This window comes from Accipiter gentilis, chromosome 34 (genome assembly GCF_929443795.1).
Source record: "Accipiter gentilis chromosome 34, bAccGen1.1, whole genome shotgun sequence".
NCBI classification, from domain to species: domain Eukaryota; kingdom Metazoa; phylum Chordata; class Aves; order Accipitriformes; family Accipitridae; genus Astur; species Astur gentilis.
The window spans coordinates 11,847,218-11,909,289 of NC_064913.1; the positions used below are offsets into that span (position 1 = coordinate 11,847,218).

Sequence of the window (62,072 nt, forward strand, 5' to 3'; positions counted from 1 at the left end):
TTTGGGTGCCTGGTTCCAGTTGACAGCAGCCAGCCAGCTCCGACTGGCCCAGCTGAGAGGTACGGGGGGAACCGTGGCACTCGGCAGGAGGGTGGGAGGTGGATGCTGCACTCGGGGAACGCGGGGCAGAAGTGACGGAACTGGTCGCACGGAGCGAGACGGACGGAGCTGGTCTGTGCCATGGCTAACCACAGCCTGACTCCAGGACCTCTGACACTGTAAATAAGAGACACACCACCCTTCAGCCAATATTTCTGTTTATTTGTTTTGAATTTCTGCTTTAAACTGTTTCTTTTGTGAGTAGGCTTAGGAACATGTCCTTTGAGACACTAATGCACAAAGAATGTGAGAATCTAGATTTTTCTCACAGGCTTTAAGGAAAAATACTAATTTTCTTTAGCTGTTAGAATTACGATGTTGTTTTATCTGTTATCTATAAAATAATGTGACTGTCAACAGGAGTGAAATACAATGTTAGCCAGATCTCCATTTCTATCAGTTAAATATTTGGAGACATCTTTAAAAAAATATTAGCTTGGAGAAAATGTCAACCCAGACAGCAGTTCAGCAAAAGTGCAGAATGCTGTTAGCATGACAATAAAGGAAACTATTACTGGTTGAAGAGCAATATGTGAGTTTCTCTACCATTTTACAGGTCAGACATTAGCCATATTTTTAAAGGCAAGTATCCAAGAAAAAATACCTAAATTAATACTTTGTGATTATTTTTGGTTGAACTGAAGTATTAAAATGTTGCTTTTCAGTTTCTATTTAAAATTTATGTGGTGTTTTCCAAATGTATTTTTCTAATTTACGCACATACATACACACACACACACAGACACAGACATATCCTGGTAGCTTTACAGAACTTCAAGGTAGTGTAAGCAAATGGCCTTTAAAACATCTGATTTGCAGGATAGTCTTTTAGGGGGGGTTGGTTTGTTTTGCTTCCTTGCCTGCACAACCTGTCACTCCTGCTGCTTAAAATTAAAGTGCAATCAGCATTTGCTCATGTCATCTCTGTGTTGCCATTAACAGAAATAGGTTCAGAGTTAGCTGATGAAAGACCTTTTATCTAGCACAGCCTATAAAGCAAAAATACAGGTAAAATTCTTTGTTGAGTGAAAATTCACTACTGTATGTCACCTAGAAGAGATAAACTAAAACTTGAGCACCAGATCTAAGCAAGTGTTGGGAAAATACACAAGGACTGCATGAGACATGGAAAGGAAAAGGAAAGTTTTAGGATTCAAAGTAACTGCAGTTGTAATGTGTCTCAGTGCTACTTCAAGTTTGCTAATGTCCCATTTTCGCACAAAGCTGTGCCGGTGAATGTGTGAGGGAATCATTCAAGGGGAAGTTTCAGCTTGTGCAAGTTTCCTGAAGTCAGGAAACCCAAATTAATCCAGATTCATCCAGTTTTATACTGAGGGAATTACTCCAGCTCTGGTGCAGAGGAAAATTCTCCATCCAAGCACAAGAGCAACAGTGTTAAATTTCATTGTATAAATGGTGCTTTTTTCTGGTTCTGTCCTTTGATGAGCAATGTGGTGATTATAGTGCTGTTTGCCCAGATGCCCACAGTTATTTTGCTGATTCCTTTTGGTAGGCAGTTGGTCCACTGTAAGAAACCAGAAAAAAAAAATCTGCTGGCACCACGGCAAAAGGGCCTACATCAGCCACGTATAGATTTGGGTGGGAACTTAAAAGTTTTCTAACTGTAAGAGCAATAGATTCTGGAGCAGTGATGGTGAAAATCCTTTGGTAGTTTTGGTGTGAAATCACAGAAACGTATGAACTGGATTGTGTGATAACAAGTAACTGAGATTTTTGCTCCAAATGAACAAGTCCTACATGAAGATCAGAAGCTTGATTTTCATCAGCTGGGGAAAGGGAGTAAGTGGAAATGTTCAGCTATAGCCTGATGTGGTCAAAATGATAGGCATGGAAGACAATTTGAAACTGTACATTTTTAATGTATGAAGTGTGTCTGAATGTTCACATGTGAGGAGAAAAAAGGAAAAAAATAGGAATTGCTGTACTGGAGACCAGAAGTAAGAGATTCTGATAACTGAGCTTTGTAAAAATACTGACAAAAGCCATGCATAGGAATAATAGTTCAGGCATAGGAAACCATATAGCATGTAGTGACAAAATTCAGACCACAGCAGGAAGAAGGAGGGGTCCAAAAGAAGAGTGGGGGAGAAATTAATAGCAGCAAGGAAGACACATAGATAGAATAGTGGAGAATTACAGAAGAAAAAGATTAAGCTCTGTTTTTTCCCATTCCAAATTCTAGTTTCTATAATACAGCCTGCAGCAGGGGATTGGGGAACCCTCACCACAGATGTTAAAGATCAAGTAGTGTGAATAAATCCACTTGTCTAAGGAAAATGAGCACTGGGAGATCAGCAGGGCATGGAATAGAGTGAGGGAAGGACTAAGACCTACTGATGAATGACCTGAGGTGTAAGAGGGACACCCAGGAATGGATGTTGCTGCTAAACCCATAAATAAGATGCTGAGCCACCAGTTGCTCGCATGATCATTTTTTGGAAGCATAATAGAAATATCAGTGTATCTCTGTTATGCAGACATGTAAGTGTGCATCTCATTTGTAATCTGTAGTATTCACAGATTATGTCTTCTCCTTAATGAGGTCTGAGGGACGCAGGCTCATCTGGTGAAAATCATCAGATTTTCACATCAGAGCGCAGATTAAATGAAAGTTGAGCCCTGACAATTTTATGGTGGTTTAATGATAGCTAATACACAAGCACGATACGCCAAAACTAAATATAAATTAAAGAACAGTGCACTGTGACTTGTAAAACTTCATTACTGAACTAAAGCCATCTCTGAGGTAAATCATTTGGAGCCCGTGGTGAGCTTGGTCTGCTGGAGAAAGTCCTAGCTTTCATTTACACCTCTGAAACACCATTAACAAAGGCAGATTTTGGCCCATATGCTACTTTAAACAGAACTCGAGGGCAGTAAAAAAGCCAGACAGTTCTATCATTAAAAAGAATCCTGCTGAGGGGTCTGGTCTGTTTTGGTTGCTACTGTATAGTGCCAATGACTGTCACTGTATCAGCTGCTAGAAAGAAAAGTTTGTTCCTGTAGGACTTTCTGCGATAGAGTTTGAAATGGTTTCATTTAAATAACTCTGGGTACTGTGTCTGCAACATTAGATCATTGAACAAAGATAATAAAAGGGAGCAGAGGAAAACTCCATAATATATTGTCTAGAAGAAGAATAACCAAAGGCAACAAAAACTTTCCCTTTGGCAGTTATTTTTTTCCTTTTACTCCATGAAACATGAGAACTTTTATTATATAAAACTGTGCTTTCTTGTGAATTTTTCCTTTAGGCTTGCCAATGAGAGATGATGATTTAATTCTTTCCAGATATTCAGTTGATTTAATATAATTTCTTTCATGTGGAACAGAATGGGATAAATGGGCACAGGTCCTAGAATATCTATTCTTTTTCACAAATCCTTAAGGGTACATTTCATGGAATCACAACATATTTTTGGCATTCAATTCTTGCACTAATTACATGGTGTTTGATTATAAGGCTGTTTATTGAAGATCATATGGCGTTTGTCCTGTGTGCTCTGCCCTGGATTTTTTCTTTGTTTTAGTGGACAGAGATGTATGCTTAAATTGAAAATACCTTTTAAAACAGACCTATTTGAATAACAAACCCCCTTGCCCAGGTTCTCTAGACACAGCTGTTACTATTGCAAACCCAGAAGCTTTCATGTACCTCATTCTCATTTCATTTCTCTTGGATTATTTCCGGAATAGCTTGAAGCATTGATTATGGTTAAAAGCTTCATTTTTGTCTAACTAAAACCAGTTTCATGAAAGTCTTCATTTCATAATGTATTTTATTCACTCTTGTGCCTCTTCCTCTACCCTGTGTCTTATGTGTATGCAGTATGTTTCTTTTGTGTGCTACACATATATTTAATTGGAAAACAACATACTGAAACGAGCAGACGTATCACTCAATCATGTGCTATTGACACAATGAACAACCCTACCACTGTGGGATTCTGGCAAGAACATGTGTAGATGTGGAGAGGGAATGCATGATCCAGAACAACATTTTTTTTTCCTTAACTAGATTATGTTTTGAAATAAATATGCCGTTGTGTTAAGGTTGAGCCAAAAAGCAATACTGTGGGTAGAGGGGTTTGATACGAGAGCTACTGAGTCCTTTCTTCTCAGCTTTACACCCTGTTTGTCACTGAAATTCAGCCCTCAAAGTTAGTCTCTTTTAGCAGTGTTCTAGATATTGTTAAAGCAGAAAAGGACTTAGTGGAATTCATGCAATTTTCCTTTCACCCCTTTCTTTTCTCTTCAGTTTTTTAATAGGAGCCCATAAGGTCACCCTCACTGTCTGGGAATGACTCTTGCACTGACTTCATAGTCCAGGGTGAGGGAACAGCTGAATTTTGTTGCTATTGCTGTCATGGCCATTTCAAAACACTGCTGCTGTTTTCACTGTCAATTTGTTGGCCAGAATGCATTTGGGACCAAAGTAACCCAATCTATCCATGTAATAAACAATTTGCTCTTAGATTCCTGGAACCCCAAAGGATGTAAAATCAGATGTTTATTTGCCATTAAAAAAAAAAAGCCTGAAACAAAGGTAACCTGTTCTCCAGTGAAAAAATTCCAGTGAGTTGGATTTTTTGATATTCTGCAATCTGAATTTAAATTTGAATTTGGTCCATATTAATCAAGATTAAGTATCCGGTTGTCTACTTGTCATGAAGAAGATGAATTTACAAAGCCATCCAATTTACAAGAGTTCAGATGTCAAAGATTTTATGATTAACCAGTGTTGGGACTGTACTTAGAACTTCTTTAAACATTCTTTCTATAACCATCCAATGTTGACTCTTACCCTTCAGCGTGGACACTCTTTTTTTCTGGTATTCCTAGAAAAAAATGAGGATTTTTCATTGTGTGGTGTTAAGTGGAAGCTAATAAGAAGCAAAACTTTGCTTTTGAGCTTGTAGTACATCTAAGCCATGATTCAGCACCTGAAAGTATTTAAGGGGCCATAGCAGTTCTGAAAAAAACAACAACTTAGCGTGCCACTGAAAATTAGTAGACCATGGATCTTATATCAGCCAGTGTCTGAAACATTAGCTGATAAAACTAAGCACATGGAGAAGCATATGGTTTACAGGATAAAGGTTAAGCCTGAGAACACTGCAGAGTTGATTTGCCAGCTGACATTGCCTCTTCATGTGGTTTCCAACAAATCTTTAACGAAATTCATGGTTGTGGTGTATTACCATATTCCTTCTGGAATTCATTCTAAAAGGCAACTCCACATCAGCATGAAACAGTGCACAGAATACAGTAACGCATGATCTGAAGAAAGCTCATGGGTGTTATTTTCACATCGGCACAGTTTCTTTGTGTTTGGACAGGGCTCAAATATTGGATTACGTATTAATCACAGCGCTTTAGACAGCATTACAAATATTAAACACTTACTATTAGCTGTTGCTGTCCTGCCAGTTCCCAAAAGAAGTAACGCTAGACTAGGCTGAGACTTTATAAGTCTCGGGTTTTAGGAAAGACCACAGCACTGCTACAAGAGGGCATTGTGGACCAGTAGTTTCCAAGCTTCCAGGCTTTGTGTTTTCCTCCCAAAAAGCATCTGAGCATTTTGTGTCTCCTTTCCCCTCCTTTTACTCTCAAGCTTCCTTCTTCTCTAAATTAGTCTTATTTTCCTTCTTCCTCTTTTATCCCCCCATCTTGAATTCCTTCTCTTCTTTTCCCTCCCTAGTCTTCTTTTTCACACGTCTCATCCTCTCTTCTAGTATTTGACTGCCTTTGTCTCCTTCCTTATCAAGTTGTGCTTATCTTGGTGACGTGACAAATGACAAATACACTTGTTTTGTTACTTGGCCAGATATTGGCCACAACAAAAGCCTTTTCATATATCTGGGAGTACTGCGTAAAATTGATACCAACTACAGCTGAAGCTCCCGCGCAGATTTTTGAGATCTCTCAGGATTCTCCCTAAACAAGCAGGTTTTCCACAATTACAATACTGTAAAAGCGCATTTTTTTTTTCAAGTGAAAAAGACCCTCACTGTGGCAAGAGCTAATATACCTTTCTAAGTAAAGAATACCATCCACGGCCACTTCGGCTGTAATCTGTTAACTGATTTTGTTCATACAACCGGGCTTTATCCCATCCCTTCCCTTTCCACACTGTATCTGCTCACGGTTCAGGAACAACTGACAACATAACTCCATGGGCTTGTGACGCAGAGCGGGAAGCACCACCAAATCCTGGTCAAGGGCTAAATGAGCTAGCTAATTTGCAGTAGCTGAATGAGCTAGCTAATTTGCAGCACTTTCAGGGTTTTTTTAGCTGTAGGAAGCACGCGGCTTCAGCATGTCCCACTCACCTTTAGACAAGCTGGAAGGCTTTGGTCTGAGGCCTTACTCCATTCCCAGCAAGCAAGTAGACTGCAGTCACCAGCTTAGGAGATACCTGGTTCTTCAGGCATTTTGTTGAATTTGAAAATAGTCTTAAAATATGTGTCTCTACACACACAGAGCAGGGACAATTTAGAAATTTTAAGTGTTTTCGCTTCAATGGGATGCAAATATTCAGTACCAAATGTGTCTTCTAGCAGATCAATATGAAAAGATTTATCTAAAACGTTTCAAATTGTCTGCTAATGACAAGATCTGCTTGTTGAAAGTTTATTATCTTTTAAATAAGGCACATGAATTCATCAGAACTGTTATGGAAATGGTTTCTGAAACGATGAAAAAGTTAATGAAAACTGTGGGAGTATTTGACATATTCTCCCTGAAAACAGTATCAGCTTTCAAAAGAGAGATGTGTGGGGGTTTTTAAAAAACAAAAGATATGTTTACATGAGCCTTCAGCAGCACTTATAACTGCTGGGTTGTGCCTGAACTGCTATGTTTAAAGAGTTTCTGGAGACTTGGAAGAGCTGACCAAAGACTACTTAGAAGTGATCACAATGGTCAGTATGGAAAAAAAATAACGTCACAAACCCATCCACGTCACCAAACTACTGTTTACCTCTGAGAAGGTAAACAAGAAGGGACAAATCATTACCCATTCTCTGCAAACGTTAAGTCAGTCAGTGCAATCAAAAAAAGCCAGTTTTGGGGGACAGAAAACTTTCCATATCTGCATTCACAGCTTTCCACTGTTTCTTCTCTCTGAAGTCCCTCTGGTTTTATGCCTGAACAGCAAACTGCCCAAGCCTCGTGCATAGGTTTCCAAAAACGTCTCTCCCACCTGCACTGATGAAACGAGCTGGCATGACTCAAGAGGCAGGTGCAGCAGATCATAACATGGACTCAGTGACAAATGGCACTGAGCCAGGTGAGGCTGAGGTAGTGATGATGTTAAAATCCTGTTCCTGAAGTCACTGATTATAGAGAATTTCAGCTTTGGTTAAAAAACAGTGACATTTTTAGTCCGGTTGCACATGGACAAAGTACAATTTTATAAACCCTATGAGTGCTTAAAATCCAGAAGTTCATTAAGAAGAATCCCCTATTTTTAGGTTGCCTTTTTTTTCCCCACTTTTTGTTTAGACATCCCAATCTAGGAGGCCTGGCTCATGTCTCTAGTCACCAGGGGCTGCCGTGAAAATTTCCCCAGCCAAGCCAGGATCCTTCCTTCCCTTGGCCCTCATTCAGCCTCCAGCCTCCCTTGTGGGAAAGGAAGTGCAAGAACTGGGCTGTCTTTTCTCCAGGTAGTTTATGGACATTAAGATACTTCAATCTATGTGGATGGCTGCTTGAAGGAAACATGACAAGGAGTAAGGCAATTACTTTAGAAGTATATTTGTCCTCCAGAGGGGACTGTTTGCTGACATTTATATAGACGAGGCTGTGGACTTGTCTGCTGGTTTCTTCTTGACACATTTGAGGTTAAGGTCTGCTGTAAAATAAAGTTTATTTCAGGGAACAGTCCTGTATAACTGCTGACAGAAAGCATGGCTGATATACCAAGGATTTAGGGTTTTTTTTTCTAAATTTGATAGAATTTTTATAGGAGTCTAATGTGCCAAGCAGAATGCATCAGGTGGGCTTTTGGACTTCAGTCAGTATTAGGATCCTCCAAGCCTGAAACAAATTTTTCATCATTGTTGATCCTTGGCCAAACAGAGCTAATTGTTACTTCTCTCTCTGTTTCTCACCTATACAAGTATTAGCACGTACTTGTAAGTCTGACAGTTTGCCCCAATTACATCTTCATCTCTGTCTGTCTTGTGCTGATTTTCCGTTCTGCATGTTTGTGATAAAACAGACTTCACTGAGTTGTTGAAACCCTTTCTTGCCTCGATTCCTACCGCTCACTTCAACCTCTTCATAAGCCTGAGCTGCTGGGCTCCTACTTCAGCTCCTCAGACACCAGGCCCGCAGTTTGCCATTCCTCCATCAGCCCAGCAGCAACGGGACTTACCCTGCTCCATCCTTCACAGTACCAACATTGGGAAGAATCCCAGTATCGCGGTAGTATTAAACCACCAGGAATAAGCCCCATGAGAACTTCAGGAGGTAGGCAGTGGATGTCTATGTATGAGGAAAGCAGGCACCACAGAAAGCCTTGAATCCCTGGGAGTGCTGTGTTTCCCGCACAGGCACAAACTCTGACGACAATTGCGGTTGAAACAGCAGGAAAAAGGGGACCTGTACACGGAGCTCGCAAAAGGAAGAAAATACAGGCACAAGTTTTCTTAATGCTTTGAGGAGAATAAGAAGCATGCATAATATTGCAGCTGAAATAATTCTCGATGTTCTTCCATACCTGATAAGTCTGTTACACAATACCAGATATAATGCAAATGTAAAAACAAGAACAACGGAGGAAAAAAAGGAAAGCATGGAAATCTTGGCTCAAAACCATAAAATTGGCTTTTCTGTTTGTTTGTTTGATGGTCAGATGAATATAAAAATATTTATGTTTATTTGACTAAGAATTAAATATTTTCATCTTCTTATTGAAATGGAAAATAAACTTCACACCATGTTTATATGTTGTATTTTAAATTGAATGTTAAAGAACTTACGTCAAACCAAAGCAAACACATAAATGACTAGCTTTTTAAAAGATCCAAACCACAATGACCTTCAGAGAAAATCTTCACCAGCAGCTTTAACTTCCCCATTTGGCCAGTAATTAAGAGGCAGGGAATCTGGGGGGCCTGTGCCTGGCACCTTTCTCAGAGAAGATATTTTAGGTGTAACTCCTGCCTATTCTGCTGCTAAGAAGTGTTGAGAAGGTTTTCTATCAGTCTTTTTTGTTTGAAACAGCTCCAGTTATTAAAAGAAACAAATCTTAGGATTCACAGAACAGTGAACCTCTAGTCTGGTGCTCAAAACAGGCTCTTCAGAGGAAAAAAAATCTATACTCCAATTCCCTCTGCTTCTGATTCAGACAAGGATTTGAGCCTAGATCCTATAATACCATGAAGCCTATCCTCCCTGCCTCGATACAGAATCGGTGATAATTTCAAGTCCTGAAACAAAGCAGAGCATCACAAGGCGATTACCCTCCTTGAAATAGGCTTCCTAGTAGGAGGAGTATGATGTCAGACAAATTCCAGTGTTTCATTACCTGGAGCAGAGCGTATCATGCTACATGGATGTCTTAGCAACAGGGTTATTAAATAAGAAGCACGAGTACTGTTTTAATTTTTATTTTTTCTTTCCCATGGCTGAAACTATTTGCATGTTTTTACTGAATTCACTGATAATTGATAAAAACTGGTACGGAGCATTTTAATGAATAAATGATTTACTGAAAAAGCCTAGCTTCACTGAGCGCTGCTGATTCCACACGTAACTTTTATTGCCCCAGCCCGTAATTAGGAACAGCTTTTGTTTGTGGAAGATGTGATTCCAGCTTCTTCACTAATTTTCCTACAAAAAAGACTGGGGGCGGGGAGGGGAAGCCTTGGAAAAGAGATTTCCAGCTATACCCTATCTACATGACAGCATCAGCCTGGGTCCCTGCACGTGCGGAGGCGGAGGTGTGACTGCTGTGGGAGCAGGGCAGGCTGCTCTGCTGCGGGACGTGTGCGGCAGGCAGGACCGGGCTTCCCCTGGAGAAACCCAGATGTGGCTGAACCGCCAGGAGACAGATGAAATCAGAACGGCAACGTGCAGAAACGTGCGTCAGCTAGAAGACGCTGAAGAAACAAAAGGAAATCAAGCTGATAGGCAGAGGGGTTGGTCAAATGCATATGCTACAGAAACCAAGACAAAAGCAGTACGAAGAGTACCCAGGCTGTTGGCAACAGCGCAAGGGGTGTGAGAAATAACTGTATTGGGAAAGGTTTCAAATTCATTATGGTATAGATTTGTTGGAACTCGCACTGAGAGAGCAAGCGCAGGACTCAGAAGCAATATTACCTCTACTAATGGAGAAGCAGGTAAATTAGCTAAGGCAGAACACGATGCAAACGATGCATATTACTTCCTACACTTGACCTGAAGGGGTTAGTACTACTCCTAAGTATCGTTACACAGACAGCGTGGTGCCTTGTAGAGCTACCCTTTATGTTTAAATGGGTAAGCAGTTTTGGGGGGGATGAAAAAATGCAATTATGGAGGAGACTTTCAGTCAAGAGGAGGAAGTCTACTTGCTGGCTTCCGTGTTGTCAAAGATTCTCTGCCACACATGGCAGAAGTGGGATATTAGCTGTTTAACAACCAACACAGCAGTTTAGGTGTTACAGTAATCTGATTCCAGGTAGATGACAAAACTAGCTGCAATACAATATCAGCAAATAGTTTTTCTAGGCCGGAAAAATGACAGCAAGTATTTGTGGCAAACATTGGAAACCGTTTGGGTGCAGCAAGGGTGGATGAAAATCCCTTCAGTGACACAGGATATGTGTTGGAGTTAGTAATTACAAACATGCAAATTGGCTTTCTAGTGGTCTTCCAGATTTTTACCTCTTAGTCTTTGTGTTTCTTCCTTCAAGTGTCATACAAGCTGCTGTGGTCACAGGCATCTCTGCAGGTGATTGTTGTGGTGGTGTTTTTCATTAAAAAATTTGAAGAAGAAAGTGGTAGCAAACTGTTTGGAATATTGAGAAAGAAACAGAAAATTCCAGGGAAGAGTATGGAGCAGGGAGATTCATGCATATGGCTGAATTTTCAACTATGCTGGCAGCATCTATAAAGGACTTTTCTTCCTACAGAGCCAGCTGCGTTATAAAACCACACAGTCTTTTGATAGATCCAGCATCCAGCCTCCAATCAAGCTGGCAGACGTGTCAGAAATGTCTGGCTATTCCTCAGTTCCTGAGCCTCTCTCTTTGTTTTAATGGTTTTCTTTCCAGAGCAACTGTCTGTACCCTGGACTGAGGTGATAGCACATCTGTGTTAACAGCCATAATTTCAAAATTAACTCATACATAATAAGCATTTCTGGCAAAGCACTTGGTGTTTGTGGTTTGGTTAGTGATTGACCACAACTGCAGTGTGCTTAAGGTGACCTGCTTTGTTCTCAACTTCTCATACTTGTCAATGTCTTTGTTTCTGTACGTGATATTCTATTCAAAACTGTTTGTGATGTGCTCTGACAATTAAGTGAAACAAACGTCAGCTTTATGAAGGCAGCTGTGGGTTCAGACAGGACAGCTGAGCTGTCTGTTCCTCCCTCCTTGCAGTGGAAAAGACTGCAATTTTTTCTGAACCAGGAAATATCAGTGGGGAGTTTTAGATCAGTCTTGGAGTAGGAAGAATTAATATCAGACTTTCAAGCACAGTGATGCTTTTTACATTGTTTTAGGGACTCTCTTCATAGGCAAAAGGACATTGTGGTTTACATTTTCCTTTATAGTCTTCTGGCATAAGGAATGGATTGAATGAGGTGTGGCTGAAAGCCTACATTGTTTAGTTCCACATAATAATGTAACTTAGGCCTGCTATTGTCATCTAAGGGGAAATTTCACCAACTTCCCAGAATGTTTAAGCACATTAAGACCGTTGCAAATAGAGACATGCATGCAGTAAAGCAGCTCAAAACCCAACCAGAGTTGACTGCTCTTGTGAAGGTCACTGCAGTAACAGAACTTTTTTCAATCTACTTCATACTGCTGGTTCTAGGAGAGGGAATCGAGATGGGACAAATTAGCCTGAATGAGGATACTTAGGATTTTCCTTTTATTAAACAATTCCCAGATGTGGAGTCAGCGGGTGGCATCAAAGGTGTGGAACACAGAGCACTTGGTGGCAGCAGCCAATAAAAGTTTGCCCAAGGATGTATCATGAATTTTTATCTTCACTCAGATTAACTGGGATTTGACAGGCACAAGTCTTGAGGATCAATCTGCATGTGTCCAAAAATAGTTCCGTAAGATAGTACTGGCTTTTGAAGAACTAATTTATAAGGCTTTCCACCCTCCAGTGGATTGGAAAAATCAATTAATATCAGGCCAGCTGGTGGAAAATAACTGCTAAAAGTGTTTTCATCAGATTACGTGCCCCTGATTTCATCACATAATGCCTCTATCAAGAAAACTGGGTACACTGATGCTCCAGTGTCCCTATGTGATTTTATATATCATCCCTTCTCATATATAAGCTTGACATCTCATTGGGCAAGGGTTAGTCTTTTCTGTTTTAATATGTATATAATGCCTGAAAGGCTCATAACTTTTGGCTGGAACTTCGAGATGCTTTGCTGTATGATCAGTTAGGACTGTAAATAATGTTGATAATATACATATATTCCTGTGAATATTCACTTTGGAGTATGTATATTTGTTCTTTGTTTAAAATAGAAATTAATTTCCCAGTACAAGCACATAATTATTGTTATAATTTAATTAGTAGTATTGTCACATAATTTTTTTTTTTCAAAAAAATAAATTATTATGCTATTATTGAGTAAAGAACATAGGTAAACATGCATACATATTGTAAAGACTTTTAAAATCTGTATTTTTTCATATAGGCTGAACACAGAGGTACAGAAAATATTTTGCTAGAAGGGCAGGAGTTTCTCAGCAATCACATAAAAAGAACTGCAAAAATAAATGTTTTTGTGATAGGATTTTGAATGGGTTATTTCTATGCTGGGTTTCTATACTGAGTTATTTCCACAAGTGCACTGGAGCAGAATAAGGCCTGATTTTCAGATAAAAAGAGATTGAATGTTAGAAATTGCAGTTCTCAACCCTTTTTAAAATCTACTTTTAAGAAAATGCTTCATCTTCAAAGAAAAAAAATTATTCCGCATGCATAGTCTTTAAATGCTTGTTACTGAGACCAGTCTTAAAATGTTAGAAATAGATGCAAGCTATCAAAGAGCAACTAATTGCTTCTATCTACAAATACAAGAAGACTAAAATAATATGACTGATGGATAGTCTGTTGTGCTGGCTATCAGAAATAAAAATGTCATCCTCTCCCAGTGAATAGTTGAGTCTAATATTCAAGTTGTGTATTGAAATCCCAATACTATCTTATAAAAATAGAAAAAAAAGCAACCAGATTTCATAAAAGATGCCCGCTGATATCTCCCTTGTTAGTGAATTGTGAATGTGCTGTATTCTAAATACCTGGACTTCTCTAAAATCCAGTGTTACTATGTGTGTGTATATGAGTCAGCAGATAGCTAAATACTGCTCTAGTTGATTGTATTTGCTTAAACTGATAAAATTCCAATGCAAATATTTGGCTAGTTCAGGAAATAATTGGGAAGGGATGTATCTCTTAATTTCTTAATTTTCTCTTTATCACTATTATATTAACTAGCCATTCCAATTTTTGTGAAGTACCTAGTGTGTGAAATACTGTTCCATTACTGTTCTTGGTTTTCTCTGTATAGAAACTAAAATAAACCAAATATTCAATGACTCTCCCAAAGCTACAGAAAGAAATGGTGTCAAAACTAGAAATGGAGTACTGAAGAATGAAACAGCAGAAAAATGGCACTTTGGTAGACCAAGATTTCATCTCATGTTCCCTTGTCCCTGGAGTTGAGTTGGGTCAGTGTATTCCAATGCTGAAATCATACACTGAATGAATCCATACAACAGTATATATTCAGTATATTGCTTTGGTTTCTAAGCCTTGTATACACCATGCCTTAAAAGTATCAGTCTTCAAAGGATGACAGCAATTTATGAGTTATTTGCATGTTAAGTGGTTGTTCACAATTAGTCACGATCCTAAAAAAGATAGTGGCAGTACTGATGTTTAAGCAAGTCCACCCAAATTCATTGTGTTAGTTACTATGTAACAAAATAAGGAAATACAATTTGTCTGTAGCAATGATGTTAACAGGATAGACATTGTAGCATTTGACAAGAGAGACAGTAGCCAAAAATTTGCTTTGGAGTATTTGGAACCTTACACAGCTGATTTTCAATATATTCGCATTAGGAATTCTTAGGTAAAGTGTTAAGCACGTGTTTCATGTCCATCCAAAATCTCTTCTGAAAGAAGAACAATCTTTTCAGACATAAAAAAAGATGCAAGAAAAGAAAAAAATTAAAGTAAAAATAAAGCTGTTACTTCTTGATTTATGAGTTAGAACAAGTTTCATTCCAGCAAAACTTGTGTCTTAGCACTCTCACAGTACAAGAGTGACACTGCAATATCTTTATATGACAACAGCTTGAAGTAATCGGAAACAGATCATGATGTCCAATGGGATTGGAGGTTGAATTTCATTTCCATCCAGGCGAAGGTATCGGAGGCGAGGGGTGTTGCCATAAAGACCATAGTCTTCTGCTATGGCAATCGAGACTGGGCATATTTGAGTACCATTGACACCTGAAAATGTAGATCAACATGTTAGGTAATTTCCATGGGAAAGGTTCATGACGATAAAATTCATTTAGAAAACAAATAAAACAGGCTTCCACTGATCCTTGCGTGAGAGACACTTGCTCCTATGAGAGTTGGAAAATGCTGATTTAACAATTAACTGCTTTTTTGATCAAGCAAAAAAGCATCTTAACATAATGTAATCTAAATCAGTGAATCATGTATTTAATGTGCTGCAGTTATGAATAAAGGCCATGAGATGCATAGTTTTACCTTGGACAGAGAGGAAACCAATTTAGACAGCTCCTGGGTAACTATTCATTGAGAAATAGCACCCTGCCCTCAGAGAGAGAAGAACAAAGTTAATGCTGAGGGGTTTTGAACATCTTACTTCAATGACAGTACATTAATTTTAGCTGATAATATTCCCCAATGAAGATCTTACATTCAGAATGATAACAGTATTGAATCAGAGGAGCTTTTCGTATAGTGCCTGTAACTTTTAACAGCTGTACTTTCCTGTTCTCTCAAATTCTTCAGTACAGTTGGTTTTAATTGCAAGAATACAACTTGTGAAATGGAATATTTTTCTTCCTAATCTGAAAGCCGACGAGTCCTTAAAATTCTTTATAAATCACGTGTAGCTTGTTTCAGTTCAGCTAAAATTTAAAATTATGGCTTAAATCATTACTCATTTTCATAAGAGTTGAATAGATTGGGTTCTTTACAATGTGTCCCCTAAGTTACCTCTGCACTGTCACTGGGCTAAAATGCTTTTCATATTTTGTCTTCAGTTGTTGAATACTGTGGCTGCCACTGCCCTATTTCAGCCTCAAAATGGCCTTATTATAGAAAACACTGAAGTGGTGTTTGTTTATCAAAGATGTTGAATTCCTTTGATGAAATTATGGTATTTAGTGATTGGTCTGACTGCTTGAGGATCTTGTTGGCCCCGGACCACCTGCAAAAAGTGATTGAATGGAGAATGTGTGTGTAACAGATTTTTTTTAGTGTAGTTTTTTCAGCAGCCCAGAAATAGGAAAAGAAAAGCTTTCTACCAAAATTTTTCTCCCTTATATTTAGCACATATCTTTTGAATACAATCTCCTAAACTGGTTAAATGCTATGATGAAAAAAAAAAAAAAACCACATTATTTTTTTCCCCAAGAGAAAAAAACCCACCCTATTTTGAAGAACTGCCCAGATGTTTGCAACATCTTGGAAATGGACTTCATGTTTGTCATGGAAACTAGATAAATACATCCAATTGGCCAAGGCCTAAAACTTTTACCGTATCCATTATATCAAAATGTCTTTGCTTATATTGTGAAACTTGATTAATGTTTGTAAAGCATTTGATATTCTTGGAAGAAACAAGCTACAACTTATTTTTATGTGTGAAGCTACAAAGCAGGAAGCTTGAGAGTGAGTTTTCATTATGAAAGCAGTTATTAAAAGTTTTACAAGTGAATCAACACTATGTAGAAGAAAATATCTGCCTTTTCAGGTCAACACTATTGTCCTTAGGAGACAGGATGGCTTCAAGTGTGTTCTAAATCTCTGTGTTCTCTGACCTAGAAACTATCCCACTGCACTAGTTTTCACTGGGTTAATTACTCCAGCCTTAAAGTGAGGCAGCAGTTATCTAATCATAGGCCACCTAGGAAGAAGTTATTTCCTGCTGATGTGTAGTATGAAGTGGTTTGGGTTTTTATTGTTCTCTTCCCATAAGCAGTAAATCCTACCCACATTATCAGAGGATAAAAAGCGTCTCTCTCTCCTCTTCTTTTGCAATCCTGTTCATGGGTATTTTGCTTAAGCAGGAGGGGCAGGGCAGTCCATCTACATGGGTACAATTCACCCTACCTAAACTGATCCTTGTAGAGGGTAAGTGTCAGTCAAAGTAAACCATTTAGACTCTGTTTATAAACTCTGGAGAGAGATTAATACTTCCAAAAAGTGATTCACAGCTCCTTAAGACGGGGTGATTTTCCCTCTGCAATTCTGTATCTCTCTCCATTAACTGAGTAGGTGGTCGGTGTGACTAACCCAAACTAGATACAAAAATCTAGGATGGTTAATTCAAATAAGATGAATTCCACCTGTTGTAAACAGTATTGTTAAGTGGTGTAATATTTTAAAATGAGATTCTGGAGCTGCTGTAGGAGAAAACTGCAGAAGAGCTTCTCATTAACGGCTAATACCGTATGTCTGCGGAAGAACCACAGAAGATCCTGTTTCTTGTCCAGTAAAACTCATAATTTAGAAACATTCAAAAAGTAAGTTGATCTAGAAGATAGATGTGTTCTGACATACATGATTGTGAGGGTATTTCTGCTCTGTTCTTGTAATCTCTAGCTGCACTCACGGTAGTCCAACTTGAATGGTTGCACTCCCTTTCTGCTTTTCACATAATATTTAACAGCAGCAGCCATGGATCACCCTGCAAATCTGTACCTTTCTGGGCTCTTCCAGCAAAGAAGCCAGTACCAGCTATAGCACAGGGGTCTGACAATAAGTCAGGATCTGTAACTTCAACCATTTCTTTCCAAATATCCTATAATGGATACTGATAGACTGGCATTGCTACTTAGCCCGAGGACTTCTCCCTTTCTTTACACATGGAGTAATTTTAGCTCAGAGGAGCTATCCCAATCTCCTGGTGTTCCTCTAGGGGAACTTACTGTTCCCTTTTATCGCTCCTTTGATAGCACTGTAATACCACCTGCTTACCCTTGCTCCCTCGCAACATCATCCTTTCATGCCTTGTCCTCTTTTTGCTTCCTCTAACACTCCCTTTTCCATCATTTGACATCTCGCCAGAGCCTCGCATGTGTATCTCATAAATGAATATGTAACCGTGTGTTTTCAAATGCCATGGAACAAGTGTGGTGTGTATCTGTTGTAGCCATAATTAGTTTTGGGTTTATGTTGACTTTGCTTCCACCTTTCAAGTATGTTTTTTCCTCTGCACATTGAGATCCTTGGGGAGGGGACTACAGGTGAAATCCTGGTTCCACAGAGACCAGTGATGAGGCCATCATCGATTTCACTGGGCTTCAGGATATTGCCTTATTTCTTCATAAATGGTCTCCGGAGAAATAAGGCCTTGGACCATTTTGATGTCTGAGCTCTTGCAATGCCAACAGTGTAACTATGAACCACCAAGAGAAAATAAAGCAGCAATTGGCAGGTGTGCAGGGGTATCTGAGAATTAATATTATAAAAAGAGCTTGTACTGCACACATGAAAGTTAACTATCAGGAGGACTCTTTTGTGGAGAAACCTGATCCAGTTTTTTACAGTTATTTTTCTTTCAAATTTTTTACATTTTTTATCTTAAAGTAATGACTGATCATCAACTTTCTGGGTTTAAGAAGACAAAAGCAATCTGCAGAATTAATGCCATATCTTATTACTCCCGCCTGATGGAATTACATTCCTTGTTTACAATCCTAAAGGCCCTTTGAGATATCATCTATGAGAGCAGTGTCTCATAAAGACTATGTTATTAACCCTTACCTCTTGAACAACTATGCTATGTGGTAGAATGTGCCTTACGTAATACCTGCATTCCATTTAAGATGTCTTTGACTACTTCATATGTACTTACTAAAAAGAAAAAAAAAATTATTTTTTTTCTTTTTTTAATTAAAAGCAGTGTTGTGCTTAAGTTAGTAATGAATTTTGAAAAGTGGTAAAGGTAGCAAGGAATAAAGGCTTGTAGAAAACTATTGTGATTTAGGATCACGGGTACCCATGTGTCATTGGAAAATGTGACTTGAGTTTGCATATACTAGACAGGTTGATTTTCATGCTTTTAACCTTTTTTAAACTTATTTAGGAAAGGAAGATAGTTTGGCAGCTCTTTAAATACTACCTAGACAAAAAACACTTCTTAAACTGGACAGGTTACGTTCCATTGATTTCAATTTAGTGTCCACTTAAAGTGACAGGATTCTGTTCCTGAGGCCCTGCAGTGAAGCAATTAAAATAAATCCCTTTGTAACCAGGGGGCAATGCAATATGTTCCGTAACAACATATGTCATAAGCCCTAACTCTAATTAACTGTTAGACTTCTCACAAGCCACTTAAATATGTGCTAGTTATACAAAATTGATTCCTTTTTACAAGGTTTCATACATTTGTTTTGTAAAATGCAGTGAATTAACCTGAAATATTGATAGGTATCTTCCTTTGATATGTCCTTGTTTCATCCAGAAGCCAAACCATTATTTTTAGTGTATTTGTGAACTACAGTGACACAAAACAGGAGTATAGAAGCATTTATTCAATGAAATCACCATGACAGGAAGACAAATGTAGAGACTCGGTTACCTTCTGTGCACTGATAAATAGAAAGTCATCACTTTGATTTTGGCTTTTGGCATGAAACAAAGGATTTAAGGTCTGTAGGACGTACTGAGCAGATACTTTACCCAGTGTCCCTAAACACCACCTCCCCGTTGTACCTGGATGAATCTGGAAGCAGTGCTAGAAGCAGAACTATGACATGACAACAGGCTTCTTTTGCCTTGGGTACAAAACCTTGTCTCATTCATACAAAGTGGAAAATGTTAGAAGACATTTGAGGAGAAAAACCTTAATAGGACAAAGCTTCGTAAAGTCAGTGAGAAGATTTTTCTTGAAGACTAAACCCAACTGTCAGCACTTTGTTCACAGTAAACAAAAGATGGGAAGGATATTCAAGACTGAAATATTCAAAATCCACATTCTCATTAGTCATATTTGAATTAGATTGTGTTGACTACAGCCAACATTTTATTCTGCTTTAAGGGCGCCTCGCCTTAAGCTCCTACTACGTAATTTGGGTGGGCACAGAGATACTCAGAAGAAGTGAGCATACCGAAATTCTGTTAGTTTAGGGAAGTCCCTAAGGTGCTCAGGCACTTTGAAAATCTAACAGTCATACAGATGTGGTTTGAATATCCTAACTAGGTACACCCACTTTTTTATTATTGTTTCTTGGTTATTTACTCCTAGCCTTTCTGTGGGAAGCTTAATTTGTTCCTACAAAATGGTTACTGGCATAGATATAGTGAAATATGAATGGACAAATTCTGCTTAATCCACTCATACTTCTGATCTGCTTGCAAAGTGTTTTTTTCTGTATGCATATGAACATTTTTCACATGTGGTATTACTTCCATGCACATATTTGGTTGTCATATTTTAGACGTGACTTGAAAACTGGCCTGTGGGAGGTCCTTTTGCTCATCTCCCTATAATCTACAGCACATTTTTAATCTCTTTATTTCAGAGAGCATTTTTTGTAGTTAAGTAGACATTTTAAAATAGTTATGTCTTGGTAGGATCCCACACTGACAATACAGACTTACTTTTGATTCTGTTGTGATCAAGGTGAAGGTGCTCAAGGTGAGCATTGAACGGTGGAATTTTAGTGAGCTGGTTGTGAGACAGCTGTAGATCTAGAATGGAGGAAACATTAAACCCATTTGGGGGAATACCGTCGTCAGATAATTTATTGTAGTTCAGCCTGAGGAAAGTCACTTTGGGTATTGCACTGAAGTAGTTTTCTGGTATCACTTCAATGGAGTTGTTGTCCAAAAATAGCTGCAAGGTGTTAGCTGGAATGCTTGAAGGCATTTTCTTGAGTGAATTTTTTGCTATGTTGAGTTGCATAAGATTGTTGAGTCCTTGGAATGTGTCACTTTGAAGAGCGCTGTCCAACAAACTGTTATGGTGCAGATCTAACATAGTAAGGTTTTCCAAATTGCTGAAGACTCCTTCTGGGATTCTGGAGATTTTGTTTCTAGCCAGTCTTAGCTGTTCCAGGCCCACTGGTAGTGGGGCAGGCACCTCTTCCAATTCGTTGTCTTCAAGGAATAAGTAAAGCAACCTTTTCAGCTTGCTCAACACACCACTTTCGATTCCACTGTTGGTGATCTTATTCTTGTTCAGATTTATCCATCTCAGATGAGTGGCATTCACAAAAGGCTTCTCTGAAACTGTTTCAATTAGATTGTTTTGAAGATAGAGGTACCAAATTCTTGCTGGGATTACAGGTATTTCTTTAAGTCCCTTGTTATCACAGTATAATGCATTGGGGAAACTAGGAGGACAAAAGCACTCTCGTGGACACTCGGAAGTGTAGTGAGACCAATGCTCAGGATCCAGCTCATCATAAACTTGTCTTACAGTTCGAGTCCACACCGAATTGACCAAGAATAAGAGCAAAAGGCTTGTGTAGACTTTTAGAGTCATTGTTTGCCTTGGAAGGGGAGAAAAACAATTAGCTGCCTCTCAACAGAACTCTCTAACAGCACATTAGATTAACAAAGCAGTATTACATAGAAAATAATATTTCCTCTATAAATAGCCAAATTCTGTCCTCTGGCATGTTAAGGAAAAACTGAACGGTAATATAAGGGGTAGAAAGAATTCAGTGCTAGATGTTGAAGAACAATTTCCTGATTCATCTTAGGCTCCACATTGGCTACCAGTTTAGCTGATGTTCAGGTAAGTGTCATTTCAAAGAACCTGAAAACACGGATGTTTTTTCTGACATTAAATCAGTGCTTCTTATAAATTTGTTTAAGTTTTCCTGTACAGGGCTATAAGCTACTTTATGTAATGTACCCACTTCAGTAAAACTATCAATACCATGATGATATAAATACTATTGTAGTTAGTGTCCCTCCTTTTAAAATTAATCATACCCTATTTTCCGTTTTTCCTCTCTCTTAAATTACAATGGCATCTGGATCAGATTTTCCAGGGTCTTTTCTCATCACAGAAATGTGAAAGATCAAAGAGTGTTTTAACAGCTGTTTGTTGGGCATGTTCTTAAAAACCTTGGAGAGAATATGCTTGAGTAATCCATTCCCCTCCCTCAGTCACTCTCTCATATCCAAAGTTATGAATTTCCTTCTCTAAAGCAAACAGCCAAAACAAATGCCTGATCTAAATGACACAAAAAATAAGTCCTAACCAAATTATATCATATACACTCATGCATCTTGTATCTATTTTACCTACTTAATAATTTGCTTTGTTTAGCCTCTTCCACCATTAAACGATGAACAAAATCATCAATGATAATTTACTCCTCAAGGAAAGATTTGTGTAGCACAGAAACAGTGCTTCACAAACTCTTTATCTTGCTTGCTTTCTGATGAAGATTAGCAAGCATTTTGCAATGCAGAGGCAAGAGACTGATAGATGAAATTTCTGGTCAAATTTAGGAGGTTAGTTTTGGCAAAAACAGTGTTTAAATAAAAAGTAAATTCTCTCATAGAGTTAAAGTACCAGTAAGGTTAAGAGCTCAGTTAAGTTGCTGCATATGATATGTAGTCATTTAATAGTTTTCAACATTGTTATTAGCAGTAACAAGTGCAGTATCCTACAAATCTTCCAGCCTCAGAAACTGCTATCTGGAAGCATTCCAAGAAAGGACAAATAAAATATTTCTAACGAATAACATCTCTAATTTACAGAGTGAAATGGCACCTTCTCACTGTGTAAGTATTCATAACCTTAACAACACTTTAAAAAAGAAATATAAAGTAGTTTACCTTGTTAGTCAAGTTCCTGGAGCTATCAGAAGCCAGTTAGAAATCACTGTAAATTCGCAGCCTTTGGCTGCTAACCACTGTGTTTGCTTCCTGTCCTCCTAAGAATTAATAGCATATAAAACTTGACGTACATGCTGGTATTCCCAGATGTGTTACCATACACACCTTATTAGCTATTCTTTCTAATTTGCCATTGCTTCAGAGTTTGGGCTTACCTCAGCTTTCTTGGATCTTCTTCTCTTTCTATTGGTCACTGTTGTTAGACTGTAATAGCTTGAGTCAGGCTACAAGCCGTGTTCTATGAATACAGCCTAATATATACGCATCAGTGGCTACAGCTTTTAACCCCTAAAATAACTAAGGCACCTCAGCACCTAGGCAGGAAAAGACAGGAAATCCTGACTTTAATATCAAGCAGCCACATTGCTGAAGGCATTTGATTTCTGCATTTTAGCAGATGAGAGGAACTGGTCTAGATGAAACAGGTAACACAAAATGTACCTTTATTCAAAATTTTTGTCAGAAGAGACTTTACACGCAAAGCTCACTTACATCATAATTCATTCTCATAATACCTGAACTGGCCATAAAGAATTAAAAACAGTGCCATCTGTTTCTACGGAAATATTTTATTTGATTTTTATCAAATGCAGATGCTGCCATGCCATTTAAAGACATAAGTCTTGATTAGGAGAAGAAGATAGCAAAAGCATTTGCTAAGAATTTTTTAATAACATATTTTCATTTCTTTAAAGATTAAACCATACCTTCTCCTTTTTGTTCAGAGAGATATTTACATAAATTTCTACAAAGTTATCATACTCTCCAGTGCCTCCTGCAGTGAGGTCTGCTTTTAATTATCAAGGCACCAATTAATTATCTTGTTATATCATTGATCTAAAGTAAACTCTTCCCAGCCAACTTGCTATCCAGGGCATAGACACATATTTCTTGCATTAAGTATTTTGGAGGATTTTTGTTTTCTTTTTTAGTCCAAACTTAAAGTAAAAGCTTAATATGAGGAAAACTCCACATTCAAAGCCAGAACAATGGCGTAAGCATTTTAAGGAAAAAGCTAATGAAAATACTGAACACGTAAAATATATCCTGGTAGCTTTTATGAGTTTATATTAGTTTTAAAGCTTATTTATATAATTATTTTAATTCCGTTTCATCTACTTTATTTTACCAATAAAACCTCTAACAACTCATTTCATAATGTTTAATGCTTTGCTTCCTAAACTAAGAACGTCTCAAAAGAAGTTTAGAAGTAGACTAGACAAAAAGATAAGTAATCACAAATAGGAAAGCAACCCTTAAATACATGGGCAGCTTCCACTGACTTAAGCAAGGCTAATGTTAAACACGTCATAATTTTTTTTTTTCAGAAGTTTATGTTTGTACTACCTTGTTTTTTTTGTTTAGGGAAAAATACATCCTTACTACCAGTAATTTTTACATGGCTTAAGTATGTGCTTGAAAATAAAACAAGTGCTTAAGTGTTTCACTCTGCTAGAACTCCAGACTCTTCAACATCTCTTAGAGATTGTCAGGGCTTTCTTATGAGGCGGTTATAACGTTGATTCCTTCATGCATGCTAAGCTGAACCTTTCAAAAGTTTAAATCAGATGAAAATAATTTACACCTATACCTAAAAATAAAGGCCCTAGCTTTACGCAGATGTACTAATCATAAGCACAGAAATTAGATGTAAACTATTAACCTTTTCATTACGGGTGTCACTTTAAACACCTGGGCCTTAAAAGGTTTCCTTTGACCTCCCGCAGCAGCCGTGGTACCACACTTTAGTGAGGAGGAGGCTTGTCGGCTGGAGTCCACGGAAGGGAAGCGTGCGAGGCAGAGGCACCGCCGTGTGGAGGTTGAAATAGTTCCGCGTTCAGCTGTGAGTGATTTAAAGAGGCTTAAAGAATGAGCCGAGACCTTCACGAATGTTATGCTGAAGGTTTAAAATAGCGAGTCCTGGTGGCAGATATCTGGTGTGACACACTTACTTAAATGCAAGTCGCCAGATGTTGCACATTTAACAAAAAGAGATTCATTTATCTTATGCTTCGTGGGGGTCTGAATTTACCCTTTAACCTGCTAATCATGTACAGATGTTCATTAAGTTGTCACAGAAGTCACTGGCAGAGGGACTTGCTGGTTATCTGGTGACAGGCAATGCGACTGTTTGTATGAGCTGCTGCTCAGCAAGGGAGAGGCACATCACAGTCTGCCCTTTGTGGATCTGGAGGCCAGGTATTTGATCCTTATCAAATACATATGCTGACACCCCATTCAGAGAAGCAGTTCTTCACTAGGAGAAGAAAACAGCGAAAACATTTGCTGAGACTTTCTCAGCAATGTGAATTTTCATTCCTTCTGATGCAAACAAAGAGCAGGGAAAAAAAATGACAAGAAATGTCCTCAAAATCAGGATGAAAGGGTGTGATGACTGTAATGTGTATTCTCACGTGCACTCAGAAATTTTGGAAAGATCTCTTCAGGAACAAGTGATTGCTGGGGTGTCCAAGCAGGTTTTGCAGAAAGGCCTGCTTTCCATGACACCTTCAAGATGATTACACACATACTGTCTGTCATGCGTTTGTTTTGTTCAGTCCTTCATCATCTGGTGTTACTATTTATTGTTTAAGGGGTGCAACATATGGTGAGAAAGTTTTACAGACTAATAAAAGACCACAGCCAAGATTTTAAATAATGACTAATGGTTTGGGACGCTTTTTGTTTTGAGTATCCAACTTGAGACACTTTCCAGGGCCTTATTTTCAAAAAGAGGGGGCTAAGAATTTTGTGTTAAAGAGGTCATTTTTAACTTGCGAAGCTGAGCAGTCAGAGGCAAATATCAGTGAAACACAAACTGCTCCTGAGATCATGAACAATCTCCCAAAAAGTAACAGTATGCAAGGTATTTGCATGATAATAAAAGGAAGTGGAAAAACTACTACACTAAAAGTACTGTGAATGCCCTCTGAATTTTGGAGACCTTTTAAAAGATACTTTTGGGAGTATTCTCGTTTGAGGAAGGTGTCTCAAGTTATTACAGGATTTTTGCTCCTTATGTCTCCTGGCAATCCACATTGTTAATCAATGTAATAAGAGAATGTGTATTAAAAAAAAAAAAAAAAAAAAAAATATCGAAACGTGAGGAGCACCGACAACCACAGAGGGTAGTAACAACTTGAGCAGAGCGATGTACATGCTTGAGACTAGAACAGCCCACAAGCTTGAGAAAGAGTAGATGGGCTAAAAAGATAGATTGGAAAGACCCATTGGGAGGAGATATGGACAACTGGGAGTGCTGTAAGAGCTGTTGTTCTGTTTCAGCATCAAAGTTGCTGACGGTGAAAAAATGCATTGCTTTCTTTCAGTAATGGCTGCCATATGTCTCCGATTTAATATGAAGCAAGGTCTGTTAAACATCAAGCATGTGTATAGTTCATCACCAGCAAACCCAGGAGTGTACTGCAAGCAGAGCTAATTCGCCAGCCCTGTGGATTGCTCCATTTAGCAAAGGCTGCGATCCAGTGTGCTTAATTTGGGTACTACTTTACTGAAATGCTAGGTGTCTTGCTCCAAAGGACAATCAGTTTATCTGAAACATGCTCTTAAATTCCCTTCATGAGGACTAGAGAAAAGGTGAGAGTAAGTCCAGTCTATGTACCCTTCACCATATACCTTTCTGGTAGCTCCAGACAGCTATGCAGACCACTTACGGCAGGTGCTTACATTTACTCAGGGTTCAGTCTGCCTCGTTTACTTCTGAAGATTGGCATGTACTGGTGATCTCTCTCTTTTTTGCATTGCTGCTTGAAATGGAGAGTAGGAATCCCTGAGTTTTACTCAGAGGCAGAAAGACAAAACTTCTACTTCCAAACAGTTCCCTGAACACCAGACAGTGATATATCCCAATTAATAATATCTGCTACTCCTTTTAAAAAGGAGCCACAAAAGGCTGGCAAGACCAAGGACTCTAAAACAAAGCAGATGAGTGAGTCCTTCAGGCTAGCCCAAGGGACAGTGCAGGCAGATCAAAGGGGCCGGCACAGATGTTCCAGACCCTGCTCCTACAGATCCATTTTACTCTACATCATTCCTGGTGGAAACACCAAAACCAACACAGACTTAGGAGCAGGAACTCTGCACCTCTCCTAGAAGCCTAAAATTGCCTGCCTAGACCTCTCAGTGGGAGAGATTGCGTCTTTTATTTAAATAGGTATTTCTGTGCATATGCAGGCAGCTAAAGTGTAGAGAATTTTCCAGGGGAGCTTTCAGGTTTGGTTAGGAGGAACCCTGGAAAATAGTTGGGCTGGCTTAATTTGTGAGATGTAAATGTCACCTGATCCCTTGTTTATATAGGGTTGAGTATGATGGGATCCTATTCTAAAAGTCCAGAAACAAAATTCTAGCAGTTTACTTTCTGCACACCTTCACTGCCTTGTAAAAAACCACAGTGAGAACTGAGTAGTTCAGCTTAAAGAGATCCTTGCAGAGCAACACATTTCGGAACAGAATAACTATGGAAAAGGGCTCAGCTTTTATGGGAAATATAGTGCTCTCCTGAATATGCTTCATTAAGGAATTTTTTGGCTGTCTGTTCCCTTTTTCTCTCTATTTTGAGCTTTTTACCACACTGACACCATAAAGGTTCCATGACCCAATGCCAAGATCTGGTATTTATCTTGGCTAGCTAGGTTTAGTTTACCTACTATGAAAATGTGGCTGTCAATCTCTGACCTTAATTTGTTATCATGGTTTCGACAATTTTGACACTGAAACAAATCTATCCTATGCAGGGACCCAATTTTTAAAATGCTAGATGTACAACCATATGTGCTAAATGTATCATAAATTGAATATCTAACATGCATTTATCAATTACACACTTGCGCCTGCATGTGGCTATTTAGATGATTAATATCTTCCAGGCAACTAATGGTAAATTAAAAGATGAGTTAGTCATCCGATGCCCATTCTGTAAATCTGCAGTTTTGAAAAGTAAACCATCATGGATTAAATATTCTAAGATAGCATTAAGATCGTGAAAACAGGCTGTGAGGTGTTAGTGTTACTCTTGTTCTCTTACTTTGCTCTGTTGTTAAAGAAGTCCAAAAATATTTGAACTCATCTTCATTCTTAGCATAGGATGATGAATTCCAAGAAGGTTAGACTTATAGAAAGACCTATCCTCTAAAAGAAATGACAAGGATTTCTTAAAAGAGTACTCCCACAACTTAATGAAAAAAAATATTTTAGTCCCCTTATAATAAAGCTCTGCTATAGTGACTCTGCCAGATGAGAAATTCAAGGTTCAAGTGCCTTTTTAATATTTAAAAAGTAAAGCCAAATGGCATAAGCTATATGAAAACCCGGCCCTTATTTTATTTTCCATTAATTGTAGTATTTTTGGGGTCTAATTTTTAATGCAGATACTCTTGGGAAAAACTGAAATTAAACATTAAAATACGGTGGGCTTTTTTATCTTAAACTGTCACGTTGGTCATAATTTTTGAGAGTTGGCATTTCCCAAAGCACTCAAGTTTTCTTCCAGAGTCCTGACTTGAAGCTAGAATCTCACTCACCATGAAGCCTCCAGTCACTAATTATCCTTTCAGATGGAACATGTTGAAATTAAGTCTTTATACTACAGATGAAATTCCTCAACACCCAGCACTTTGGTGCCAACTGACACCACCTTTTTCTTTGAAGACAGCCTGGAACCCAGCTCCGGGGAGAATTCATACCTCCCTTCCCTATCCAAGCACCGTGCAGCACTCCAGAGGCCCTAAACCATCAGGGTTGTGTTCCAGTCTTAGATGATTCCCCTCACCTCGGTGGCTGCTGTGAATCCCAGAGTTAAATGCCTAGTTCAGTTCCTTTCTGCATTCTGTGTACAATATACAGCTCATCTCGGGGCTGTGGTTTTTATTAAGAACAACATACCTGTCATCCTTTGGAGTCTACAGTGGGAGTGAAAATACTGCAGGGGATGACTTTTCTTACCCAAACTTAGGAACCTGAATAAAACCATCTCATTTTTACACATGGAATCACAAGTTCTTGAAATCAATGCAACGTTGCACATAATTTTGAGTACTTATTAGTCTTACTGTTTATTTTTTTGGCAGCAAAATGGTCATAATGATGAAGTCTGAATGTGAAGTTCAGGAAACATTTGTTTATCTAGTTTGAAAACCAGTCTACAGAGTAAGATGGATGGCAGATGCACATGATGAGATACTGGAAAGTTGATGAAAACGGGAATTTTGAAAGACAACGCTTGGCCTTGTTTTTCTCGAGGACAGCTTATTATGAAATTGATTTATAAGGTATGAAATTCCTAAAGACTTCCAGTACTTCTGTCTGAAGTCTTATGCTTGTTTCAATAAAAATGTTATCTTCAATAAAAATGTATTTTTACAGATATTATTCAATATATTCTGATGTGTCTATGTAATTTTTTGAATACGTGCTCTAGTCAGGTTGACCAGATAACACCACCATCGTGCACGCTTTACCCCACACTAGGAGACAAGGGATAAAGGCAAAAATGCTCCTTTGAACAGCGTAGCTGCCCGTATAGTTAAATCTAACAGCCACCTCTTTGTAGGTCCAAAGGCTACATGTTAACTTGGTCACCTCCGAAGCCACAAACCCTTGTACTAACTGAGCAATACAAGAACTGATCCAGCTGCATTGGGAAAGGTAACAGGGGCAGCAACCTCCATCCTAGCGTGGAACTCCAGGCATGGAAGCTCTCCAGGTCAGTGACACAGTAGGATCTTTCTCTGCTGATTGCTGGTGCATCAACCCCAGCAAGGAGTCCATCTATCTCTTAAGAAAATGCATATTACCTGCCTTGCAGGCAGTGCAGCTATGTCACGGTGGACTTACTTAGCAAGCAGATCCTCAGAGATACGAGATGTGTGAGATTTTGCATGTCTGGTGAAGGATAGAAGCCTGAAGTCAGCAAATTCTGTGTTATTAAGCAGCTAGATATGTTGTCTGGCAAAGAAATGTGCTACAATTCACATTGGTATCCTGGACTTAGTTTGCTTTCTCTCACCAACGTTCGTGCCTGTCCCTTGGGAAACAAAAAAAACCCCACTGATTCTGAGAAAATATTTGGGTGATTTTTCCCACCTCCGCTGCTGAGATACTATAGTAGGGATCTCTCTGCAACTATGAAAACATGGTCTAGATGCTAATCAGAATGATCTTATGATGGTTTAACTGTTACAACCAGATCTGACAGAAGGTATAGGCAGCACTTATAAACCATTTTAAACAATGTGGGATTTTTTTCATGAACATTTAAAAATACTTTTAAACACCTCATAACAATAGATTTAGACACCGTTGTTCAAAGTGTCACTGAAGACTGCTTTCTTGGAGGGAATAAAAAACCTCCATGATCCTTTATATCTTCCCTTGTGAGGTGGGTTTGATTTGTGCTCTTTTGCCAGAACAGTAGTACTTCTTCCAAAATAAAGCTTTCATCTTGTTACACAAGTCGGATGCATTTGACCAAATCCCTGTGCTTCAACACTGTCATCTGGACTGTAAATAACATTTCTCCTTTCATGTATTTGCCTCATTTCTTCACTGCCTTCTAATTAAGCCTTTTTTTTTTTTTGCTTTTCTGTAACAATTTCAGAATAAAAAGGTATGCTGTACCACAAAGGTACTGCATAAGGGGGATTATACTTAAATAGTAATTATTCAGGTAATCAAGACTTGTTATATATTATATATATGTGTTTTCTGATCTGCAGATTAAGATTTCAAATTCTGAAAAGGAAGATAACTCCCCCCCCCCCCCCCGACATGTAAATGGAGATACACGTACAAAGAATTATGGTTTATAACACCAAAGAGTAGCAATACATAATTTTTTACATATGCTACCGCCCACTGAAATCCTCAGCTCCTGATTACATACCTATACCTTCATATACATTGAGGGGGGGGATATAGATGCCAACAAAAAAATAAAAGCTAGAACCTTAAGGGTCCACGAAAGCTATCAAACTGATGACAACTTTAAGTGTCCAAACCGAAATCTTCAGGGCAAAACGTTTATGCGATTCAGTGAGCACAGCCTTGAGGGATTCAGTCTCAGCCCTGAGCGATTCAGCGTCAACTCTGAACTGGTTCGAGTTGGGCGCTTAAGGCAGGTCACCTCTCAGAGAGGCTGGTGGGATCCTTCTTGTGATTCCAACATGTGGAGATACGGGCACAATTATTTCCCGTCTAGTCCACAACCACAGCTTTATCTCAGAAGCTGCAGAGTATAGTGTGACTAAAAGTGCTTCAGCTTCTTCTTTTAAGGCTGTTTTGCTTTGCATAATGAAGCGATCATTTGCCCAGGCACTTGAAATAGGCACCACTCCTGCATTCAAGATGAGTGTCCAGAAGTACAGAGTTAGCACTCCTTTTCTTTCTCTGAGCTAACTAATGTTGAACTGTTCACACTAGAAAATATTTAAGAGATATTTATCCATGAAAGCTATATAGCCTACCAATTAAGTTATTTTCTTACGGACTAAGTGTCTTTTATCCAATATCTAAATCTGTAAAAAAGTTCAGAACCAAAATGTCCTCCGTGAGCACTCTGTCCACTGGGCTGGTAGCTCATAGACAGTTTCCCTTATTTTGTGTAGCCATCTAAGCAAGTTTGCCAGTGCCGTCCCACATGGGAGGCTGAGATGCGATGGATCTCTGACTTCACTACCAGCACTCAGGAGCTCACAAGTGTCAAAATGGGAGCAGCTTTGCATAAGCCGGCTGCAGACATCTGGGCATCGAAGGAAAGTTTCCACAGTTTTTTACCTATGGAATCTAATGTTAGCTGAGTTATGATTTTGTGAGTATCATGGGAGTCTGAATTATGGACTAGAACCTGAAGAAATAAATTTTCCATGTGAATTTAATGCAAAACTCTTCAGCTGTAGAGCTGGCTATTAAAATTGGATATTGTCCCCTGTTGGTAACTAGTATTCTTAGAACCACAGATTCACAGAAATTATAAAGAAGTTGGAAGGAACATCTGAAGGTCATTTAGTTCAACCTCCTTCTAAAAATAAGGCTAACTTCAAAGCCAGATCAGTTCCTCGGGGTACTGCCCATGCAAGTTCTGAAAATCTCCAGCGACGGAGAGTCCACGGTCTCCTTCGGCAATCTGTGTCAGTACTTTACATGCTCAGTGTGAAGAATTTGTATGTCCAGCCTGAGTTTCTCTTTTGGAACTTTTCTTTTGCCGCCTTGTCCTTTCATTGCGCACCCCTGAATCTGGCCCCTTTTTCTGTAGAGCTCTTTTAGGCAGTGGAAGACTGCAATAAATCATGGATCCGAGGCATCTGGTATATGCAGAGAGGTAAGGCAAGTGACTTGGCCTAGCCTGGAAAGGAGAAGGCTGAGGGAAGTTCTCTTTGCAGCCTTCCATCTTAGTTGCTCTCCACTGAACTCCCTTTTGCTTTGTAACCTCAGTTTCTACCACCTTCAGTCTATGCTTGTTGCAGCTGTACGTATAACAATTCAGACTGCCTTTCTTAATGATGTTTTGCCTTCCTGTTCCCAGTTTTCAAAATTGGTTTATGCTAAATAACTACCTATTTATTCCCTTTCAGTAAAACTGAAGGTTTGTGAGTAGGGATGGGACCCTGCCAGGTTCTTTGCACTAGAAGAACAGTTGTAATCAAGCCCTGCTCACTCCTTTCTTGAACCATTTGACAATGCTGGACTCTCTAAAACAGTAGAGGGCATGTAGGATTTATGCTTCCAGTGAATGTGAGTCACTGCCTGTTCCTTCCAGGGAACTTCTGTAATTTAATCTAATATGAAAAATGCCTTTTAAATCAGACAATACTTGTTTATTTGAAAAGGGAGTCTGTCTTTCTGAATGGCCGTGCAACATACTTGCAGACCAGTTCCTGAAATTTCATGGGTAGTTTTTTGTCTGTTGATATTGTGTATTGTCATTGCAATACTGCTTTTCATGACATTAGTAGCAAACTTTCCTTTTTATGTCTGTTTTCAGATTCATGTCTTTGCAAAAGATCTTGATTTTTGTAAATTCTTCCCTATGAAGCGTCACATGAAAAATTTACCCATTTTAACCTGAAAGAAGGAGGGACGCCTATTGGAAGTGAATTGTATAGCTATACTGTAGGCTGCATGCTATGTGGCCCTAAACAGACTTTAGTTCAGGCTGATACACCCACTCCACTGTCTCTATGCTACTGCAGCTGTGTCATTATCTCTTCATGTCTACCTACTTTTAAGTAACATGTTTGCACTTGTATAGAGAAGTATTTTATACTATGATCAGGTTAGGTGGGAACAGGGATGCACGCGTCATGATTTTCAGCATCCAGAATGCTGAGGACTTTATAACCAAGATCCATCACCTTCCCTTCCAGGAAGGGCAGAAATTGCAAGTTCGGGTGACTCAGTTGCCAAGGCTCTGGTTAGTAGGGTTAAGTATTCCCAAACACCTACATTTCTGCCTAGTGCCTAGAAAACAACTCGTCTGGCTTTCCTAAACTGAGAACTAAGGTACATCGCTATTGTGGCTATTTGTTTCTGTAAGATATGTAGAATTTGGGAACTTAAACAGTCTTTGTGGTGATTTAGACCGATTCATTAATGCAGAAGCAGAAACCTGTGGTTCTGGGTCTCACAATATGAAAGTAAAGAGGTGCAGTGTCTCATTTCTCCTTTAGCAGGAGGACCTCACGTTCTAGTTTTTCACAGACAGTGTGAATAGCGAGCTGTACAATGTTATCTCTCCCCAGCTAACTGGGAATTTCTGAACCACAGGAAAGAGGTGTTCAAGATAAAAATGTACTGCCAAATGCCATTTTCTCTTGGTTGTCCAAGTGCTCGTTGCAAGGTGAAGGTTCCCTATTTTCCGAGGCAGGTCATTGGTACTGTTTGCTATTTTGACAGAGGACCTCCTTCTACTGTATTCCTTGAACAGAACTTCAAAATGCCTTGTGAGCATCTGTAGATGTTTTATTTCCAACATACAGGTATGTAGAAAATACCCTCATCAACAGGTTTAATCTGTCCTGAGGTGGACTGTTCTCAGACTCGACTGTTCCCACTGTTTCATTTTGCGTAAAGATAACTAGTTTGCTGAAACAAACTGAAAAGAAGAATACACTTCTGTCCTGTTTGCTAGATCACAGCTATGTGGTGACACATGTCGACATCAGTTAGTGCTCTAGAGGTCTTAGAGTTTAATGTATTTTCCTGTGAAGGGGGCAGTTAGGTTAAAATCTCTCTGGTAATGATTGAATGCTGTTTCCCATATATTTTTCTATTCTTTGGGGGGTTTTGCATGGAATTCTTTCTTCTTCTCCTATGTTATGATGCCTAGGTGCTATTCCACAGTGATTCCCGCTCTGATGTGTTCAGAAAGCCCCAGCTTCAGATTTTATTCTATGAAAATTCTAGCTTACTTGTAAGAAAGGTTACTTTCAATCCTTCCTGTACGTGGATAGAAAAAGCAATAACACTTACGAATTCAAAAATGAGGAGGGAAAATTTCTATTTTCTCCTGCATCTGTCCTTTTGTTTTAGTCCCAGATTTCTTTGTGAATTGTGTATTGATTTGAACAACTGGAATTGGCAATGTACCAACTAAATGGTTTGGTATGTTGTTTGGGGGTTGGTTTGGGTTTTTTTTTCAGAAGTGATAGTTTCTGCTTTTGCTATAGAAACTAGCAGAGTTTCTGTGTGAGTGTTTAATAGCCTAGTAGTTGAAAGGAAAATAGTACCTGTGGGAAGATCTGTGTTTGCAGGCAAGCAATTTGTGCTCCTCCGTTACCAACACATTTATTTTAGTGTGTGTTCCAGGATGCTGACAGTATTTGGACTATTCATTCCCAGATAGAAGACAGTACCAGTTCTCTATCATGAGTAGCTAGGGCTGCATTTTACTCATTGCCTGTGGCTTCCGAGAGATTTCATTGTTCTTTTGACAATAGGGAGAAATTAATTTCACTATTTCATAGTGCTCTGACTCCCATGCTGCAAACTCCATAAAGCGTCAACTTAATGGCCAACACAAGTGCAGTGGAGTATGTTAAATTATATGTTTACAAACATATTGAAACTTCAAAGTAGAGAAAACAGTTTATTTAACCTTACAATAAATTTTAATAATAATAGAATAGCTTAGATATCTTGTCTTAACCTGAATTTTTTTTTCAATTTATAAAAGACTGAAACATAATTGACAATGATATGGACACAAAAATACTATTTGCTATGTTTTATTTTCTACAATCTGGTTAAAAGTAGCATGCAAGTAATTGAATAAAAATACTTGTATATATGACTTATTTTGAAATAACAATTATACCAGCAATGGATAAAAGTCTTACCATGAAAGTTTAAATGAAAATACGACAAAAAGAAGAGTAAACAATTTTTTAACCTGAAAAATGTTTGTTTCCCTGTTAGCTTTCACATATTCCATTAATTTAATAATGTCATGGTCTCTGAAAACATATTTTCATACATTTTAAATTGTTCTTAGATTGTTAAATCATTTTTTCCTTTGTAATTGATAACAATATGAAAAAGGCATGAATAATTAAGAAAGTTGGATTGGTTGGAGAGGAATCTTGTATTTACACAGGCTAGCCCATACTGCTCAGCACCCTACCCTGATGAAACCCACCTGACGTCCATGTAAGTCTGGTACCAGCTGGCATGTATTGCATGCATGGACATAGATTTCTACCAAGTCAAATGCTTTTCGTCTACTTACCTAGCCAGATGAAGGCACACTGTACACCACATTTGGTCATTCTTGTGCTTTCTAAATACAACCGTTTGTAAAAATATGCACACATTTCCTTAAGGTTGCCAAGTGCATGCTAAATATTAACAAACAGAATGGATAATAGGCAGATCGACACTTTTTTAAAGACATATCCTAATTTTAAAGAGCTATCATGATGTAATTCCTGAAGTTACTGCCCCTAGAAGCAAACTGGATGCTCCCAGGTATCTCACTCCAGTGAAACCTCAGCAGCCACCCGAAGGCAGTTGTACATCTCCTGTGGCAGATCAGCCCGCGTGAGATTGTTTCCATCCAGGCGCAAATGTGTGATCTTGGAATAGGTCATTGGCCCAACAACCTTACAGAAGCTGCTCAATGGGAACTCTGAAACAAAGGGAACATGAATAAGAGAAAGCATGAATAGTTAGGACAAATAGGACAAAACCATTCTTTTTCTGCTTTTTTAATTTTAATTTGAAATTGTGACCTTAAATTTATTTTACTGTTTTTCCATGTTTTGCATGTCCTCTGATGTAATTCCCCATAAATTTACTGGAACTGGAGGGGCTTGTGTTAGGAGAGGTTCTTTCCATTAGTTGTGAGAGGTTCAGAATTTCAAGAATGAGTTTTTCAAGAGCTATGTGCTCCCAGTACCTATTTGATTTTTAAGACTTCAGATGTTATATAGAGGTCTAATCTGGCATTTAGAAAAAAAGGAAAAAAATTAATCTCCAGTAGAACTGGAGATGCAGAGAGAGGAATCAGTTATGCTGGGTACATTACGATGGAAGGGTAAAACAGTGCTACGTAAGATACTGAAGGAAGCAGAAAGCTTCTGGAGAAATTGAAACCATGATACAGCTTTACCCTTAAGAACAGGCAGTCCAATGGGTGTCTCTCTCAAATACTGGTTTGGATGTGTCATTTTGATTTATGAGTTTCAAAATGAAATTTGGGGCTGGGGTTGGGAAGGAGTTCTACATTTAAATTGTATAGTTGAACATTTCCAGAACAGCAGGATTAGAACGTGAGTATAAATGTAAAATATATTTATAAAATTATTTATATTTATTGTCATTTATATATCATGATATATATAGCCTCTATTCAATTGCAGTGTCATTTGGTAACACCAGACAGGTCTTGAATGGAGAACTATGTCTTGTACCTTGTAAGCAGTATTAACCGTAAGCTAGAAATTACATGAAGCAGAGAAATTCTGTGGTCAGTATACATAAGCACACACATATACATATTACACAGATCTGTCATGCAGAAAAGATCCATCTTCAAGAGAGAATGTATGTAAATAAACCTGGTGTTCCCTGCATACCACATTGTGGTATTCTGCGAAGATGGTCCTTCGTTCTCACCTGTGCTTCCTTTGAGTCAGACAGAGGATTAGTCTACTGAAAAGCTCCGTCACTACTAAAGAAGCAGTCTGTGAGGCTTGTTCTTCTTCAGGCCATTGACATCAATTCAATTCACACAGAAAATATTTTAAAGGGACCCCTTCAATGAACCCATTGACCAGTATGCAGACAAATTTCCATATCTTCAGTTGCTTTTAGGTTGCAAAGAACTAGCAGTCATAATTTCTGAGAAATCAAGGTAGTCATGGACTTTTGAAAACACCACTGTATATATCTTTTCTGCGTGACTATTTAATTCATCTAAGAAAATGTGATGACCTACATTATGTTGTAGTGCTAAGGGAAGTGGGGGAATTATCTTTCATATCTCCACTTTAACTGCAGCTGGATTCTTTCAAAACTGGCGTTACAATAACCTGCTACCATTGATGAGACATGGCTTGTGTAAACTAAGTATAGATGTACATCCATCTGTACAGGCAGCTCTTTAAAGCATGAAAGCTCAGGTAATTTTTTGGACAAAGAAATATGATGTTGGAGAATGGGTAAAGATTTTTGTATCTTTCACAAAATACATTGTCTTGAATAGGGATTAAGGAAATGTATTTCAAATGTTAGATCTTGATCACCGATTTGATTAAAGCAAATCGAAACAATTTCCCAGATTTAGTATTTCGTCCAACCTTGTTTTGGAAGGGTGAGAGATAAAATGCATCCTTAATGGCACATTCATTGGGCAGTCCATATTGCAATATAGTACAATTTTAAGACTGCAGACCAGTTCTGTTACTCTTCCGATTCAGAATGTACCAGCTGAAGTGAACTGATGATTCCTGTGAGTTAGGGTCATATAATCTGAGAAGTGTTTATAAGATTAGATCTGTGTGGAGTTGTGCTGAATGAAAACATAAGTTTCTGAGACTTTGAACTCATTTGTTGGCCTACAGGCTATACCATTAACTATTTAGGTCCAGTTTTCTGTGGATAGTTTGGGTGTAATTTGTAAACATTAAAATAAACATGAATTCCAATACAAGGTTTTTTTCAAGTTTCTTGTCATTCAGGAATGACGTGATAAGTATAGTTCTTTTTAAGGCAGACATTTAAAAACTTTCTAATTTTACTTATTTGTTTTTTCTATATTGTTACTTTTGAGCATAAATACTAACTTTGGATGCAAAACAAGGGATGCTTATGAAAGTTGGGTAGATGCTTAACCACTGAAAGGATTTAACTTCATGCATGTAAGCCACAAAATTTGTCTGTGTTACCAAAACACTCATCTGTGCTGATTATTTATGAGACTGAAACCCCTTTGGAAGTGGGTGCAAGTCTAGTCCGCACAGAACTCAAAGGAACTCTGCCATGGACTTCAGTGGCGCACACTGTTTGCATTTGGGTATTAATTTTTTATACAGTTCATATAATTTTCGGTTGTTAGAAGCGTATTAAAAATGTTTGTTGTCTAATTGCAGTCTCCACTAGTGAAAAATAAGGTTAGCGGGTCTTGTGAATGCACTTGATGTGCTGTTACCTATATGATCTCTATGGGAACTGCAATCAGGGAGACTAGAGCACTGTTGCAAAAAATATGTCAGTAGCTTACTTCCTTCTTTATTACACTTATTAATGTTGCAGGTGTTAAAATATCTTCCTGAATGTATAATATTCAAGTTCAGAGGCAGTGTACCTGGAGTTTTGCCACTACTGTGGCATTCATATTCTCCCAACACAGAACTCCTGCATGACCCAGACACAGAGAGAATAAGAAGGATTGGATGAAAATTGGATTTTCATCTGAACAATTATTTTCTCACTAAAAGTGTCTGTCGCCATAAGAAATTCTGATATTCTAACAAACTACCCAAATATTTGAAATATCTGGGGAAAAAAACCAAACAGGAACAGGCATCTCCTCTCCTCTTCCTATAAAGCAAAATGGGAGCATAGAAACACTTATTTTTTAGACAGAATTAATTTTTTTACTATATGCTAGGTGAGAGTATGTTCCTTGTACATCAGTAGTGTATGCAGCCTTTAACTAAGAGGAAGATTAACTGTGCAAAGATTCCTTGTTCAGGCGTGCAATACAGTGGGCAATCCTAACGGGACCTGAAGTCCCGTAGTCATCCTTGGTGGTCTGTGGTCCCCCAGTAATTGTATGATGTGAGTCATTTCTGCACAGGTCATTGTAAAAAAATCCTTTGGAGACTGGTGGAGTGAGCCAGATAAAAGACCATAAAGCACCTCCACAACTAACTCTGTTTAGAATAAGTACAATTATGGTGCAGGTACTGATCAGCCGATGGACTGGAGCAGATTATGTGGCCCCTTAACTGTCCTCTGGAACATCTTCACATTCCCCCTTGTTATACTCCATTCGCGTGGTATCTTCTTCCTTGGATTTCATGTGGAAGCAGTAACTCTCTCCTTAATCCTTTACAAGTACAAATGAAAGATGGAGAAGTCTACCTATACATACATACCTATACATATATATAATCCTAAGAGCATCTTAAATCATGGTAGCAAACCACTGGTGTTATTAAACAGAAAATTCCACCCTGAAATTACTACTAATAAGAAATATTTTTAAAAAGTTTCAATTTAGAAGTTACAGTTTAGGTTTGAGATATGGAGAAAGCAAAGGCTTTTATAAACCTTCCATGGTCCTGTGCTACCTTGGAGATCCAACTAGCATCAAATACAGTAGATGGAGTATACAGCTGATACCTAACTTGCATTCAATATTATGGATGTGCTTCAATTTCTTAGTTAGACATAGGAGTTAGAGAGGAGTTGCTCTGAATTTGTCTTCATTCCAGTTTGCTATCCACTTTGCTCACTGTCCACAGATGAAGATGGAACATACTGAAGTGAAGCCAATTCTGCTACAATTTTTTGTATGTGTATATTCATCAATTATTGTTCAAAAAGCTCCGAGTCGCTTAAATGAGGGTATTTCTCAAACAGGTAATTTTTTATGTATGGTAATGAATAATGACAGTAGCAAGCCCAGGATGAAACTCATGGATAATAATTTAGTGAAATATTTCCTTCCTTCTGGTAATATCATCAAAAGGGTTGGACCCAGATTACTCTTTCTTAGACAAATATAAACTTTAATTGCTAACCTAATGGTACCTGAGAAAGGGAGACAGTAACAAATTAAGAACTCTGGAGAAATATATTTATGTTAGGTTTCAGTGTAAGTGAAAACTTTAAGCTATGTAAGCATAACCTGAAAGATTATACCTTTTGTACATTTTAGGACAAATTATCATTACCCCAAATACAGAAGTCTCTCTCACAGTATATGCGTACCATAGGCCATGGTATGGAAGGGAAGCTCCCTTGTTTACAGTCATCCTTACACAAATCTCTGGCAAACTGTAATATTTTAGTTAAAAAAATAATTGGTCATCTGTTTGAGGTTTAAATACTCAAAGGTCAATCAACTCAATTTTTAGAAAGACTAAGCGCTGACAGCTGTAGGTCAGGTGTAGTGAATAATGAACTGCAAAGGCTTTGATCGCCATGTGTCAGGTACTCCATTAAACTGAAATGCTTACTGTTGACTAAATTTTGTCCCGCATTGTCACTTAGCATCTTAGGGAACACCATAGTATGCCTGTGAAATCAGATAGTCAAGGAAATTTATTATTGAACTCTGCTAGGTTTTATGGTTAAGCAAAAACCAGTAAATCAGAATTCTCTTGCATCAGTCCGTAGGGCAGCGATGACAGTGCAGCAGCAGCCGGTGCACACCCACTCCTCACACCGTCCCCCTCTGCTGCTGACCGGCACTCTGGAAATACAGCTTTCATTACAAAATTAAATTGTTGTCACAGCCCTTGACTCGGAAGTCCTTGGAAACGTGAATGGAAAGCAAACTCAGTACCTGGGTATCTTGCAGAAGGCTCAGAACAACCACTCTAAGCAGGGAAAATTGCCTCATATATCTCATGATAAGTTAAACATCATCATTGTTAGCTCTTTTAGGAGAGGAAGAGTATCTGACAGAGCTCTGCAGGTGGCTGTATGTGGTGCCTCAGGTGGGTAGCATTAACTCATTGTCTTCCCTCATCAAAACAAGGAACTGAGGTGTAATAGGAAAAACAAAATCATAACATTGAGGAAAACGTGAAGCACGGTAAATACAAAACGTTTCAAAAGCTCTTGCCCTCTGTCTGGTAAGATCTGCACTAAAGCATTTGGCTTTAAAGGCTACATCTGTATGAAGTTAGCTATGCATGGACTAACAGTGGTATCCTAAACCCCTGATGGATACAAGCAGGCAAACAAAAGAGATGGGTTTATGGCTTATGCCAGCTAGCAAGGTGATGAAGAAACTGCAGAAACACTGTTATGTTTGAGAGAACTGCCTCTCCATCAGGGTCCACCACCTGACAGTGGTGCAGCTGGAAAGCTTCTGGCGTGATGGTGAGGTCTCTCCAGCCCTCCAACACCTTTTTGCCACCCCAGGATTAGGACAGCCTCGTAAAAGCCCTGTCTCACCAGAAACCTCCATGATCTCACGCAAGGTGTGACGTTTATTGACTCCTGAAGGAACATTTTTTCAAATTACGATAGAATGGAGGCAAGCTTCCACGTGATCATACGAGGTGGGAAACGGGAATGAAAAGAAAAAACAACAGAGGCAGCTCTTTGGATTTCAAGGTGGGTTTGGAGGGATACTGCATGAGAGAAGGGAGGAAAGAGAAAAATTAATCACTGTGCCTTGTGCCTAATACCTGATGAATTTGTTTTCTTCTCCCTCTCTCCTCCCTCCAGCACTTTCACTACCAGCCTCCTGAAAGGTTACACATACCATGGTCAGATCCTCAGCTGATATCTGTCTCTTTTTTGCTGACTTGTGAATTCTGAACCTCTTCCATACTGATCAAACTTTTCCCACTGTTTTTTCCTCAGTTGTAAAAGGCAACTCCATTGGTTTCTGTGGAGGTACTCCAATTTGCATGAGATGAGAATTTAACCAATAATACCCCCCATTAGTATGAAAACAGAAATTTCTCTCCTTAAGGTTAATTTGAGTAGCTATCAGATAAATGTCTGCCTTTTAACATTAGTGTGGACAACAATCAGAGAAGTCAGTGTACTACCAGTCTAACCAGTACCGTTTCTTCAGACTGGCTGATCTACCCTGTCAGATATTTGCATTGACCGTCAGTGTCTAGACTGAGGTAAATATTAATGAAAGTACACAAATTTGACTCACTGTTAATTTTGTTGACTTGGAGGTAGAAGTTTTCGAGGTTCTCACTGACGGTTGGAATGCTCTTCAGCTGATTGAAGGAGAGATCCAACTCTACCAGTGATGTGATATTGAAGACATTGCCTGGTATTCCAGAATCTGTTAATTTATTGTGGGATAAACGTAAATATTGCAGGGTTTTAAAACCTTGGAAATACTCATCGGGAACATTGGAGATCTGGTTATTATCAAAATACAGCATGAGTAAGGAGTGAGGCAGTCCTGTCGGTAGCTTTGTAAGTCGATTGAAGCTTAAGTCAAGATACAAAAGTGAATTCAGGCCTTTAAAAGCCCCAGAAATAGAATCTGCTTTCAGCTGGTTGTTCTGGAGGTGGATGACAGTCAGATTCACCAGCCCCTCAAGTGCACTGGGATTGACTTTTGTGATCTTGTTGTGACTTAATTGCAGGTCATCCAGAGTTTTAGGGAGTGGTCCAACAGCTTCAGTCAAATTGTTGTAGTTAATGTGAAGTTTCTTCAGATTCTTTAGTTTAGAGAAGACTCTTCCCTTGATTTTTGAATTTTCCAAATGGTTGTGATCTAGGATCAGCCACTGTAGGTCTGTTACATTATCAAAGGTGTTCTCTTCAATGCCCTCAATCATATTGTTTCGAAGATAAAGGTATTTTATTCCACTTGGTACAATCGGAATGGTTTTCAGTTTAAGATTGTCACAATACATGGCAGTAGGGTAGCTTAAAGGACAATTACATTCTGGCGCGCAGACTGCTGCTGATGGCCCAAAAGGATCATAACCGTAATCATCTGCAGGACCATAGTCATATTGGCAAAAAATGCCACTAATCAATAACAGAAAGACAGGTAGGGAGTTTAAAGTCATCTTTGCAATGTGTCTTGTCCCTGTATGGTGAAAGGGAATAAAAAAGTTATAACTTCCATTTTTTCTCTCTTTCAGCAACATTTGAAATTTTACCATGTAAAGATTATAATTAAAAACTAATTAATTTAGGCTTCCTGTTTAAAGATATTAATTAAGGAAAAATATATTTGTTAGTATTGCATTTTTACTACTATAAACTTACAGTCCCTGTCTTGTTATAATCTGCCTTTGTAATGCAAAACTGCAGGCCATTCTGCTGTTGTAAGTAAAACATTTGTTATATCTTCCTGCATTCATTCATTAAGTCACAAGAAGGATGATAAAGTCCAAGTTCTTTCAACTTGGCACAGAAGAGTTTTCAGTTCTGCTGAAAGCCATGTTCAGAGGCAGTTCTGCCATTTAAATTCCATCAAGCATTCTTGATATACTGAATTGCCTCATATCTAAATAAGATGTGGCAATTTGATTTAAGTTTGAAAGAGCCAGGGAAGTTACAAACTGAGGGTAATGATCTGCTGTATAGTGATTGTTAAGGTGCCTGTAGCTTGAAATACATTCTTCTCATGGATCGAGTCCAGCAAAGCATGGTCCACTAAGTTTCGTATTCACCTAAAGACCAAACTAGTAGAAATATATAGCGTATTCTCCTGGACCTGCCTAACAACCGGCACTGCATATGTGTGCAGGAGTATGCTCTATCTAATATAGATATACAGTGGATCTGAAATGACTGAATTTCAGGTAGTGCAAATGTTCTTGTAAATTCTATATATAACAGTAAATGTGTTGATTACATTGTATGACCATTCTAAATCAATAAAGCAAAAAAGCACTAGCTTCATATAGTCGGTCTTCCAGCTCACATACAGCAAAGGGACATTCAGTGCCCTTGGGGATGTTCTGCTGTGATCCAGTATGAGTGGTCTCACCTTACTTTTTAAGGGCATATTTTTCTCGTCAGATACTCCACAAGATGCTAATCTGTGAAGATCAGCATCTTGCTTTTATTTCTTACTGCCTAGACAGATGTTGTGTTGGCAAAGTGGGTCTAGCATCACTGAAGTCAGTGAGCTTACTTGGATTTGCACCAGTAAAAGACAGGGCTCAGTGTACTCAACTACTCTTCAGACAGTAAGATGATTAAGAAAATCCTTAGAACCTTCTGTTCTCAAGTAATTTCAGAAAGTATGAGAAGTCTGTAAACAGACCGCCAGACATTCATCTCAGATCTGGGCAATCTTCCAGCAGAGTAAGTTAATCTTGCTATTGGCATCGTTTAGTGGTGTTACACAGAGTACATAGTATTAAAATGCAGGGCCGTAGTTAGAAAGTCTGCCCTAATGCTAAATAATCTTAACTAAATTACCTCTAGGCAGGGCCTATGGATCTCATGCAGTACAGCACGAAGTTTTTTTAAAGAATGTGCTCATGTTATCTCAAGTCAATCACCCACAAGGTCCCCTTGCTCGATATTAAGCTGCTGGCCCCTGAATAAGGACAGTTGCATATCTTTTCCATGGTTTTGGTCCCATCACATTTACCTAATTACAAACCATAGGATAGAGCAATCGCTGAAATATGATTTATCAGTGTAATTTCCTTTGTCTGTTCTTCATTACTGCGTGATAACATGCAAACTCAACCTTCAGTCCCCTGCTGGTATGAATAAGTACAGCTCCTCTGAAAGCCAAGACACTACAGTGATGACAATTCAGCTCAAAATCTGGTCCTATTTAGGTACTAAAGATTAAGGATGGGGGACTAACTGCTTCTGTATTCAAAGTATTCGAGAGTGTAATGAACTTCTGGGACTACACTCTTTGGCCTTATAGTGACATTTTCACACATCTGCATCATTTTATAGTCTTACTGGTAAAGCAGCATAAACATCCTATTTGAAATTCAAATTCTATTGTTCTTCTAGTTTCACACTGCATTTGTAATGCTAAATGTTATTACTGATATCATAGGCTGATGGTTCTTTTAAACAGTATACAATGTTTAACTGCTTTGCAGAACCCTGGAAGTAATTTTAAAAGTTAGATAGCAAGTGTTTTGAATTATTTTATTAACAACATTTTAAAATGTATGTGACAATTCTGTAGTGGAAGGGCATATGAGCATATGTGTGACAAAATAGCACAGTAAACTACATATGTAGTGTAGTTAACTTGTTGCATTAATGGATTTCTCATTCATGTATCTCAATGTTTCTCTGTCAGAAGTGTAAGAGGTAAATAGATCGTGCACACATGCTTGTTTGTTGCACTGAACTATATGAATCCAAAAGATAAAATCAGAATACATTCTTAGACGTTTATCTTCTAACGTAAGCATGCTTGAACTAATTGCCTGTGTTTTTTCTAACCGGTTGTGTTGTAAAATAACTGTGAAAATATTTGTGAAGTTGCACAGGCAACTTGCCAAAACATACTAAATGGCAAATCAGTGATTTTGGAAAATTGCTTACTACAGTAGAGCAGACAAACTATTCAAACTATTTTGGAGCTAGTCTATACTACCTTAATTCTAAAGTTGTTGTGAAACAAAATAAAGCTTATCATTCAGTCAGTCCTAAATTAAATATACCTTAATTCTGCAGCATCACATCTTACACAGTTTGCAAAAGAATTAATTTTAAAAAGTTTCAATGGTATATTTAAAATGTGCTTTAAAATTAACTAAACATTTCAAAATATTTATAATTTCCCTCTCAGTGTTTACTTGATTAATTATTTAAATATCAGGGTACCTTGTCTTTTTGTAAAATGAAGCAAGATGATTGAACAAATGGAGTCTGGGGAGCTCTTACTAATAGATTATGAATGAATAAGTAAGCAGTGAGTAGTCTTACAAATTTCTTTGTACTGTACATCAACTCTTCTTTTGAAGTAGAACAAAACAGGCTGCAGAAAAGTGCAACACTGATGCACAAAATATGTGAGGTTGTTTTAAGGAAACTGAGAAAGCGAATCCACTAAGCAACTGTTGATTTGTGTTCAATTTACAAATTGGCAAACTTATCCTGACATGTTTTCACGTTCCCATTACAGCTACATTTAAAGAGCTGAACATTACCGTTAAAACATGCAGCAGCACTTACCTTACTGCCTTGAAGCTGCTTTCCTTAATTCCCAGAGCAGATGCAATAAGGGACTGTATCGACCAATATATGCTGTAAACAGTGTCAGGAGGTAAAAGTCTGCCAGATCCTCTGTGTTACAAGAGAAAAAAAAAAAAAAAAAAAAGCCCTAGTCACGCTGTTCTCTGAAGCTGCTATGTCATCATGGTGATCCTGTGGTGTGGCATGTACAAAAATGCAGCTCTCTCTAATGAAGTGCAGGTGGATACCATATTTTGTACAAGGACAACCCATCTGTTATTCCTGTGGGATGAGAGAATGATCGGTGTTTCACAAACCTGAGAAAGTTTAGACCAATAGCATAGCCTTATACAAGGAATTTTTGTATTTTAGAGGGAAAACATTTTAGATTGTAAAACAAATTACAAACAGACTTTTGTTTTCCAACTTATTTTATACTGCTAGACATGAGCTAACAAATAGCACTCAGACCTCAATGCTGCTGTGCTTCTTCAGCCAAGTGACTCATTCATTTTTCTGCCTTTTTCTTTAACTATCTTATGTCCACAGTAAAATATCATTAATAAAAGTTTTAGCTTAAGGATCAGAACCCAAGATGCAGGAATATCTTTTAATGATAACCTTTTCTACAACATTAAATGCCGAGTTCAAAGTCTCTTCTGCGAAGCATTGGAATTTATTTGGTCTGGAGATTTTCTTTGGTGATTGAATGTATGTTTGTTTAATAAAAACACATCCCAGGAACGGTTTTTCAGCAGTTAGTGTAAACCCACTTTATACATTTGCGCAGTTTTGCACTTAGAGCTTTCTTCTGCTTTTCAGAATCTGGAACTACTCAGCTTTACGTTGTCTGTTTCTTATTCCATGGAAGTAGTTCAAGAATGCATCTTAAGGCTTGGACGAGATGTTATTTTCACCAGACAATGCCAAAAAATAACAGACTAAGACCGTAACTGTTTAAAGTGGGTCTTAATGTTTCCATAAGAACCTTCCCTTATCTCTAAATGGCGGATGTCTTCCCTTTTCATGGGAAGGAAGCTTTTTTTTTCCTAAAGTTGGATGGGGACAAAGTGAAATGTGCCTATAGAAAGCATGCACAAGCCATTTTAAAGTGTCTTGTGTGTTTAATAGTATTCGACTCTTGCGGGTGCAGATCACGGGGGGGGGGGGGGGGTGTCTGGTATCGACTGGCTATCTCTATGAAAAGGCATGGTAGAGGATGTGGCTGGGCTGGAGAAGCCTAGCAGCTTCCTGAAGAAGAGGAGCCTGGATGTGGGCTTCCCCCAAAGCTGCTGCCGATCCGGGTCTCCCTGCCAGTGCAGGTTCCTGGGAGCAGAAAAAAGCCTGCCATAATTCAGCGCCCTTCGCGGAGAACAGGAACGACACCAAACCATTACAGACCTCTGTGCTTCTGCAATAGCACAATTAGCAGACGAAGTTGCTCAAGACAGAGTGCCAAGTGCCAGGGCAGCCCGTAGGGAAGGCGCGTTACTCCGGTGATGTTCTGACATCACGCCGGTCCTCCTGGTGTGGGAGAACCGTTTACACTTTAGGAAACGTGCTGATGACAGACCGTAACTACGCTGCTATTTGGATGATGCAAATATGGGAACGTGAAGCAGTGGGATTACGATAGTCAATTAAGTGAAGTAGGTGAAGAAGTGTGCGTGGTATCGGAACTAGAAACGTAGACGTGGGCGAAGATGTGGTCGCTTTGTGTGGACAAAAGGAGACCAGACGGAGTTTCTCGCGCACGGTGTGATACTTATCTGACGACATTAGTTTCAGCTGACTAAGGAAAACCTAAACTGTAACCTTGACTGCAAATGGGACAACAAGCAGGAGCATTCAGCAAAAGATAAATTGGAGTAAAGAAAAGAGGTTTAATCCAGAAAAAAGATGCCCGTTAAGTCAATATTGAGGTTTGCTCTGTTGAAGAAGGTACAGCAAGCTGAGCAATGGAGCATAATGTTTGTAAAGAGAATTTTAAAATTCACGGGAAAGGCACTAGTTGTGTTTTCTCTGGTTAAAGTTTTGGTTTGAAGGACAAACTCAAGATTACAATCAATTAATACATATTTTGATCTTGCAGTAAGACATGCAGTTTTACATTTGCAGTACAAATAGAATTGTACATTGGCTGCAAATATAGCATAGTGCCGGCTTAATATGATTTTGGCACAGTTATATTTATGCACCAGTTGTTTATTACATTGAGTTCCGTAGGTCCAGTATACATCTTTTTCTCATTCTCTTAACAGAAATACAAAGCATGCGTATCTTTATAACTTGTAGAAAAATCTTATTAAACAAACATTATGACATTTTGCAATTAACGTACGGTAAAAGCTTGGGTCACATACAGTTCAGCTGAAACTTTTTCATTCATATAGCTGCTGTCTTGCTGACTGTTTTAAATTATCCGTATAGATTGCACAGTCAAGATAAAGAATCACACACCTTCCAAGGATAAGATATAAACCAATAGATTTTCCCATTTCTTTAATAAGATTTTTGCCATCTCTCCACTCTGTTACTTGACACTGTCTCTTTATCATCATTTTCGATGCTTTCCTAATCTTACTGTTCTGACTCATGGAGCACTCACCTTATAAAACTCTGTTTGGGAGAGCAGGTAGGGACTAAAGCCCCGCAAATGGAGATATGGCTTCTTCTGCCATGAAGGGTGGGAAAAGGGGTGGGTGATTTCTTCTTTCTGGCCCTGTTTTGGTTTGTTTTGTTGGGTTTTTTTTTTGGCGGGGGGAGCTCTCAGAAGTCATTAAATGACATGTGAACATAGTCTAGCTAATTTCCAAGGAATCACAAAATAATGTGTAAATTCACCTAGGACGTCTAAGTTGAAAACCAGTTACGAATATGCTTCATGCCTGATAATGTCAGGACATACTGATATTTCATCTTGACAGCAACTGTGTTCCTAATTAAGCCATCTCAGTTTGTTTTCTCCAAAATTAATTTTCTTCTTATTCCTTATTTATTCATTTTTCTTTGATGGGAAGTGTGATCAAAACCTATTCTCATCTAGTTTTCTTCAGCTTTTGATACATGAACAGAAATATTCTTTTTATTTGATTCCAAGCTCTTTTCTTGTTAATTCATAGTTTCATGGCTGGAGATAGCCAAGAAGCCTGGTAGGTTGTAGTGGAAGTATCTGAAAGCAGAGCTCACTGCAAGTATAGCGCTTTGCAGTGGGTGAGATCTAGTCTTCAAATATTGTCAAGTTACAGTGTCACTTTTTTCTCTCTTCAGTCCTCAGTGGTGTCCTTTCTGCCTTTTCTCTCGTGTAAAATTATCTTCATTATAACTTCTACACACTTCTGCATAAATGGAACGCGCCCTCCCCCTGATCTATTTGCTTTTGTTCCCATTTTCCCCAAAAGACTCAAGTTATTAAAACCTAGTAGTTTATCTAAACCAATAGTTATCTAAACCAACGGCTTCCTTTTAGTCTTAAACCTGTGTACACATCTGGTACACAGATGTGTACCCTAAGAACCAAGAGATTTGGGTGCCCAAAATTAAGAGTAGGGTAGCCGGGTCACAGGAGCATATAGCCCCAGAAAAAAATGCTTGTGGAACTTTTCACATTGCCACATAAAATAAGTAGTGAGTTTTTGCACTGTTCACTTTAAATTAAATATTACTGTCAAGATGAAATGAAGGCTAGCTCGTTTTAATTGGCTACTTGCAGCAGAAGGTAAAGAAATCTCCATTAAGGGAAAAGGCCATTCCAAGGGCACAATACAGCAAGCCACTTAATTTTAAAGAGGTAGTATAGTGTTTATGCATCATGTTTTCTGTATCTCCAGATAGTGAATATATAGCCTGCTAGCCTACATATAGTGAATAAACAAAAATATGATATTGACTCAGATCTCCAGTAATAATTAGTTAATGTTTTTATGAAGTCCTGCAGCTTTTTGAAAATATTACTTAAGGCTGACTCATATCAAATGAGTTCCACTAAAAACAATTCAGTTCCAGATTCTGAAGGCTGTAGGTGCTTATTATTTTTTCATCTGAAAACTTCCATTCCTCCAAATTGAAATTTTATTTGTTCAGCCTCTACACTGCGCTTACATGTTAAATGGAAAGTGTTAGAGCACATACTATAAGCATTACAAAATTTGTGGTGATCCAAATCCTTTTTTTCCTTTCTCCTAAAAAGGAAATAACAGCTTTGGAAATTTACAAAAATGGTAACAGTGGTACAACCTATTAGCAGACCGCAACAGATATTTTAGTTGAGCATGAATCTTTGTTTTTGTCATTCTGAAAAACTGCTCACTGTTTTGCTTCAAACTTGACAGTGCCTATATTCTAGTACAGTTAGCCTCCTCTCCATCGCTTTTCAGACTGTTTTTGTACTAGACTGGGCTTACTTTGATTCAAGTTGTCAATGGCAAAATTCCTTTGAGTTGGTTCAAAGCTTGATCAAACCGCTTTTCTGATAAGAACTGCACAAATGAAGGCAAGATGTCGTTCTTAAAAGCGATACCTGTATATATATATATTGTACTTTGTGTTACGGCACTTAAAATGCGCTGATCTACGTGTAAAAGAAAGCCAGGCGTCCCTGGAACATGAAACAATTCAAATGATTCCTAATGTAAAGAATGTAAGAGGATCTCAAGGAGTTGTTGAATTTGTGGGAAAGGTGTGGCTACAGGTAAAAACCACAGTCGCAGCTCTGTGTTTTAAACAGGACAGTTAATTTATAGGAAAGGAAAGAGGTGGACAGGACAAACTTAGCTAGCTCACTGCCTATCGTTGGTGTATATTAACTCTGTATCAATGTAGACCTCCTCTGAAAATCATTGGGTGCTAAAAATCTGCCCCTAATCTAAGCATTAGCAATGTCTGTCTGCTGTCAGATCACTACTGTTTAAGGTCAGAAGGGATGTTTGCATCATCTACCCTGACCTGCTGTATAACACAAACCATTAAACTTCATCCTGTTACTGCGGTACTGAATACAACAAAACACCTTGGCCTGCTGATGCTCCAGACAACATATAACCATGATCTAAGACATGAAAAGTTTGGGAGTTTTCTAGTTTGGTGCAAAAGTCTGTCGGTTTCCCCAGGCTGGTTTCAGGATGTCGCAGGTTATGACGGGCACTCGGCACTTTCCCGTCTGTGGGCAGAGGGTTACATCTCGGCTTAGCAGGCGATATAATTTGAGACTGCCAGTTGAGCAAGGCTTATTTATCGAGGTTTTCATCCTTGTGTCTGCTAGTGGGTACTTGCAGGCAGCACCCAGAAGCAGAGAGCTGGTTCCCAGGCTGGTAGGACGGAGGATCTGCTCACTTAGCGCAGACCCAGGGCATTCCCACTCAGTACATTAGTCTTCTTCTGCTTCTCCTTGAAGCACAAACACCAGAAAACTTTAGGCTTACGAACTCGGTGGGGTTGCCAGCTGGGACAGGAGCAGTAGCTTCCAGCTCGCAGGGCGTATGGTGAGGTCCGGGGCAGTTGGCCGCTTCTCTTTGTGCTGGGTCGGTCTGCGCTACGAGACCTCGGTGAGAGTGGGAGCTGCTGCCTCCTGCAACGCTGATTTACTGCATCATGCTTTTTCCCCACGAGACGCCGTCTCCCAGTGAGTTCCTATAACTGCAGCCCTTCGCCTGAAGTAATACAGCAGCGGGGTGCTATACGGTTTCGTTTTAAGTAGCCCTGCGAGGAGCAGGGAGTTGGTCTTGATGATATTTATGGGTCCCTTCCAACTTAAGATATTCCTTGATTCTCTGATTCTCTGTAGAAAGGAGCAGTCCGGTGCGCAACCGCATCCCCCTCAGCTTTGAACGTGATGTCCAGAGACCCAGCACGTAGCATTTGGCCTTCTGCCAGCTGATGTGACCCTCTGCTGGAACTTGGTGATAAATTGTCCTCGCCACGCAGAGAGGACAGTTTGGGAGCCGCTTAATGTGCAGTTTTTTAAAGTACTGCTCGTTGTCATTCTTAAAATGAAACCCCTTGGAAAAAATCTACTGCTACTATAGGAGACCTTGTTCTCCACCAAGTTTACACCCTCATGAGGAAGTAAAAGCTTGCTAGATAATATCTATTATATCATTAGTTATCTATTAGTATCTGTTCTGACATTCGTTGTCACTTTCTTCATTACCAACTGAAAGCTGTATCAGACTTTTACATTATTTTTGCTGGGAGTGATGTCAGGTCAATAGCCTTGAGGTATAGTATTTACCTATTTGTAATCCATGAGCAGTAACGATGCACTGGTGTTGTGGTGTTCCAGACTCATGAAAATGGACTTTAAACGAACCAAAGATCTCTTACATGGCTTTCTAAGACATTTAAGCACAAATCATTATGACAAGCCAATTTAAAAGTATTTATCGCTAACAAATATTATTTAGTTTTTTCCCTTTAGAAAGAACGTGACAGTCCTCATACGATAAAAGTACATCAGTCTGATGAAAGTACCTCAGTCTACTTCTCTCCAAATGCAGAGAAACAATGTTTACTGATATTTTTTTACGTATTTAATTTCTACCCATTGTCTTGTGTCTGTTTAGTTGTGGTTCTATAACATTACTAGAATTTATTATCCTCATCATAAACTTCAGCTTCTTCAACTCTCTTCAGCCATGCTATCTGTGGTTCTGTCACTGATATCGTCACTGTAACTCAGTTTTATTTTTGCCTTATTAGTAGTATGTACAGAGACACTATTATATATACTTTGTATTTCCTCATTCTTCATGTCTCTTTTTTTTTTTTTTTTTTTTTTTTTCCCCCCACTTCTAATTGCATTTCATTTTTCTACTGAAACAAGCAAGTTATGGCTAAGATTGGCCTTTTTTGCTTGTAAAATCAGGGGAGGGAAGGTATTTGAGGACAATCTTCTTATTTTTCTTCTAATTTTTTCCACAAAGACAAATTTGCTCATCTTTTTCCTGTTTGGGGACATTGAGCTCCTCTGAAATACTAGCTGGAAATATGCTTTTGACCATATTAAATGGTCAGCTTCGGTAACCACCAGATTCCAATCCAGTGATTAACTTGCCTTTATTCATCATAAGGAGGTCCAGAGTGGATTTACCTCATGTTGTACGCAATACCTTTTGTCTTAGGAATTGTGCAGTGTTGAGAAACTCTACTAATGCTTTATTACAGGCTGCATGGCACTGCTAGCAACTTCTCACAAAATAAAATTTCCCATTAAAGAAGCTATTTATTCCATAAGTTACTCTATTCTATACCTCATTAAGATTACCTCCACTTCCCCGTGACATGCAGACCACCTTTTTTATAAATGGTCTCAGATGCTGTATCTCACACTTTGGTCCTGAGAGACAGCAAATATAGGTGCCTACACGTGTGCTAGGAGTCCAAGCGTTCCTCCTGGTCGGTGGGAGTCTGGTAAATAGAGTTATGGAGCCTCGGGAGTGATTCAGCTCTCTAACGCAGACACCGTAACAGTATTCAGTTACCTAAAGTTAGGCATCTAGTATCGCTTGAGATGCTCTAACGTATCCAGCTGATCTGTATACGTTATGAGAAGGGACTTAGAGACCTGTCCCCTTTCCGAGTGGCAGCTGATGCCAAAGCACAGTACTCCAGCGTCTGCATTCAGGCAACTGCCTGCTGTCCAGGGCAGCTGGTGGTGCAAAGGCATCTCCTGCTGCCTGCCGTGCCCTGGGCTCTACAGCACGTCCAAGCTGGGCTGGCTGCTACGACTCAGGATCTGGAGGAGACCTGTCCTGTCCTGAAGAAGTGGCAGGGGGCCAGGCACATCTAAGCAATCCAGAATGACATTAGACACTTTTGTTTTGGTACCTGAATTGTGCCCTTGGAGCTCCAGACCAGGAGATAGCCGGTCTCCTAAGTGAGGTAATATCCTCACTTTGTGTAAACTGTCTGAACGGTATTTTCTCCAACGATTTTCTCTGTAGACTTTTCTTAGCTGAGTATTCAACACAAAGCCTGCAAAGAAATGTCACAGAAACAGAGCCAAGCAAAATGAGATGTACAAGCCTGGAGACAGTCATGATCTATTCCCCCATAGGTATTTTCCATTTTCTTACCATCTCTGAAAAACATAATAAACCCAAAGTAGGGAATGTTTTGAAAGCTCAAATAAAAATTTAAATGCTTCCATTAGATATCACCTGACTCCTCATTTAACCGTTTTCTTTTGTTTTAGTCAAGCAAAGCTTTTCTATAGATTTCATATATAATTATGTAAGTTATACACATCAGAAAGGACAGAAATAATTTAAGAGATTTTGTATCACAAGCATTCATAGGCTTATTTTGAGTTGACACGAGAGTGCCTAAGGTCTAATTTGCTCTGCAGCCAACCCAAGAAGGGACAAGCTGTACCAACATTTCCCTCATTCTGTGTTGATTAAGGGGAATACACCACTTTCCACGTATTCTTGTTTGCCTCCCATAGATTTTAGACTTCTGTCTATTTAGCCTGACTCTTTCTTCTTTACTTCTTTGTATTTTGGGGACTTCAGTAAGCACTTAGCAATTGTATTTGGATAATTATGTATCTGTATGTTTATACACATGTATGTTTGTTTGCTAAATGGCAAACTGACTTGGACGAAAAACTGGAAACATCATCTATCCCTTTACCTTCCCAGTAGCCTTTTTCATGTTTTCTCAATATTTAAAATTACTTTTGCTTATATAGATATGTTATGCTACAACACAGAATAGCATTTTCAAAGGTGCTGAACCTTTTTGGAATAGTGCTATGAAGCTAACCTAGAGGGAATTTCTTTCCTTCTCTCTTCAAATGCTGGGTTGTAATTTCTTTTGGATTGTGGGTATGGAAAGTAAAACATTGCAATCAAATATTCTAACTCCTCCAACCTCTCAGTCAGATCAGAACTCCATGTTATCAGCTGTTCAAAGATTTAAAAAGAATGAGATATAAACTTTGCCATGAAGGACTGAAGAAAGCGTTACAGCTGACTGAGAAGAAAACATAGGAAAGCATTCAGATAGAAAACAGGTAACAGCATTGTCAATTTTCGGGTAGAGAAATGCAAAATATTAATGTTACCATACTTAAAATTATTGTATATAAGCAATCGGCTGACTTACCTCCCCTTTAGGCTCTACCTACACTAGTAAATCACATAGTGACCCTGACACTGGCAAGTCGGTTTTTAAGTATTAATTTATTAGAATGGTCATTTCCATGATTCTAGCCTGAACTGAACAATTCCTAGCCATGGTCTGGGACTTACCACTCTCAACAGGGAGTTTAAATGAAGCCACCCTGTTTCATGAGGTAAGATAAACTTACAGTGGAGATGGGGCTAAGTCATGCTAGTTGGGAGCATGTGAAATGGCGTGATTTCATTTAATAATACAGATGCATCTTTACACTCTGGAATATAACCTGGGCCATCAATAAGAAAAGAAACATTCAGGTCCTAAGGTCTGCTGACATTAGCTGAGCCGCAATTTGAAATTTATCAAATTATAATTTCATTGTTTTCACCATTTTCTCAAAATATATGTGTGTTTGCGTGTGTGTGTGTGCACGTCACTCTTGCTTTACACTGAAGGTTTGAAGAAGATACATGGATTATTTTTAATTTTCCAAAGAGAATCAAATATGTTCCAGAAATAAGATCTGATTCCAAGATTTAGCAGAGCAATAATTTTTAAGGGGAAAAGCTGGTTTAGCATAGAACTGCTGACACAAACTTAGCTATAGCGGTACCGGTGAGCGACACTATAATTTAGGTCATGTTCCTGTCCCAGAGATAACTTCAATACTATGGCTAGCCAGTTGCAGTATAGCAAAATCCATTGCTCCTATTCCAACCTCACGAAAGCAGAATGAGACCTTCTTGTTTCCGGAGCTGAGCATCATACATTTGTAATAACTTTGCTCACGAATGGAAGGGGCTTACTCTGTGTTTCAGCAGTTAAATCTTTGCATTTATTATGGAACTTTTAGCACAAAAATAATTGAATAAGCCTGAGAGTACCTGGTGTCAGAAAACAATATAAACAGGGCAATCATTTCAGAAAGACCCACACCTTCAGTAAAAGAGTTTTGGTGAGGCTTTCCTGCTTTGCTCCTACCCTACAGAGGTTTATTCTTCCCTCTTTTTGGCACTGAGCAAGAGGGGTTTCCGAGGCATGCCAATGTTGATGAATGAGCAAGGCTGGTTCTGAGCACACGCGTGAGCCTGCATCCTCATGTCCCCTACGTCCAGACCCGTCAGATGTTTGTGTTGGCTCAGACTGGTGACTTTTCTAGGGAACCCACATGAGGGTTATTTTTTCAAGCACACGCAGAATAGATGTGTAGGCGATAGCCCATGACATTTTGATTCAAAGCACAGTGAAGGGAAGAAGGTGTTTGCTCTACCAATGAGCATGATATCCTTCTTCTGAAAACCACCACTAATGACTTGTCACATATGCACATGTCAAAACATTTTCAGAAATGTGCCTTCACAGGTCTTGGAAAACAGCATTTGGGCTCCTAATTCACTCAGGTGATGTTGAACATTTTACCCCATGCCTATGTGCTTCTCAGCCTAGTAAAGGTCATCTTGTCTACGTCTGAACTGCCTTTAAGCTTGGAGCCGAGGGCGTCCTCAGGGAAGAACTCATTTATTTCCTGCATTTCAAGCCTGCAAACAAATCTCTATATGTTACAACACACCACGTTCCAAGCCCTGAGCACTCTAGCAGGCTTTGATTACCCTGACCAGCCTCATCCACGTTCTCCGGCCATGCTGCCTCTGCCTCCCCAGCAGCTTTATTTAAGCTCAACCCCCAGCCCTAGCTGTGTTGCAGGTATGTTGTGGTTATGCTGTGCCTGGTTTTGTACTTATTGACTTGATACCTGAGCTTGACCTTGGATCTGCACTCCTCAGTGCCTCCTCCATCTCTCACTGGATGGTTGGCCAGCCCTGGCTGCAGTCACCAAACCAGCTCTGCTCTTCTTCATTAGGTGTTGTGGGACCGTGCACCTTGCTCATGAGATTGCTCCCGGCGTGCCTTCCCTTGCACGGCTGCCCCCTCTTACTGAACCCCGACAATAAGCTCAGGGAAAGGACAAGGACCTGAGCTTCAATGTAGCTCCAGGGGCAATGAGTGGTAGATGGCTAGGTAGGCAGAGGCTCTGGAAAAGTATGGTCATGGCAGCAAGAGCCTCCTGGTGTACTCGGGGCCCTGGTACTGCATATGGAATCGCAGACCTTTAAAAATCATCTAGCGCAATTCCCCTGCCGTGAACAGAGACACCTTTCACTAGATCAGGTTGCTCAAAGCCCCATCCTACCTGATCTTGAACACTTCCAGGGATGGGGCACCCACAACTTCTCTGAGCAACCTGTTCCAGTGCCTCACCGCCTTTGATGTAAAGAATGTTTTCGTTATATCCAACCTAATTCTACCCTCTTTCATTTTAAATCCGTTGCCCCTTGTTCTGTCACTATAGGCCCTGGTAAAAAGTCTTTCTCCGTCTTTCTTATAAGCTTCCTTTAAATATTGAAAGGCTGGAGTAAGGTCTCCCTGGAGCCTTCTCTTCTCCAGGCTGAACAACCCAAGTTCTCTCAGACTTTCATCGTAGGAGAGGTGCTCCAGCCCTCTGACCGTTTTCATGCCTTTCCTCTGGACCCACTCTAACAGGTCTATGTCCTCCTTGTGCTGGGGATCCCAGAACGGGATGCATAACTCCAGGTGGGGTCTCACAAGAGCCGAGTAGAGGGCGAGAATCACCCCTCTTGATCTGCTGGCCACGGTCCTTTTGATGTAGCCCAGGATACGATCGGCTTTCTGGGTTGCAAGCGCACGTTGCCAGCTCATATCCAATTTTTCATCCACTAGTACCCCAAAGTCCTTCTCTGCAGGGCTGATCTCAATCCATTCATCACCCAGTCTGCACTGATACTGGGATTGCCTCGACCTTCATGAGGTTCACATATGTTCGTGTACTAGCACGCGTGCTCTCATACCAGCCCAGAAGCTGTCCGTGTGGTAGCCAAGTGGCTAGAAAGCTTTTATCTCCTCTCTTTCACTTGAACTGAGGGAGGGTGGGAGGCGTCCTCAGCTTCCTCCTCTGTAGGGCAGAGCTTTGGTAAATGGGACGCGTCTCCTCCACTTGATAGTCCTGCTGTCTTTGTCTTTTTCAGCTCTGCAGAATAATCTAAAATCACGGTGCAGTTGTATTTTTGCACAGTGTGAGCACATTCCCGCTGCCTAAGATGTAGGGAACAAAACAATCCTGTGGGTCAGAATTCTGACAAGGAAGTTCAAAGGGAATATTACCATTTCACAGTAATTTAGCCCTTTGACAGCAGCAAGGAGCCTAACTGCTTAACTTTTTTCCATAACAATCCAATTATCTGCATCTGTGGAACAGAATTTCACACAATCTTCTCTTTCTCCCTGTAACCTACACATGTAGTGGCTCTTACTACGTATCAAAAATGATTGGCATGTCTTTAAAGAACTTGGTGCTGGAAATGAGCAGTAAGGGATAGAAGAGAAAAAAAATACCCAAAAGGTTAATCTTTTTGTTTCATTTCGGTGATGGCACGATGAAATATTAAGTCGCCTGAGGTTTAGGATCTCTCAATCGCTCTCTGTTAGCCAGCACTTCAAAGACAGTGCTTTGTTTCAAGACTTCGTTGCAACATAGCCACTTTCTCCTTCCACATTAGAATGATGTGTATGGACAAACCTCTGAAGGATTATTCTCAGAAGTGAATAAGCCTTTTGAAGCATTTCAGTTGTCTGGAGTTTCTAACATAGCCAAGCAATATTTAGAATGATTCTGTCTTTCATGTCAAGATTATTTTATGCATTTTGAAATTCCTTTTTTTTTTTTTTTTTTTTTTTCTGCACTCTGGAATTTGGTTTATTCTCTGTAATCTTTTGATTCCTGCTAAGATTCAATACCTTGAAATTAGAAGATGAAAGGATTCATCAGCAGAATACTACATGATTAGCTTAATTGGTTCTGAGTTTTCCTGTTGAAAGGGCTTTCTAACACACATTTAGTAGCAGACACATGGTCCCTATTTTCCATGCCTTTATATTGGGATTTGAACACTTTAAAAAAATTACTGTGTGGAGAAGCACTAGCCTAATTCATCTCAATTAAAGTCTTCATCTGGAAGCAATAATGTAACTAACTCATCCAAACCTGAAGTTTGCAAAATTAGTAGCAAAATCCTTAAGGCTTTTTCATTCAAATGTAATATGTAGTTTAATATATTATTTGAAAATGAATAGAAGGTGTATGATTTATCATAAAATATATACTTCAATGCTGTTGAGTCAATAACATAAAGAGCTGAAAAAAACCCCGAACCTGGAATTTTGCTTGATTTTGTGTTAGGTATGAAAATAGAAAGTTTTATATACTGTAACCATTTCTACAGAGTAAAGCAGTACATATTCTACTGTCCATTCTGCCAAATGCTAGGAGCAACAAAAACTACTGATTAATATTCGTGCATATGAGCAAAATATCATGGCATTTATCTCCAGAAATCATAATTTGCAAGTATTTGTCTTCTCTCCATCTGGGTGTGAGCCAAAGGCAGTACCTGGGACGGTTCTTTGGATGAAACTTTTTCTGGATGGAGGTGGTTTAGACAGTTTTTTGTTTGTTTGTTTAAAGACTGCCTTTTGTATTTAGGCAGTGGATGGCATCTTTTGTTTAATTTCCCTTCAAAATTGAGCGCCCATCTCTGGCTTTCAGTTCCTCTGACTGAAAACATTGGAACTATTCTTGTGGGGAAATACTCGCAGATGCAAGGCCTACAATATTTGTTATTTTCCAAAAACTTCTTCACTGTGTTGCCTGCTGCAGCTGATTCAGAAACACAACTATCACTGTGTCTCATTACACTGCAGATTCTCTGATTTTGTTATTAGTTCCCTTTCTTTCTTTTTTTTTTAATACTAAGTTATAATCTAAAAAGATGTGTACATATATCTATATGAGTGATTAAAACTATAGAATTTTTCACAGTTTTGTCCATTCTTTCTCCCACAGATTTAAGTCCCAGTTTAAGCAGGCAGTAACAGAGCATTAACATTCTTCTGGTCTGCTGACTGAAGACACCCACATAGAGGTAATCTCCAAAGCTTTCAAGTGGCATAATGTACACACTGAGTAAGAGAACAGCCTGACAAAGCAGTTTTGAAGAAACCACATCTTTGTATCTCAGAAAGGGAAGTGTGGAGTTTAACAGGCAGGGCGAGCAGACCGCATCCAGACTGGTCCTCAGCCACTTACGGGACACGAACCAACAGCCCTGAACTTCCAGAGCAGGAAGCAGGGCAGGAGACCAGCGCCTGGTTTATGTCACTTTATGTATCCGTCGCTGGGTCGAGCTGCTTGAGTGTTTGTCTTGAGTTTAATTCAAACACTAAAACAGTTTTTGTGCCTTTTCAGGAGATGCACAGAGACTTTATTCTATTGCAGCTGGAGCTGCTAGAGCACTGTTAGGGTAACGGTTTATGCTAAAATTTATCCACTATTTTTAGTTCCACTGTTTCAGTCTGAAGATGATGCACTTAATATTGACCATCTCACAGCCCACGCTTCTCATTCAGTGCTGTGCAAGCTTGTCACTAACAAGCTCCTTAATTTCCTTTTGTTGAATAAACTACTTCCAGCTAAATTAGCACTGACAAAACCCCTTTTGGTGGTTTAAAAACCCAACCACCTAGCAGTAGCTTGGAAATGACCACGGAAAATAAGGCCACCTTTTCTGACAAAAAAAATTACAGAGATGTAGGCCAGTCCCTGTAGCAAAACTGACTTCAGAGCAATGTGTACATTTAGAGAGGATGAGCAAAAGCACATCCATGTGCAAAGCAAGAATATTTGACCGTGGACGTACAAAAAGGCTGTTGATTTCACCGCTGTGCACTCTGACTTAAAAAAAAAAAAAAAGAAAAAAGCAAAATAGCAGAATAAGTATGTGAATTTGTGTAGCCTCTTTTCATAAAGCCTCATAAATATCATTCCTCCTGGTTTTCACCATCAATGAACAGTAACTTTGTTACTGTCCCTCAGTGACACTAGATGGCACTTCAGAGTAGTGGTGGGATCAGAAAGTCTTTTGTAATCTTTTCGAGTTATCTTGCATATGATATTATAGATGCATGAAATTCATGCTTGCATCGAACAAAAGCAATTTCTCAGTTTTCTGTTAATATGTATGTATGACTGTGAGGTAGATAATACTACCTGGTTTAAAAAAGTAGCAAACATAAGCAGAAAGAGATTATAACAGCGTGGTTCACTAGTAGGTCAAAAAAAACCAGGTTATGGGCCAAAAAGCTGTTGCCAGACATTGTGTTTAGAGGATTTGAGAAGTGGTTTGTGGAGGCAACTAAAAAAAATCTATAGGTCTGGAAATCAGAGCAACGCATTGATGTCAGGGATTTAAGAGTTGATCCCTTCCTGGAAATGAAATTAGATTTTATGTCATTTATACATCAGGAATCAAGTATATGATGACTGTCCATAATCTGGCGCACTTTAGGAGAAACCTTTCAGCTCCCTTCTGGCCTTGAAAGACAAGCATATATGAAGGAGCTAATTGATTTGTAGTCAAGTTTTGAAAAATAACATTCTTTAGCAATGGATGGTTTTGCTAACAACAAATGTGTATGTACTTTTGGAAAGCCTAAGGCTGAGGGATATCATTAATTAAAAAAAAAAGAAAAAAAAAAGTGGGAAGGATACTACTAAAGCAAAAGTTTACAGCATTGCCATGGAACTGCGGTAAAAAATTAAAGGAACATTGCTGCTTCAGTACATCAACTCCATTTCCAACTTGTTTAGTCAATTCAGTAGAAAACAGAATGGACTGTTTTCTTTAGTAAAAAACCTCTTACAGGGATTTTAATTAACACTTTAGTAAGATTCATGATTAGGGGAAAAAAGATATATCTAGATATCAAAAATAGCCGAAAATATTGGCCATAATTCTGAAAAGCTCTTTAAATAAGAAAAAGGGAAGTCCAAACATTTACTCAAGCGTGTTCCTAAGTAGTGTGATGAATCATAGACATTATTAATTTAAGATGGCAGAAAATGCATGGTTGTCTCTAATGGTATTATTCTGTCATCTTTATGATAAAAAGATAGAATTTTACAAATATTATTAGAAAACTGGTTTTAAAAGCAAAGGCAAGGAAGTGTTATTATTTTAGTTTGGAATTTTTATAATTATATATTCAGTGGAAGAAATAAGAAGCCTCAGTATGTCAATTAAATTCTTCCA

The 62,072-nt window shown here is 38.9% G+C and overlaps 1 protein-coding gene across 1 annotated transcript; it reads right to left on the minus strand.

Moving 5' to 3' along the window:
* Positions 1-12,985: 12,985 nt before the first annotated feature.
* Positions 12,986-45,980, minus strand: KERA (keratocan). The gene is made up of 5 exons (XM_049791932.1): positions 45,790-45,980; positions 41,810-42,706; positions 35,431-35,581; positions 20,188-21,080; positions 12,986-14,832 (listed from the first exon to the last, which is right to left on the minus strand). Exons 2-5 carry the CDS (start codon positions 42,684-42,686, stop codon positions 14,660-14,662), a joined length of 2,094 nt encoding a protein of 697 aa, XP_049647889.1. The 5' UTR covers positions 42,687-42,706; positions 45,790-45,980; the 3' UTR covers positions 12,986-14,659.
* Between the last annotated feature and the right edge of the window lie 16,092 nt (positions 45,981-62,072).

Bases quoted from the DNA above. Each gene is read 5' to 3' on its own strand.
- KERA (XM_049791932.1), bottom strand. From the start codon at position 42,686: ATGACTTTAAACTCCCTACCTGTCTTTCTGTTATTGATTAGTGGCATT. The intron at 35,582-41,809 runs GTGAGTCAAATT...CCTTTGTTTCAG, and splicing joins CCAAGTCAACAAAATTAACA to AGTTCCCATTGAGCAGCTTC. The intron at 14,833-20,187 runs GTAAGTCTGTAT...CTACATTTTCAG, and splicing joins TGATCACAACAGAATCAAAA to GTGTCAATGGTACTCAAATA.